This window comes from Hypomesus transpacificus, chromosome 8, assembly GCF_021917145.1.
Source record: "Hypomesus transpacificus isolate Combined female chromosome 8, fHypTra1, whole genome shotgun sequence".
NCBI lineage: Eukaryota > Metazoa > Chordata > Actinopteri > Osmeriformes > Osmeridae > Hypomesus > Hypomesus transpacificus.
This window is the reverse complement of record NC_061067.1, coordinates 1272607-1329331: the sequence shown is the minus strand read 5'-3', so window position 1 is coordinate 1329331 and position 56725 is coordinate 1272607. Positions and strand designations below refer to the sequence as shown.

The window sequence follows — 56725 nt, the reverse complement described above, 5'->3', positions numbered from 1 at the left end:
TATCCATCCATCTATCTATCTCTCAAACTGTGTGGCTTCTGAGCTTTGTGTGCTCTTATCTGAAGCTCTGTCTTTTTGGTTTCTGCACTTACCATATCAACACTTGCATGATCCATATATTAAATATTTTAAAACAATGTGCGCAAGCAAGCGTAAAGTTAGTCACTTTTTGCTGCTCTTACTTCTTGCAGACTTGCCGTATTTGGTTAGAAAGAGTAGTGATTGGGAAATAACGACGGACTGACCAACAAATAGTTGATAAATAGAAACATTTATCCACAATTGTAAAAATATAAATATGAACAACAACAACTAATTTAAACTATATATATATATATATACAGGCAAATGATATGCTAAATTACAATATTTACACAATGAAAACTATATACACAATGGAAATCTAAGCATAAACTATATCTAAACAATGAAAACGATATACACACGGGAAATCTAAGCATTAACTATATCTAAACAATGAAAACTATATACAAAGGCCCAAAGAATTATTTATTTTTTTGCTCCTCTAGCCACTGCTCTCTGGACAGAGTCTCTGCAGAGGGGCAGTAAACAGTCCCCTTATACTGGCTGTGGCCAGTCTCTGCCGTTCTGTTCTGGCCACACCTCCAGCATTTGTTGGCCTCCACTCTCCTCTGGTGGGCACGGGGAGCTGGACCAGGAGCAGGACGAAGCTGGGGAAGGTGGGTGGTGCAGGAAGAGGGTGGGACAAAACGCAGGGCTTGGGGGACCATCAATGGAGAGGGGGCAGAGGGTGCCCTCATACCAGGGGCTCGGGAGACAAACACCACAGTGGGGACGGCAGCAGGGCGAGGGGCAATGATGGTAGGGCGGGGCATGATAGGGATGGGAGTGGGGGCTCCAAGGGCGGCTGAAGGGCCAGGGAAGAGCTGCCTCTGGGCTGCCAGCCTGGGTCGGACCGCTGGAGGTGGTGCTGTGGCTGCATATGTTGCCCGCCTCTTGGTCTTTGCCTGCCCTGCTGTGCTCTGCGGCAGGTGGTAGGTGTGGGATGCTCCCTGGGGTTGAGGTGGAGCAACAGCAGGGCGGACGTTGGCAGGCGGGAGAGGCTCGGTAGCCACAGACAGAGGACCTGGCAAGTTTATGCCCTGCTGCAGCACAGCCAGATCCTGCCTCTTCACCCTCCGGTTGTACCACTGGGAGAGGGTCGACTGGTTCACCTCCACCAGCTGCAGGGTGGTGCCCTGCATGATGGCCCCATTGCCCAGGATGAGCTGCCGGACCTTGCGGTAGTCCTGCAGGATCAGAGTCCACCTGGACATGCTGCTCTTCCCCTGCTTCCTGGGACTCTTATGGATGTCCGAGAGCCGGACAAAGATGGCCTCCACAAGGCGGCAGCAGTCTGGCCACTGAGCAGGCGAACCAGTGGACCCCAGGACACACCTCTCCACACTCTCCACACCTGGCGTGAACTCCACCTTTTTTTTGTGGCGGAACCTTCCCTTTATCAGCCTGTCCAGATGCCGCGCAGCAAACACGACCCTCTGCTTGTCGTAATCCAGCAGGTCTTGCCACAGCCCCACAATGTTGCTGACCTAAGAAGGAAAGAAAACATATATTTTATATGTTTATATATTATAAATATATAAACAAATATCTGTTGTACAATGAATGTCTTGCTGACCTGCTGGTTATCGAGGGTCATGTTGGTCTGATGCCTCAGCTCCACTAAGCACTCTGCCAGTCTATCCACCCGATCCATGCCTGGCATGCCATGCTCGTCCACAGCCTGAAACATTGAACAATTTCACATTAGCGCTGAACACCTCATGGCAAAGGTATGTTATATTGACTGCTGCTGCTGTGTGTTTTATTTGTTTGCTGTCAATTACTGTGTGTTGTTCCTAATAATGAATTGCGCTTGTATTCAGACACTTTCCTAACTACTGAACTTGTTAGTTTCTATGAATGACAGTTAATTACTAGTAGAAAGTTAACATACCAGCTGTTCTTCAGGCACCTGTGAGGAGGCACCTGGGACACAAGGCTGGGTTATGGGGGGAGGCAGGGTGGTAGCTACAGGCATGGGGGTGACAGGCAGAGTGGTGGTGGTGACAGGTAGGATGGAGGTGGTTAGAGACAAGGTGGTGGAAGGCAGGGTGGAGGAGGTGAGTGGCAGGGTGTTAGAAGGCAGGGTGGAGGAGGTGAGGGGCACGGTGGGGACCACAGGCAGGGTGGTGGAAGGCAGGGTGGAGGAGGTGAGGGGCAGGGTGGGGACCACAGGCAGGGTGGTGGAAGGCAGGGTGGAGGAGGTGAGGGGCAGGGTGGGGACCACAGGCAGGGTGGTGGAAGGCAGGGCGGAAGACGGGAGGTCTTCCGAAACACTACCAATAGTGAGGTCCTGTTCGTCATCCTCAAACCCTTCATCCGCCTGTTCCTCCTCTGTGGCGTGGTCCTCCAGCAGTTGGTCTGTTTCCTCAGAGTCGGGGTCCATGTCCTGCAAGGGCTGCCCTGTCTGCCTAAGCAGGTAGTTCACCCCAAGCAACTCTCCTGAACATGAACAACAATGCAATGCTAATGAGTATTAAAAAACAGATATGGAACTTACCATGATGCATAAATACTGAGCTCTCAACAACATCATTATTTCTATTCATATTTGCCCTGAGACTTACCGGTGTACTTTCTCGGCGGGATGAAGGAGGGGACATACTTCCTTCCAAACACCTTCAGGCTGTTGCTGTTGACGGACTCCAGCACGTCCCCCGCGTACGTCAACAGCGCCATGCGCTTGGTGGTGATGGAGGCCGCTGCCCGGTTCTGGTTCCACCTGTTCAGGCCTTCCAGGAGGTACAGCTGGAAGTTGAGCAGGTTTGCACTCGTTCCTAAAAAAAAAGAGAGAACGTGAACAATGATTAATAAGGCTATTTGAATATAATTTCATTATTAAGAATAATGTTTAGATGAAGATCTACACCAACCTGGAATAAACCTGTTCAGGTGGCAGTGGAAGGACTCCAAGGAGGTGGAGCCTCTTGCACACCTGTATGTGGTCAGCTGGATCCCCTCCCTGGTGGAACTGCCTGTCTCAGTGTACAGGAGTACACCTGGCACATCCTGGATGCACTTCACGTGCCTCTTCTGGGTGCGCCAGATGTGCTCCATCTTAGGCTGGTCCAGCAGCGGAACCCCGAGCAGGTCTCTCCCCTTCTCCCCCATCAGCTCCTGCAGCAGCTGCTCAATGCGGAGGACCGTGGCGTCCACTCCACGTGTCCTCCGCCTGCAGAACTGGGACAGCTCAGCCTTGGTGATGGCCTTGTCCACCATGTCACTGGTGATGAGGGGCACACCCTCCCTTTTGAGCTGCTCCCTCTTCACCCTTCGCAGTAGGGCTACGTCTGCTGCGTCCCACTCGAACAGGCACACAGACAGGCGGCTCATGAAGAGGGGGTACAGGGCATGGGCATCGGTGGTGCATCCCACGGCCAGCCGTCGCATAAAATGCCAGATGTCCAGCCTTATTTTCAGGTCAGGCCACCCACCAAACCTGGCCTGAAGCTTGGTCTCCCCCTCCTCTGAGCAGCAGCCACAGTCCACATAGAGCAGGACCGGGGGAGCTGCACCTGCCTGGGTGTACCTCTCAATGAGGCCAGAGACCATCGGGTCCAGCCCCGGTCCCTCCTGGGCAGTCAGGACACTGATGAGGACCTGGCCGATCTCATTCCCCACCGAGGTCACCCAGAATGCAGTGCCCTTTGCTGCACCAGCCAGCTTCTTTGTCATCTGAAATGACAAAATTCACACAAAAAACTTCATGAGAGGTTTCAAAAGAAAGTCTGTTAAATAAACACAGAAGTGTATTTATTTATTCATGTATTACTGCAGTCTAATCAAAGGCATGGATGTGTGTGTGTATGTGTGCTTGTAAGAATACAAATCATTGAGGTTTCATGTTTTCATTGTGTTGTACATAATTTACACTATGGATTTTCTTCATCCTATTACCTTTTTGGTGGAGTCCATCTTCAAAATGTTACCAAAGGTTGACGTGATGGACGCCTTTATATGGTCCATCCGGCTGATGATGTCCCTGCCGTACACCGACAGCACCCACCGGCTGGTTGGGACATCGAGGGGCTGTGGAGGTTCCTGGCAGGTCACTGGGAAGAGGCTGGGCTGGTCAACGAAGGCCGCACACTCCCCCAAGTAGTCGGCCAGGCGGTCCAACCACTCCTCCCCATGGTTCTCCCGCAGCTGCTTCACCAGGCACGCCGGGCTATTGCCGAGGGTCCGTTCCCGCAACATGCGGATGACCCGTATGTCACAAGCATACCTTGAAGAAAAGACAGATAAGTTTCAAGAACTTGTTCAATTATGTAAGGACCTGCAGCAGGCATTATCAGAAAATGATTGTAGATTTTTAACTCACAAGCGTGTCAGGATCATCCTGAACTTCCTCCTGTGAGGCAGGTCCAGCTGGTCCAGGACAGCCTGACTGGTTGCCAGATGGGTCAGGCGACACACAGTGCACCTGAGTGTCTCCGTCACCATCAGGTAGTAGCGGTCCACGTCCAGGACCTTACGCACCCTCTTGTGCACACCATACCCCGTCAGCTGCTTCCCACAGGTTTGGCAGACTACCCTCACTTTCCACAAGTGATAGGGCATCCATACCAAGAGCCTGTGGGCAAAAAAGCGGTCCGGTGTTGGAGCCTGGTGGTATATCAGGGCAGAGGCTGGTGGCTCATACCAGAGCTTCAAGTTCAAACGCAGCTTGCCAGACTGAAAAAGGGTGGACGCAATCCACCGTTGGTCCTGAACTGGGATCGTCTCCTTCATTCTGACAGGAAGCCAGAAGTCAGGAGTTGGACCAGGAGCAGGGCCAGGAGCAGCAAGCTCATCCTCATCATGCACATCCTGTTACAAAACAAGAGAAATAAATATATTTATAAAAACAGAATAGCCCAATCATATGAGAACAACCTCATCTTATAAAACTAAAACAGTTCCAAGAACACAACACTTACAGCAGCCATTGCAGGGCTGGTGCTGGTCTCTGAGACAACAGTGCTGAGGCTGGAAGCTGTGCTGGGCCTCACAGAGGTCATCGCAGGGCTGGAGCGAGAAGTTGTCCTCATGGAGGCTTTGTAGGGGGTGGATGGGGGCTTTGAGAGCGGTGATTCCGTCCTCACAAAAGCCACGGCAGGGCTTGATGGTGTTCTGGGCCTCACAGAGGCCATAGGGGAACCGAAGCCAGGTGGGGGGGTCCTCACAGAGGCCGTAGGGGAACCAAAGCCAGGTGGGGTGGTCCTCACAGAGGCTGTAGGGGAACCAAAGCCAGGTGGGGTGGTCCTCACAGAGGCCATGGGTGAGCTGGCAGTGGCCTGGGTGTCTCCTGTCATGGTGGGTGGACTGGACAGAGGCTGGGAGAAGGATGGGGGGAAGCATTTGTAAAAAGTAGAAATCAATGGACTCAAATCAAGCTCTTAAGATGTAGGTTTGCTCATATTAACCTATAAATATGTATTATATTATATTTACATATAATCATATTTACCTTTGCTTTCCTAACCACATTCACATTTGGCTTTGCAGCAGCGCCATGTGAGCCTCCAAATCGTGGTTTAGAAAACTGTGGTGACAATTAGAGCATTTATCAAAGGAATACATTGTAAACCTGAAATGCTCTTCCATTTTGCCATCATCATATGTAATCAGTGGTTGTCCATATTTGAAAGCTTGTATGACAATAATATTGAAATACTCACCATGGACAAATTCAGTGTGGGCCGTGCTGGGACATGGGCTGAGGCAGAGGCTGAGGCCATTCCCAGTGGAGGAGGGGCAGAGGCAGAGGCTGAGGTAGAGGCTGTTCCCAGTGGGGGAGGGGCAGCACAGGTAGAGGTCTCTGCCACAGTTTGCCCAGTGGTTGGCTGTATTAAGGACAGAGAGATCCATGTCAGACATCACATTACTGAGCACATCACATAGTGATTCTTTTAGTGTTTTGGTGTCAAGAAGTCTCATTCACATTACCTTTGGGTTGTGAAAGCCACAAGCACACTGCTGTGTCCCACCAAACAGCATTCTTTGACCCCCTGACTGTAACGGGCACTTCTCAATCTGTTCCAAATAAAACAAACACTTTTTTAACGAAAACAACCCAATAGAAATGGAGCGTTTTGACATATCTTCTATTGGTGACTAAACATGACATTGACACTGAAGTTGCTGTTCATTATGTTTATCAAGGACCCATACTGTGACTGGTATTTCTGGCAATTCAGTCATCTTTTATAGGCCATCAGAATTTTTTTTCTGTGATCTTTTGCTCATTTTATATACCTTTTGAAAGAGGTCATACCACCTCTTCTGTCTTGGGGCTGGCCTGTTGCCTGCATCAGCAGGCCAAACCCCAGAGCTGGCAAACCTCCTCAAACGGGACATCCATTCCCCATCCCCCATTCCTTTGTGGCTCTTTGAACTCGACATCTAATAGGTAAAAGGAGCGATTTTTACACTAGTACAATAACATGTATTTATTGTTATAATTAGCTTTTTAACATTTCAAATATTTAGCTGGCTACTATTTCCAGAAGAATATGTTTGTACTTGTTCTGGGTCACTTTATTACCACAAGTGAAAAAGTTATATTTATTTCGTTTTGTCCCCAGTGACATATATTATATATAACAGGTTAAATATTGCTTTTGCTAGTCGGAATAACATCTGTCGCTACAGTAACCTATTAGTAATCCCTTATAAAAGTAGCTAGCTAAATGACAGCAATACTACCTGAGGAAATCTACTAACTAGCCTACATGACAAACTCTGAAATGACAAACTCTAATATTCGTGATATTACTTGTCATTGACCCGATGAATGCTAACATGTATTGAAATGTCAAACGGAAAATTATTTTGATTAGCTATGTATGTATTTACCTTTGCGGTGCGCGGTACTACAGACAACTTGAAAGAGCGTATCCTTCAATGAATGAACTGACGCGACTACTGTCACTCATCTCACAACTTCGGCGGGGGTCAACCTCGGCGGGGGTCTCTGGGGTCGTGGACGCCGTTGCTACGGCTCAGCTCGGCGTGACGTAATTGGAGATGTACGTGTTCCGATTGGCGCAATCGGACTGACGCAATTGGACAGTGAGAATCCGATTGGCCCTCGAACCTTGAACCGAGGTAGCTAATTGGTCGCGATAGCCAGTCGAATGTGCTCCGGGTGCCGCTAATTCCCCTTGTGAAACTGTAATCATGGCAACACAAAACAAACTAGAAAGAATTTTAATAGCTCACGATTAATCGAAATATGTCGCTGTTAAGATCTTAAAACAAGATATATATATAAAAGTCACTATTTAATACTTTAAATTGCCAAGTTTTTGCCTCTGGAATGTGGCCCCTTCGATAGCTCAGTTGGTAGAGCGGAGGACTGTAGAGTCTCTGAACTGTAATCCTTAGGTCGCTGGTTCAAATCCGGCTCGAAGGAGGGTAATTTTTTTTTTTTTTACTCCCTTTAAAACGTCTTGTTTTCATTGCTCAGGAATATGTGGAAGCAAAGTCCGGAGACAATTTGGTAACTTACAAGTGAAAATACAAAAAATAGATATGTAAATGACTGAATGTCTTTATTGCAGAAAAAATATATGAATTTCTAGACATAATAACCTCCAGTTAAGCGACATTAAGAATATTGTATTTGAGTATTTCCAGAAAACACAATAACTGTCCAGTAACGATTGACACACTTAAATATCGTATTTACAAATATCCTGGAGTTGTAAATGTTATCAGGTTTTATAAGCTGGAGCACTTCCATATTCCTCTGTTCGTCATGATGTTCCTCAGGTGTAGGCGCGTCGTCCATCACCAATCAGCTGGGTCTTCTCACTTGCATTGACTGGCTGAGTTATAATGGGGGTGTCAACATCTGAAGAGAGGAGACAAGCTTTTTTTGAAGTGTTGTTTGGGGGGTTTGTCAGTCCACCTCATACATGTACCTTTGGAGTTAAACTGAACTCCGAATCTGTAACTGTATTTCTTTGTCAGGAGATGACCAGCATATATCCTGGTTGGTGTTAGATCTCAGTACCCTTCGGATGTCCATAAAATGTCTAGTAATGTCTTAATCTCTTGTCGAAATATATGGATCTATTAGCTTCTTACACAGGTGTTACAGCCTTTTTCAGCCTATAGTGTGCTCTTACAAAGAAGACACAGGTGCGAAGATGTGCCTAATTATTATGTACTCAAACATTGTACCATTTGAGTAGAACCCTTTTTTGCTTTGGAACGTTTTGATTCTTCTTGGTTTAGATTAAATAAGTAATCACAAACAACAAATTTGTCACAAGCTAAGTGTTTGGAAAGGAAGTTGAATGCTTATTTAGTGTCAAATTAGTTTGCAGTGATTGCCGGAAACAAAAGCCATTGTTTCCCCTTTTATCAAGATATGGCTCAAAATAACTGCCATGGAAACGCATTTAGCGAGGTGACGCAGAGACTGTAATTATTAGTTATGTTGACGACTGCAGAAAACATGAAAAGACCCTCCCACTGTTAACTGGCACCAGAACAATGGATCACACGCAAAACATCTGTCTCAAGTATCTACTCCACATATTCAAAATAAAATTGTGTTATCAGTGGTGTTAGCAAGCTGAGTTATTGAGATTAAGAGTTTATTAAAGAGTTACTGAGACTATGAAGCTGCGAATCTGGAATGTTTTAAACAGGTTTGCTCACCACACAAGCATGATGTGGTTCCAGATTCAAGCTTCAGCGTGTGTGCGTGAGACTCACCTGTTTCCATGTCTGTGCGTATCTGCTCTTCCAGGTCTTCTGGAGACGCGTAGCTGTCAGGGTTGTCGTCTCCCGGCGTGTGGGGTTTACACTTCCCACAGCAACAGTTGAAGCAACAACACAGACAGCAGCAGAAGTAGCAGCCTGTCAGCACGCCGCACACTGCAAACAACCCCTGAGGACGCCAGATCAAAAACACAGTTCCAACATTCACGCCTAAAACAACCCTCTATAACCTGGATGCACAGGGAGGGAGAGAAGTGTACGAGCAAACGTGTACGTTATGGGAGTCCGATACATGCTGTATGAATGTGAAATCTTCAAATTGAAGCCAAGAAATTGGGAAACACGTACATGATCTGGAAAGAGAGAGATCTACAGACCTTTGCCCACCAACTGGACAGCAGGAAGTATGTATTGACGTTTTCCTCTCCAAACTGCTGGGCCACGTACAGCCCCAGTGAACCATATTTGTCGTAGATGTTTCTCTTGGTGGTGTCAGACAGGACACAGTGGGCATTATTCAGCTCCTTGAACTTATCTGTGGCATCAGGATTCTCAGGGTTCTTATCCGGGTGATATCTTAACGCAAGTTTTCTGAAAAAATGGATTGTAGCAGGAATTAACGCAAATTAGTTAATGAAGAAGTTTAACTTAACTGTAGAGGTGTCTCAAAGTGGCAAAAAGGGGGATAGGGGTTTAAGTGAGGCCTGGAAGAGTGAATAGATATGGGTAACTTGATCACGGCTGATTCATGTGTTTCCTACGGCCTAAATTCTTGTCAACTACCAACCGCTGAGAGTGTGTATTATAGTGATGCTCATATGTCAGTGGGAAGGGGATCTCCAGTTTGACAAGACAGATCTGCTTGTCATGGATTAAACCAACAGTTCACGGACACTGTAGTATTTAATAAACATATATTTGTAGGTTGTTTTCAAAATTTATTTGTTTTAAAATTTGTTTTCAAAAGTTTTCAAATTCTAGCGATATCTTTTTACATCCTAAGTTCCACCCCAAGTTCTAATGTTTGCATCAACATTTTATGATGCCACGAGCATCATGCTCGTTCATTTTTAATCAAGGCAACCGGCTCGGGAACTGCTGCTATGATTACATATTCATTAACAACAAACAAGTGCTGCTCCAACGCTAACCATGTGAATTGTCCCAAAAGTGAATTTAAATTACATCATTTAAAGAGTACTTATGTAGAGGCGTGTGTATGAGTTCGAAAAGGAATTCATTTTATTAAGCCATAAGGATGTGACTTGTTTTAAGAACATGCGATGAGAATTGATAGCTGAAAAACTCAAGATTAGTGAAAATATGAATGTCAAGGATTCAAAAAATCCATACAGCAGGGAATTAGGTTCATGCCCGAAACAACTCTTCAGACATAGATTATGAGAAAAGATAATTACACTAACAGCATTTACGGCTTAAGAACTCAGTGTGACAACAATGTATTCCTAAATTTGGCGGTCAGATCACCCTGTCTGGTGATCAAGTAACAACACACCGCATGGCAGCCAGATAAAAGCAGCACTATTCTACTCCTACCATCAGGGCCTGTGGGCCTCCATTATAGCTGATCTCCCAGGTAAAGATGCATCTTCCTGCGGCTGCATTGTGTAGCAGAGGAAGAGGCAGTGTGTGCATAGAAAGTAGAACTACAGCCATGCTGACAGGGCCATGCCATTCCCAATGGGGGGTGTGATTTGTTTTCAAGCACTCGTGGATGGGAAAACAGACACACGCACACACACACAGTTAGGTACTTTAGGGTCTGTTGAAAGGAAATAAACGTAAAAAGCGCAGCAACAGGCACACACAGCAAACGAGGGAGTCTTTTATAAGGCCTGACCTAAGCAGAACAAGGCCTGCCATCTGCTCTGCAGTATTAATATTTCAGTTTTGTGGAAGTCATATTGTATTCATGCAGCTGTCAGACAATCATTGGCTGTGATTATAAAAGGACTTGTATCAGTTAGTCATTCTCCAAAAGTATTTTTTCTTCTTCGGTTTTATCCTTCATGTTGTTACTTTTCAGTGTCTGCTCTGTTCTCTTATCAACCTCTTTCAACTGACAACAGACCTCAGCAACCTCATTCAACAGTCAACAGAAACAAGGTAACCTCTTTCAATCAACAGACACAGACAGTCACTTCATTTCCCCATTAAACAGTCTGTGCGGCGCCTAGTCTCAGTGGTGACATTGCACCTGCAACACATGAGCTCAAGAGCATCGCAAATGTCATAGAAAAGGTCACTCCAGCCCTAATTGTTGTAATGTTCGCAATCCGTCAACCGATAGAGATGCTCGTGCCGCTGTCAATTCCTTGTGTCGACATTGGCGGTTACACCTCTCTCATGACACAGTCAATGTTATTCTGCTGCGTCGTATTGTCCATTTGTAGATGTGTTTACTACCTGTAAGACTTTTTGATGTCGTCCTGTGAGCAGGTCTTGTCCAGACCCAGAACCAGATAGAGAGCCTCTCCTGAGGTGGACAGAGTGCGTTGCCTCTGCTCTGACATCTCACTTCACCAGCACCTGTTCAGCACACATGGAGAGAAATCACCACAAGGACTTCCTTTCGGACCGCAGGCATCCTTTTTGAAAGCTCAACCACTCATAACAGCATGATGCCTAAACGTCAGTTGGTCTCATGTTCCACAGCAACATCAGATTGGTACACATCTGTCACACTTATATCAGGGACCCCATTAGTAACCAAATGCCACTATTGCAACTGCATGAGCACCACTCATGCAGTGTGTTCAGAGTTTGCTCTGAACACATGACGCCATACAGTTCCATGATATGTGGTTGTTAAGCTCCACTGATCTGCTGGTCTACTGTTAGAGCATCAAGCCTATTCATTATTTACAGAGATGTTATAAATAACCATGTCGTTTTCTCAACATAAAGAAGCTACCACTTGGACACACATTTCACCCACTTACTCTATTTCCACTACAAGTCCTGTGCTTTGTCAATATCTGGACTCTGGATCCAAATCTGTTAAAACAATGTCTCATATTGAGACCAGAAGTATGAATCTGTCATTCGGTGATTAATTAGACGTTGTCATTGAACAAACAACACAAAAACAAACAAACAAACACACCTAACTGACGGTTCAAAGCAGGTGCTGTGAAGATCTCCTCGTCTTCTTCTGATCCTACCTGTTCCTTTCCCTCAGGTCCAGAGCTCCAGTCTTTCACCCTGTGAGGCAGTCAGGTCAATGGAGTCAGGTATCTACTCTCAGGGCCTCTGGATCAGTGGAAGGCTGAGGGATGAATAAAACATCATGCTTGTCATGGCCTCAAGTTTCCCTGGCCCATGGTAATGGTAGATGGTGAACTGGGAGAACTTGGCGATGACAGGGCTGGCTAATGAGTGTTAATTTGCCACTGATATTCTTACTGGGTCTCCAACATGATTGGGTTCTCCAATATGATTCAGTTCTACGATGCCAGACTATTCAGGGCTGTTTATGTCCTGTTGAATCTAAGGGAAGCCTCTGTGGCCTCAATCATTAAATGAATCATTCTGCTTCCGAATCATTCACTGAGCATGAAAAGGTTTCATTCTGCACAGTGATGTGCTTCAGTGAAAGTATGATTTTTAAGTTGTCCTCGGTCTCTGATAAGGTTCTATATGTTTTTGTTCAGCTATCAAAACACATAAAAAAGAATAGAAACAGACAGCACAAGAGTATCCTCTGGTGGCAGACCAGGGTAAGCTTTCCTGTAAGATGAATGCAAATACGGTGCAGGATCAAGTGGGGATATTGATAATGTGTTAATTCAAATCTATATGTTAGTGATGATGTTTGACTTGGTTACTGTAGTTATTATAATTGTTGTTTTTACTATTTATTCAGTCACAGCTAAACAGTTATAGCTTAAATCGTCCCGCTGAGCTAAGTGGTATTATACTGTTTAACCCATAAAACGCCAAACAACCAATTTGATGCCTCTGCTGCCCTCTATGGGGGGCACCTTAAAAAACCTGTAAAAGCGGTTTTTCACCACTAGATGGCTCTGCACACTTGGTAACGTTTACACTACAAATCAAGTTATGAACTGTGAGAGTTGCACCTTTTCATTTAATTACAGATTTTTTGGCACCTCAGCTCTGGCTGAGTAATGCAAAAATCTACTAAATTGTAATTCAGTAATGTTGTTCTTATTATTGTGCATACAAACAGTACAAATTCAACTATTGGGTGATTGTTTTATAGTAAATAAACAGTCGCCTTACAATGTATGCATTGATAGCAGTGTGCTGGTTTGCAAACAGTTAGGCTGACAGCACTATTATCTTTAATCTCAAATAACTTTGGTTTTATAACGGGTAAATCAATTAAGACCCAGGGAGATCCTCAGACCTTCTGGAAAGTCCCGGGGGCAGGGGAGGGGGACCGAACTGCAAGCAGATACCTGGAGCCCCTGAGGCTTTCAGCAGGTATGCGACTCACCTGTTCATCCCCTTCCCCCAAAAGCCCTGGGGCCCCAGCTGTGACTGTGGCAGCTAACTATGTCTGTCAAGGGACGTGTGTGTGTGTGTGTGTGTGCTGTGTACTGACTATGGGAAATATGTAGTTACAAAATGGCTTCCTTAATAAGTTTTATACACAAACATGCACATATGCAAACAATACACAAACACACACACATCAGTAGAAGTGCATGTGTACACTAATCTACACTTTGGGATACAGTACATACCAGAGAGTCTTGTTTCATGGTGGCTTAGAGGAAAGGACTTGGAACAAATAGACTAAATAACAACAGCAAGAGCACTGTATTATATTTCACATTGATTTTGAGAGACATTTCCCTTTATTCATTCCTGCAATGTAAATGTACAGTACACAACTAACCAAATATAACGCTTCAGCGTTGTTTTCAAGACTGTCAGGATGATTTTGTTCTCCCCTGTCATCGGTGGTCTTTGCTGAGGGCGACTGACTGTAGTTTTCGGCTGCAATTTTCCACAATGTTGCCTTGGTTGCCTGGAAAAGACACAGGACCTTGTGGCAGGGGGTGTGATTGTGTGGAATTGCATTGTGAGCCATGGAGGGAAGGGGTGGGGGGAGGGGGGGTAGAAAGGAAGGGGGTGTTACTCTCATTATGACCTCAACTGGCAGTGAACCTGACTGTTGCCATGGCGCAGCTCACCATTGTCCACCAGATCCCCGGCACGAGACAAAAAAAACTTAAAATAAAAATACATTAAAAACGTTGAAGATGGTTTGGGGAAAATTGCAAGAATTACATTCGTGGTTTCTTGGATGAGCATTTAAGATGGAAAATGACTAGTCTCTGACTCCCAGGTAGTATAGGATTGATCAATTAAGCCTTAAGAAAGTAGGCATATTAAAGTGTATTTTTGACTGAGCTGTTTCGTGTCCTGTTTGCTGAAGTGATAATATTCCCTCTCCCCTTTGTCCCCACATCTTCCAAATAGTCAACGATAGGCAATTCCAGAATAAATAGCATAACAATAGCAAAACAATAGCATAGGCTATAGTTGACTCATTGTGGGTAGCTGCCAAATAGCCACAAGCAGCCATTTCCAGACAATATTAGGTCCAGCCTGTGGTTCTTAATAAATAAAAAAAACGACATCTAGAAACTGTTGCTTTCCAACTTTGTCTCGCGTTATAGAACTGTTTGTAGAGAGTCCCACTCAAGTAGTCTACAACTGGATGACTCATGCAAGGAAGGTAATCACAGGCAATGATGTGGACCGCTGTAGGGCAAACCCCGTTGTGGTGGAATACCCTTGTGGAGGTCCGTGCCGTCGGCAAATGACTGCTCAAATCGGTCTCGGGATCACCCTGAACGTGTAGCCAATAGCGTATCCTTTTACAAACGAATGACATACAACAGTCAAATCTCTATTGGCGTTGTATACGTTGCCTTGCTGCGATTGGATAAGCTTCACAAGGGCGTTTTTTGTGAAAGCTTCAACAGCTCCATCTTTGGCAGGTGGTGTGTATGCCAAGGAGATTATGGTGTATGCTGAAACTAGACTGTTTAGAAAGATTAGGTAGTGGTAGAGCAATTTACGTGTTTTTTGTTTCGCGTTCAGTTTATTTTTCAGTTATTTCCACCATGTGACAATTTACGTCGGACTAGTGCTTCTGATTGATGAACGTCGGGTTTCCCTCAAAGCCAGACACTTTGTTTTAATGACAGCGCTGCATTGAGTGAGTCCGATGCGTGGTGAAGTACTCGTGCTAATAATCCTTGAATTTACAAAAAAAAATGAAAGAATACATGCTACCAGTGACTCTACTGGTTTAAAACACTGAATGAAAACCACCGAACCACTGTAAAGGGAAGTCGAATATATTTTTTCTAGGATTTCTTTCACCTCATTCACCGGTGTCGTGCATCAGCAGATATCCCATTTGAAGTGGTCGCTGGTCGTGCCTTTTGTTTTGATTTGGAGACATACTGGGGAGCCATGCCACGATGAAGACCGTCTGATGAGAGGATTTTTTTCCTGGAAAAGAAAAATGAGGAAGCGATTTTATAAACATACAGAGAATAAACAGGCCTTGTCCTTTGAAGGCCCAGATTTGTGTGAAAAAAGGAAGAAAAAAAGCAGCATGGTTGCAATTCGAATAGAATGAGACCAAAGGAGACACGCGAGAAGAGAAATACAGAGACTATATTAATGACGAGGATTTTGTCAAGTTTAAAGTCAATGAGAACAAAATAACTTTACAGGGCAAGCATTGAGGATTTCCTTACACGCAAAAGGATAAATACTCTGCAACAATTTCCCATTACCTGGCTTTCCATTTAATTCTGCACATTTTTAGCTCTCTTAACTCACTGGGTTTTTTTCCTTTCCATTTTGAGTTTTGATCTGGATTGAGCTCTGTTTTAGTTCAATGGAAGTATGTTATCAGCTGCCGGTCTTGCCTCTAGACAGGCCGGTTCCCAAACATGTTCTCAGCCGGAGGGGAGCCATCAGTTTCAGCTCCAGCTCGTCTCTCTTCGGCGCCCCTGATCCCAGACAGCTGTCACAGGTAGGGTATAATTAACCTCACTATTGCACCTGTATCGTTTTATATTCAATGATTTCGCATCGCCTATTAGGTAAATGCCGGCGTTGACACAAGTGCTGGTTCTTTAGGCCTAGGCTGTGGAGTGTTTTACAAATTCTCATCAGAATATATTGCAAGTGGTTCTTTTCCGTTTCCCCACCATGCACACGTCACTTTGTGTGAATCTGAAATATCAACGTCAGTTTGAACTCCCAGCCTCTGTTCAATGCAGACAGGGGACTCGCATGGCGATTAGCAACAGACGAAAGTGTCACCTTCCTTTTTAAGCCACCTCAACGGCTGTTGCAGGCACACTTGCGTTGAACTGCTTAGCTTACAGTTTTCTTGTTGGACTGCAACATGTGGCCATGAGGAACTGGAAGCACGATTACTGTGTGTCCTTTTGGTGCTCTACCTCCACAGGTAGCACGACGTTTAATGATTTAACCAAATTAGAACCCTACTTTGCACTTCGTTTGAAAGTTAGTTTGAAAGCTTTCCTTTTGTTAATAGTGTTTCTATTGGTTGGTCACTAAATAGGAAGTTCCAATAATCCAACTCTGCCACAGTTGTCTCAAATGTAGATCTCAAAACCGCTCCCCAATGTTGTCCATATCTTTGTCCATTTAAAATCTGCACACACTGGATGGTTTCAAACATTGACTTACACATTCGATCTGGACTGTAGGCTTTCCGCTCCAGCTGTAATCATTGAACCCTATCTCAAATGTCTTACCAGACATTGAGACGGTAGTGTTGAGTGTATGACCATCCATTAGGCCTTTGTCAAGCACACTGCTCCACATAACCACCCATGTGTGTCTGACACAACATAGTTGTGGGCTGGAAGCCTGTGAGAGAGACCTGCATCTTGGTGTCCCCGGGCCTGGGGGGCTAATGTTGGCTCTCAGGAGAGAGAAACAGCCACCCGCGAGGGAACTGTGGAGTGGATGGATTGACCGACAGAAGGGCTTCACATGTCTTTCCACCCGTCTGCCATCTCCCACTCCATCCTTTTCAACTCGTCGTTCCACTTCATTTCAAGCAATATGCGCCAGAAGGGGATTGTGGGATAGCGATGAGGCTCTGGTATTTGGCTACACATTAGGAGGACTGTTCTGGGCCAGCACAGTGTGACGAAGCTGCCCCCACCTGCCACCACAACCTCCACATTGCCCCCCCCCCCCACACACACACACACACACACACACAGTCAAACCCCAGCCCCCAGGATGAGACCCATACCAGCTGAAGGCTGGATCACTCACACTGTGTGTTTACAAACACAGACTGGGGTCCATTGTGTTTCTGGGTCATGTTTGTCCGTTGTCTCCCCTGAGTGGGCCAGAGTTCATCTCTAATCGGTGGGGTGTGCTCTCATTGCGCTCCTTTTGTTGTGAGGGAAAAAAGCGCTCGCAATGAGCAACAGGCTTTGTAGTGTTAAGTGGAGTTTCCCGGGAAACAAGGATCACTCGCGTATCATTTTTGTAAAGGTGATACAGAATTTTGAAGTTGAGATGAAGGCCTACTGCAGGGTCAGGGGAAACGAAGACAAGGTTATGGAGAGGAAACTTTTCCTTCGTTGTTTTCCTCCCAGACAAGCTGGAAGTCATATTGCCAGACCCCTCTCCTCCTTTTTCCCCCTGGAACCATTTTTTCTATTGGTTAGTATGGGGATGAGCAATGACACACTTGACACATGAAGTAAACACCATTGCAGTGACTGAGTGTTCTGTACTGTACAGGCTGGGCCCAGCTCTTGACTGTCACAAGTAGTCCTTTGCCAAGGAGCAATTACTTTACTCTTTAAACATTGTGTTTGTGTGCCGTGTGGGCCCTGAGGAGTCCTCAGTGTCCGCTGTGTGTTTTTCCCTGTGGTTCCACAGCACTGTTTTTGTGGTAGCGAGGACGAGCTACCGTTACAGAGAGAGGCCGTTAGACATGTGCCCGGGCTCTGGGGGCAGTGGTTTGACCCTGTGCCAAACTCCCAGATGGTCGGGAGTTTCAATCCCCCTTTCTCTTTGGCTCAGAGCGTTCCGCTCGCACACAAACCCAGTTCTCTTTTGGCGCTTTCTCTCTCTTTCACTGACTCTCTCACACATGCTGGCGTTCTCTCACCCCCTCGTTTAGATGAAGACATTTCCTCTGGTAAACAGAGGGTGAAAAGAGTAGGGTTCGAGAAAAAGATGAAGTCACCGAAGAATGTGTTTTTTTGTGCTCGGTATGGATGTGAATGGGTGTCAAATATGCTGTTGGAGAGGGGTTGTGTCCGTGGCGTTAAATGAAAGGCCTCATTTACACATTGGTTGCGTTGCTGGTTTCTAGAAGTGTATTATACTGCTGTTAGTGTTCTAGTATCAGAAGCTGCCTGATAAGTGAATGGCTTGTACATTGTGACACAGGTTTATAACATGCAAGCTGCTGTTTGCTCTCGGATTGCCAAAGTGAACTTTAAACAGGGTGCTTTTTACACCCTGGGAGAGAAATTCGGCAGATTAGATTGGCACACGCACATTGAAAAGGTCTCGGTGTATAGAGCTTGGGGTAGGACACAGCCTCTGAATCATGTGGGTTACATTACGTACACACACTAAACCCTTACATCCAGAATCCTACCCACCAGCTCACTTCACATGGCCATGGTCCTGCCTGTCTGTCTGTCACCACTCCTCTGATCAAAGCCATGTTATTGACATGTGTCATGTTGTGTGTAACTGAGATATCATAATCAGTTTGTAAACAGATGCCCAGTATTGATGGGAGCAGTTGGTCACATGTTTTACGACCCAGAGGGAGATTTGCAGATCATGTAAAACTCTTAAATACACAAGAAGAGGACATGGGGCGGCTAGGCTTCCTGTCCGCACGGATTCGTTTTTCTGGGTACCGGAACAGCAAGTGTTAAAACGGCACGCTTTTATTGGAAGGGAGTCAGTTTGTTGATCTTAACTGTGACGATAAGGTTTTGAGCCGATGGCGTTGGATTGACGTAGTCTCAGGATGTGGTAAGAATGCTGAAGGAGCTTGCCGTTTCGCAATCTGCCCTGCTTTAACCTCGCCGCTGCCAAAATCCAGAGCCGGCGCCAAAGCAGACTGGGTCCGTGTGACTTGCAGGGGAGGAGGAGGGTGGTGGCTGGCTGCAGCTCTGAAGCTCATTCAGAATTTGGGTCTTCGCGAAAAGGACACAAAGCTTTGTTTCCTCAGATACAGGCATGCTGCCCTCTCTCTTTCGCTCGCCCCTCCCCCTCTCTCAGGGGGGCCCCTTGGTCACATGACCACCGTTGTTTCTAAGCTGCCGTGTTGAGTGCATCAGGCTGTGAGAATGTGTTTCAACATATCAACATACACACACACACACGTACAAACTCAAACATTCCTTGTTTTGGTTAGAGAGAGCGGCCATTAAAAACACATTTATACAAGCCCCTTTTAAAGTACCTTGTTTAAAGAAGCCTTAAATTAGTTTATGACACTTCTCCTGACGGTTAAAAAGAATTTATGTGTGTGATTACTGAGGGGCGGTGTGCAAAGGGAACGTGTTCTGACAGACTGGTACCCTCCACACACCCCCTACATCTTCTCTCTAGAGTTTGTTGGTGTTCAGACTTTCTATGAGCAGCAGCTACTGTACACACACGCACACACACATGCACACGCACTCTTCCTAGTGAAGTCCAGGGTTATAGCCTAGCACTCACTCCGTTTCTGGAATGTGCTATTCCGCTACACAGCATTGCACAGCCAGTAGCCATTACTCAGGAGCAGACATTCCGTTTATGATGTCCAGCTTCTTTTATCTCTGTGAGTTTACAGACCCTGTGTGTGCGTGTGTGTGTGTGTGTGTGTGACATGATGTACGAGTTTATGGGAATACTGTTGGCTTCCTACTTGGCATGACCCCTGTCTGTAAACTGGTTGTCCTCCAGTCTTTCTTTATGACTAGCTACATGGGGAAGTTAGATTTTTATCACTGTGGCTAAAATAGGGAAGTGTGGGATTGACTGCCCACTGTTGAACACCCGCGTACTGTCCTCCAACACAACAGTATAAATAACACATAGGCTGCCTTGGCTATTTCCATCAGTTTTGGGAGGGTTTAACCGATGCTGCTCGTCATGCGAATGGCCCAGATCTCGATCTGTGATGATTACTCACGTGTGCGAGTTAAGATGACGTGCACCAAGGAGCTTATTCAACCTGTCTGCTTTAAACACACACACAGTGACACACACACAGTGACGCACACACACAGTGACACATACACACACAAAGTGACACACACACACGAGAAAACAACAGAAGAAAAATAAACATGTTATTGCAGACAAAAGCCTGAAGACACACCTCAGTTGTACAGCAGTCTCTTCATGGACAGACATGTTTACCTGAGGAGGCAGTCATTTACTGTCATACGTAAACAGTTTAACAACCAAAACCATCATGTTCAAAGTCAAAGTTGATTCAACCATACCTGTGCAAACCCATGGCAGTAACACTAAACCTTCAGCATGTTCTAAGCTTTGTGATTTAATCAAACATTTACAGACTGACGGCAGGCTGGAACAAGCCTTGCCTGTGACATCATTAAGGAGCTAACTCGGTAGCTTCTGCTCTTTGACCCCGGCACATGGCCCTAAACTTGAGTGCGGTGATCTGATGGATAAGGCCCGTCTCAGATTGGCTCCCCCTGACGTCATGGCATGTGCCAGGGTCATGACCCCTGTAATAAATAGGGTTATCCTGCTAGTAGGTTGCTTATGGACACTGGTTGGGAGGAGTAAAGGCTAGCTGGGGTCAGCTTCTGACAACCACAAACTAAACTGCCCGCTCTTCTGACCTCCCTCCCTCTGAGGAACAGATGAAGGGTTAGGGTTAGTGAATCCTGCAGTATTTCTTCCACATTCTACAAGGATGAGGATGAAGAAATGCTCACAGACTGACTGCTCAGAGATGAGATTGAGAAGGAGTGTGCCAGTCCCCAAAATGTCCAAGGTGCGTGTGTGTGTGTGTATGAGATCGTTGGCACGAGGCAGCTAGGTGTGGCAGGAATGGCTCAATGCGCACGTTTAGCCATACCTGCTCGACACAACACCCAGTGTGACGTTGGTGACAAAGTGCCTGAATGCATCATCACATCTTTGTTTACCTCAGGGTTGTTGACCTCATCATGAATGTCAGATATGGATTGTAGGTTTACCTGTGCCAGCCTGTGTCCCTTCTCCAGCCTTCCACCTGGCCTGTGCTGTTCTCTCTTGGGACTGAACTGGGCATCGCTGCACACTGAGCCCCCACACACACACACCCTCACACGCGCTGTATTACTCACATGTTAACCACCGGTGGTGTGTGTAAACACACTGGCCTGTTGACAGTCAAATACAGCTTGGCAGATTACCCACTATGAGTCAAGCTGTTTGCTAGCCAGTAAAATATTAGCTGTGGATTGGCCACTGTCATGTGGGCTTAAAGGACATACAGGGTCAGAGACACAGGCCCTCTCCAGACCCTCTCTCTCTGTGTGTGTGTGTGTGTGTGTGAAGACACGTACCCTTGTGCGTCTGTAGGACACTCCCTGATCCTTATCATGGCTGACGAGTGGTTAAGGAGTGTGTATCGGTAACAAGGGGTCATTAAGTTACCACACACATACTGTAACACTGCCCTTCCACACTGGAAGCAGTTTCTTTATGGTTATCACAGCAGGGTTATCGCCCTCCCATCAAAACAGTCTTTAACGCAGGCGGCTTTTCGCCCCACCGAACCCTCTCAAACCCTCTCTGTGCATGTCCATGTTTTTACAGCCTTTCACTATGGTTAGTGGGAGAACATGGCCTCAAAGCATTTAGTTTTTCAGTCGAGAGGAGAGAAAAGCCTGAGGGGATGAGAGACAGAAGGGGCGAGAGGGAGAGAGAGGGCGAGAGACATAGGGAGAGAGAGGGTGAGAGACAGAGGGGGAGAGGGAGGGCGAGAGGGAGAGAGAGGGCGAGAGACATAGGGAGAGAGAGGGTGAGAGACAGAAGGGGAGAGGGAGGGCGAGACACAGAGGGGGAGAGAGAGGGCGAGAGACAGGGGGGGAGAGAGAGGGCGAGAGCGAGCGAGGGAATGATAATGGATAAAAATCATGTATGCAAATCGTCTGAGCCCATTGACGTCATTAGGCAGAGTGCTCTGCCATCTGGGGACACCCTAGCCAGCCTGAAAAACCAGCCAGTCAGCCAGCCTGAAAACCAAACAGCCCAGAGCCTCTCCTACCAGGACCCACTGTACAAAAGAGCATGATGGGCAGAGGAAAAAAGCACCCAGACCCGGTCTGACCCTCCATAGCTGTGGTCCAGACAGCCCAGAGCACGGTGCCCAGAGCTGGGGACAGTGACACACACACCCAGCCTGACCCAGAGAGGGAGGGAGGGAGGATTGTGGTGCATTGGAGACTAGACCTTCTCTGGGTGGGGGGGGCCAGTGTGTGTGGTGAGTTTGCTGAGCCAAAACCCTGATAGGAGTGTCAGTCCATCTGTCTGTAGGTCATGCTCCGGCTCCTCTATCACCTGTCTCGGCTATCCCCAGGGAAATCCTTAAAGGTCATGCCCTCTATTAACCCTACTACTACTACAGCTACTACTAACCCCCACCCCCCGCCCTACATGTATGCTCAATGGAGATAATCTGATACTCTCCTGCTGAAGCAAGACCACAACGTGGGGTGTTTATAGTCTTGCATTAAACCCATCAACTCTGCTCGGAACAGATGAACCTGCGTTCTCTCTGAGTCTTCACGCCCTCCTTTTTCCTGCTCTCTTTACGTCTCCTTCTCTCCCTCTCACTCTCTCGCTTTCTCTTCTGTCTGTCTCTCTTCTCCTTCCCCCCCCTTCCTCCCCCTCTCTGGTTTCCTTCGGTCTGTCTCTCCCCTCCCTCCCTCCCTCCCCCTCTCTGGTTTGGCGTGCTCAGTAAGCTCAGGGAGAGCCGGTGTGAGTGTCCGTTTCCTTAGTGATCGTCAAGCTGCTTTGCTTCAATTTAATCGTTACATGGGGAGCCTATTACTGCAGGAAGTGAGGTGTGATTAACTCTATAAGGCTCCCTTCTCCTCCAGCTTCAGACCTCCGGCCGCACTTCCTGTTAAGTGACAGGCTTCATGGGCCTCCCAACAGGGAGCCGGCCAAGCTTACAGTGAGTAGGTGGGACTGCAAGTTGTTCTGTAGCTATAAACAATATATTTACTAGTGACTAACACAGAACCTGCAGTATGTAACTTATTTGGGCCAGTTCTGTTTGTTTTCTTTATTTCCAAAATGTTTCGCTTCAGCCTTTTTTTTTTTTTACCCAGCGGAAGTACAGGGTCGTTTACTGATAATCCCCATGAAACTCTACACCACATGGTGTGTGTGTGTGTGTGTGTGTGTGTGAGCAGTACATAGAGAGGGGGATGCAGCATGTGCCTTGTTCTCACACTCCCAGATAGCTGGATGGGAAACACAGAAACACACTCAACAGGCACCTTGAGATACGGCATGGGAACACTGTTTATCAGTAACGCTTCACCCAAGTCCACCCACATACGCTAAGCGTCTCGTTTGTGATGCCGCTAACTCTGCAGTTCTTTACGTTTGCTTTGCCTTCTGAACCACAAATAGACTCTTGGTCTTTTAGCTTCTTCCTCTTCCTCCCTGTTCTTCCCAGAGACGAGGAGCCATCTCCTACGACAGCTCAGATCAGACAGCTCTGTACATCCGTATGCTAGGTAAGTACTGCCCACCTCCTCAAACACTAACACTCCAGCACAGTGGACAAACTAGCTATGTTTTTCCACGGTGTGTCCGTTCCCACTGGCACACGCACGCAACACATTCCACGTCAACGCCACTTGCAATCTCAAGCAGAGTTGAGGGAAATGGCCTCTGTATCTTTTATCGATGTTATTGTGCTCACCCGATAACACAATGACTTTAACAACATGATACAGAACTAGGGGACAGATGAATAGATTGAGGCAAAGGGTTAGGGAGTAAAAAGGATCAAACCGAGACCCAGAGTGGATGGTCAATCCCTGGCCCGTTGATAATCTCTCAATCACAAAGGGCTTAAGTCTTGTCCTCCGTCCTCAGGGCTTTTAGAATTGATCAGATTTACCCCGGTGGAGATTTGATGTGAAGTGCTACTGGGTACTGAAGCTAGTGGAGTGCCCTGGCCTGTGTGTGTGTGTGTGTGTGTGTGTGTGTGTGTGTGTGTGTGTGTGTGTGTGTGTGTGTCTGTCTGTGTGTGTGTGTGTGTGTGTGTGTCTGTGTGTGTCTGTGTGTGTCTGTGTGTGTGTGTGTGTCTGTGTGTGTGTCTGTGTCTGTGTGTGTGTCTGTGTGTGTGTCTGTGTGTGTGTGTGTGTGTGTGTCTGTGTGTGTGTGTCTGTGTGTGTGTGTGTCTGTGTGTGTGTGTGTGTCTGTGTGTGTGTGTGTCTGTGTGTGTGTGTGTGTGTGTCTGTGTGTGTGTGTGTGTCTGTGTGTGTGTGTGTGTGTGTGTGTGTGTGTGTCTGTGTGTCTGTGTGTGTGTGTGTGTGTGGGCTCATAGATCTAACCATAGAATAAAACCTGCTGTGGGAACCCACAGCCAGTTATCAAGGCAGCGACCCTGACAGGCTCAAACCAGGATCGTTCCCTGGGCCAAAACACTGAGCCTCCTGTCAACGACCTTCAACAGCTACATGACCTTCAGCTGCCTAAAGTGCTTCTGGCAATGCAGTCAGCTACTTTTCTGTGAATGTGTAATATCTGTGAATGTCATATCTGTGTTGGTATGAAATGGGCAGCAGTCCAGCCTGGTCGAGGTTACAGGAGGGGGATTGCTGAGGTCATGGTTGTTTTGTAGAAGTTGATTTGGGTGTTTTCATGTAGCGAGGCCTGAAAGCTTAGCAGAGGCAGAGCTCAGGGTTTCTGGGTAAAGAATTTAACCATATTCCCCTAGCATAGCCATGGTTACGCACACACAGGAAAAACTGGCCTGTCTGTTTTTCATCACAACACAATGTCATCCAGAACACACGCGCACACACACGCACACACACGCACACACACGCGTGTCTGCTTCCGTGCTCAGCGTACAGCGTGTCTCTTGAGGACGTGTGTGTTGGTTCCCTCTAGGAGATGTGAGAGTAAGAAGCCAAGTCGGGTTCGAACCGGAACGAAGAGGATCCCACCCATACCTCTGCATCGACTACCGAACGCTTCACTGTGAGTATGAAGAGCACCACACTGCTGCTGGCCCAGTCCAGCCCACACCTGCCAAGCCTGGCCCATCTCAGGTCTGCCTAGCCCAGCCTAGCCCATCTCAGGTCTGCTTGGCCCAGCCTAGCCCATCTCAGGTCTGCCTAGCCCAGCCCAGCCCAGCCCAGCCCATCTCAGGCCTGCCCAGCCCAGCCCAGACCTGCCCAGCCCAGCCCATCCTAGCCCAGACCTGCCTAGCCCCTCTCAGGCCTAGCCCATCCTAGCCCAGACCTGCCTAGCCCATCTCAGACCTGCCTAGCCCAGAAAAAAACTTGCCTAGCCCATTCCTACCTAGCCCATAAAAGATTGGCTAAATGCACCCATCCAAAACCTGCCCAACCCTGCCTAGCTGAGCCTGTCTGCCTGCCTGCCTGCCAGGCATGCTCACTGATAACCTGACTGAGATGAAGAGATATCTCTCACCTGCACACTGTCTACAGGTCATACCTGCCTTCTCAACCCTCCTGTGATGTCACCAGACTCACTGACAGATGTTGTCACATAGCCCAGTCCTTTCACACACTGATAAGACACAGCGTGTGCGTGTTGGGCAGAAATATGGGACTAACGGACAGATTAAAATACCTCACCAAACGACCTGGTGTGAGCGTCTTACTGCGTGCCCAGGCTGAAAGTGAGCCTGGCTTCATGTTGTCTGTGTCCCCGCCAGCCCGGCTGTTTTCACCTCAGACATTTGAAGTGTGTGTGTGTGTGTGTGTGCTCACTTCCTGGTTCAAACATAATGGCCTTCCTTAGAATGCTGACGTGCTTCCGGAATGGCACCAGGGCTTTCCCACAGTCTGTGTGTTAGCGTGGCCATAGACAGCACGACGTGTGTGTGTGTGTCCAGCATGTCGCCTTTTAGAGTGGGTGGCTGTATCAGCAAAGCGTGTCTGTGTATGTCGTTTTTCTACATTCACTCATACCACGTCATTGAGGTTCATATCTAGCTGCAACATTTTGAATTGCTAAGACCTGTGTGTGTGTGTGTGTGTGTGTGTGCAGCTCGGCTCGGGTCCAGCTCGGCAGGGTCTGTGTCTGACGGGAGGATCCACAGATTTCTAAGCTTCCAGAGGAACCTCCGCTCGTCCCGTCTGCTCCGGGGAACAACCCAGCACAACCACCTCCTCCTCCTGGATGAGGACTACCTAGGACAGGCCAGGGTACACCCCCCCTCCAGCGCTCACACACACACCCCGGACAGCACCGTTTCTTCTCCTGTTTTTGAGAAGGAGAGTGTGGAGGGCGCTCTCCCGTAGCTGTCCCAGACGTGGACTGTAACCATGGTTTTCCTGTGTCCCTGCAGTGCATGCTGCAGAAAGTCGGGAGCTGGAATTTTGACATTTTCCTCTTCAACAGATTAACCAATGGTGAGACTTCTCTGGAATAAAACTGCGTCATCGTCACAAGCACTCTTTTTGTTCCCCAACACCTTCACTTGTGATAGTGTTTGTGACCCTGTCAATCATATCACTATCAAACCAGACATACAGACAACACTGCCCTCTGCTGGCAGCTTTCAACAGATAATATTGGCAAGCGGTTTTGCTTTGTAACAATTGCAATATATCCGAAAACTTAGATCCGCAGACTACACTGTGATATTAATATTACACGTCTGCCTGTGAATTGGGTGTGAAGATGGTGCGGTGTATTTGTGTTGACCGTGTATGTCTCTCGTCCTCGCTCCTCTCTCTCCCCAGGAAACAGTCTGGTCACACTGACCGTCCACCTGCTCAACCAGTACGGCCTGGTGGAGCTCTTTCAGCTGGACATGGTGAAGCTGTGGAGGTTCCTGGTCATGGTCCAGGAGGACTACCACCACCAGAACCCCTACCACAACGCTGTCCACGCGGCCGACGTGACACAGGCCATGTACTGCTACCTCCGGGAGCCCAAGGTGAGCCGGGGATCCCAGCCCCAAGGGGAACAGGAGGGTCGGATGGCTGAGCGGTTAGGGAGTTGGGCTATGAATCAGAAGGTTGTTGGTTCGATGGGTTCGACACTCGTTGTGCCAAATGACGTTGTGTCCTTGGGCAAGGCACTTCACCCTACTTGCCTCGGGGGGAATGTCCCTGTACTTACTGTAAGTCGCTCTGGATAAGAGCGTCTGCTAAATGACATGATGTAATGTCAATGTAACAGCACCTTGTTAGCGCTGTGCACACGCTCAGTGTGGTGCGACGCGATGAGCGTCTGATAGGGTTGCCAGGGCGACCTGCAAGGTGGTTTTGTTCCATGGTGTTGCTGTGACTTGAACCTGTACTCACGTGGGAGTCCTGTGTTTCCTGTGATGCAGCTGGCCAAGTCGCTCACTTCCTGTGACATCCTGCTGGGTCTGCTGGCAGCTGCCACTCACGACCTGGACCACCCCGGGGTCAACCAGCCTTTCCTCATCAAGACCAACCATTACCTGGCTACTCTCTACAGGGTAGGAACACACTGTAGAACACACACACACACTGACACATGCAGGCACAAAAACCTAGCTTCCTGGATCACCGGTTAACTAGGGGACTGTGTGTGTGTGTGTGTGCTTTCTTCTCTGAGGAGCAGAATACCTCCGTTCTGGAGAACCACCACTGGAGGTCTGCAGTGGGCCTGATTCGAGAGACTGGGCTTTTCTCCCACCTACCTGCTGAAGACAGGTCTGCTACTCAGCTGTCCTGCCGCACTGGCCAATCAGCATTCAGAGCATTCTTCTTTTCTTTTTTTAAGCATTTACGTTAACTTTGAACTGGCGTTAATGTGGTTATAATCCATCCGCTCTGTGTTTGACTCGTCAGCCTTAACATGGAGAGGCAGCTGGGCTCCCTGATCTTGGCCACAGACATCAGCAGACAGAACGAGTACCTGTCCAAATTCCGCACGCACCTGGACCAGGGAGACCTGTGTCTGAGCCAAGCCAGCCACCGTCACTTCCTCCTACAGGTCAGTTTCCAGCTGGCCACCAGCCGTACAGCTGACTCTGGGGAAACTGCAGGCTCTAAACGTCCATTGTGGTTCTAACCCCATGCAGATGGCTCTGAAGTGTGCGGATATCTGCAACCCCTGCCGACCCTGGGAGCTCAGTAAACAGTGGAGTGAGAAGGTCACAGCAGAGTTCTTCCGTCAAGGTACACCCTCCTTCTCCTCCATCCCTGCTCTTCTCATCTTGCTCTCCTCTACTTCCTCTTCCATCACTTCTTACGGTCTCTCTCGTCCTCTCGCCCATCTTTCAGGGGACGTTGAGAAGAAGCACAAACTTGAAGTCAGCCCACTGTGTGACAACGAAGTCAACTCCACTGGCAACATCCAGATTGGTAAGAATTGGGACTTTGAACTGTCCGGTTAGGATGAACACATGTACATCCACATCAAGGCCCTCCCTAAATCAATGAATACGTGTGTGTGTGTCTGTTTCAGGGTTCATGTCATACGTAGTGGAGCCTCTGTTTGCAGAGTGGGCCCGTTTCTCAGACACACGCCTCTCCCAGACCATGCTGGGCCACCTGGGGCTGAACAAAGCCAGCTGGGGGGGGCTGATGCAGGAGCCGTCCACCAGCAGCGAGGAGGCGGAGCCAAGCCCTGCTGCCACGGCGACCCCATCCCAACCCACAGCCGCCTCCACGGAGTTGAATGTCACGACAGTAGCGGACAAAAGCAACTCCAAAGAAATACCTCAGGGAAGCAGAGAGTCCTGACACTCCATGTTTGCCCTTTGACCCCCTGATCCATGGCCTGGGGTCTTTGTCACCCTTGGGAAGAGGGTGGGGAAGGAATGAGTGTACCAGTCACCCCCCCCCCACCAAATCCTGACACTTTTTGTTGCTCCCCCCCCCCCCCCCCCCCCCATCTCATTTTGATAAACCACTGATTTTTATTTATTTAATTTTAATTCCTTTCTTTCTTTGACATAGAGCAATACATAGATACCTCATTTGGCTACTGCTGTATTTCCTTTAATTTGCTTATTTTATTTATTTTTCCTCTGTAGTTTGTAGGCATTACTGATTTGACACACCACTATTTGGATGGCAAATTTAAGGGAATAACAAGAACTGGATAAACACCTGGATGGGAAGTTCCATTTGCATTCAAATGTCCTTGAATGACTTTGAAGAAATCGATTTGAAAACACCTTGAGTATTCAGAGACAAGCCTCGCTTTAAGACTTGACAAAAATGCCGTGTGTGTTGATGCATTCGTACCGAAATATTCTTCCTCGTGTGAGAAATATAATGTGATAAGCCCTGTCGTTTTGCTGCCTCTATGAAGACTGTTTACAGATGTCCTGTTTGTTCGTCCTATCTGTCCCTCTAACAAATAATGTCCAGATTTGCCTTGTAAGCACAGATGTGAAAAAACCACTTGGGTTTAAACTGTCACCTTCGAAGCCATGAGTAACGCCCAAGTCAGTCAGACGGACAAACACACCAGATGCCATAAATCGCTCCACCTGTGCTCCCTCGTATTCCCAGCCTCTCTTTCAGTCCCTCCCAGCGACAGTATCAGACACGCAGCCTCTCTCCAACAGAGGCGTGATGAACAGTCAACAAAAGTATTTCACAACTCCACTTCCTCTTTGCTCTTCTGAAAGGAGTCCAGCTGTTTTGAAGATGAAGCAACAAGTCAGTCAGTGGTGTTAGAGCTGGCAGGAGGACCTGGGCCTCCCGAACCTGACGTTGAACCCTGGATCACTCCCTCAGTCATCACACGCACATCTCACCACAGCTCCACTGGCTCAGGGTACGCCTATCGCCACCCGGAGGGGGAGGGAAGGACTGCAAGACGCGGGGGAGGGGCCACCTCTCCAGAGGATCAGCCTGGTTTCCTTTACAACTACTGAAGGCGACTCCCTCCCTCCTCTACAGAATGTCTCTTTTAACCACATGCAACCAAGAAGACCTGCTCGACTGATGCCTTATAACTATGCACAGACTACGCTAAGTGACCAAACCAGCTCCTGCTCCTCCCACGAAGTGCATGGTGTGCTTGTCCCTTTTAATGCACTGTCCAGTCCTTTTGCCTTTTGTTGTAAGGAGAAAATACTGAACCCCCCCCCCCCCCCCAGTCTGTTCCTTCTTTATATGGAAAAAAAGGTGACTTTTGAACATTCCATTTCCTGATGTTTTTAGTTTGTCTGCTTTGATCTTGTACAGTGGCACAAAAACAGGTGTTTGTATTTAGACATTCTGAACGATAACAGGTGCTTTTCTGATTTTAGCTGACTTGTATTTTTGTTGTAAGTGCTGTAAGACTGTTGATAAAAACTGTTTACAATTTGTCGCAACAGCCATTTTGGGATGAAGACTTCAGCTTCAAGCCAGACTTTGTGAAGGCTTAGCCATATTCCCCTTTTGATACATGCCTGTTGCAGTTGCCTTTTGATTAATAAAACCAGTTGACATAATGGGCCCAAATCCTTAATTATGCCTGACATGGTCTTTGACCTTGGTGAGTCACAACCTGATATTATATCTGAATCGAAGCAAAAATGATCTTATCTGTGATTTGTAATAACCCCACAAATGTAATCATTTGCTAGTTTCTATGCCCTGTGTCAATCTAGTAGTTTATATCTCCCCCTAATCTTGGAGTGACTAAGAACACTGCACAGTTTCTTTTGTTTTTATTTTATTAATGAATTTGATTCCAGTCTAGGTACAGAACTTTTAACAGATAAGAAACAATGTAGTGTCACAGTGTAGTTTGAAGGCACACTTGAATCATCATTGACAGAACAATGGAAACTAACCATGATATACAAAACACTGACCTCTTCTATCAAACTGGAATCCTTATGATTAGTGTCATACTGATACAAAACACTGAGGTTGTTCTCAACGGTTGCTATTTGTTTTTAGTCAAGGATATCGGTTTTGTTTTCAAAACATCAAGTATTACTGCCATAACTATAACTATGATATCGGAACTATGGTTAGAGTTGTTTGAAGCAGCTTTCCCTTTGCACCAAGGTACCGTGTCATTACAACAGAATGATACAAATGCACCTAAGTCGTCACTAAGTGACCTCCCTCATGGAATGTTTTTGTCTCTGAACTGTGGGACAGAGTTAAGGCCCCAAACGACAGGTGAAAGCTTCTACTGTTGAACGAAAACACAACTTCTACCACTGGCAAGGTTAGACAAGAAGCAGCGTATACCTGCTACAGATTAACGTCAAGGTCAATGTTGTTTCCTGCGATCAGGCGGTGATAAGGTGGCGATCAGGCAGCGATCAGGCAGCGATCAGGCTTGAGGTATTGAGACTGGCAGGTTTCTGCTTGGAAACTGGTCTTGTTATGTTCTCTCAATACAAATCTCACAGCTAAAATAGAAACAGGCTAAATTCCGCTATAAATACATTTAGTCATCTATTCTCTTAATGCACTCAGCAATGGGTTAGAGCAATCACATTATTTTCTGCGTTCAGTTAAAAAAATAAATGATTTCCTAAAACCAAAACATAAATAAGTATCCCAAATTATAAATTACACTACAAAGACAAAAATACACATTACTCCACAAGAGACCAGACGTCAGAAAAGGATTCCTTTCCTCTGTGTTAGATCAAAGTTTAGAGCCTACACTAGCTCTGAGGAAAAGCAACCTTCCCAACAAAAGAGACAATAAAGAAGATAATGTGCACTAATCCCACATATACAATATGATAACAAATAGACCAGGAAGGCTATTAGGATTCTGTAGTGAACTACTAAGTTAATCGTGTGAGTCCACAACATACTCATAATGCACACAGTATGGCTTATGCACGTCACACAGAAAATGTTAATTGAAGACTTTGAACAGAGGGCCTATCGGAACAGGAATTTTCCTCAATTTCAGGAAATTTCACACCAAGCAACTGAGTACAAATAAAAACATTTTGGTCCAACTGAGCAGTGATACTGTAAGTTATCAAAGTGCAAAAACGATGAGGCTGTCTTGAGATGCAGCACTGAGGGTGAACAGGGAAGGAGAGCAGGCTGACTGCTGTGGCAGAGATGAACGTGTTCCTCTGAAGTGACAGCTGAGGAACAGACTGAGATGAAGCCCTCGAATGTCCAGACTCGAATGTCCTTGCTCGTCTTCAACAGCTCCTTACAGGACCCGTCTCTTCCCTGTGGACTTCAGCATGTGCTGACCAAACTACACAGACAAGACAAGGACAGAACTGTGTCACTATACCACACAAACACACACCATCTGTCTTTCAGCGATGGGAGAGAACAGGCAGTCAGGGAGCCACAGCGGCCGTCTCACCAGCGGTGCCTCTGGGCGAGGTTTGACCTCTGGGGCAGGGAGGTTGAACTCCTGGTCGTCCTCCTGGCTGTCGTGGCGATGGCGGTGGGCAAACTTGCGTTTCAGGGCCTCGGCGATGAGTGAGGCGGCATCTGTGGGGTCACAGACCTTGGCCTTGCCCTCGTCAGAGCGACTGCAACAACAGACGTAGACGACAATTTGGTTATGGAGTCTCCTCAACCATGAAAATACCACAACTGTCAAGCCCTTCCTAAGGCTGACCATCACATGCATATGGACAGACGTCGGTGGTGATGGCGGTCCTCACCTCTTGACTGAACGCAGTTTGACTTTGCCGATGTCTTTCAGAACATCCAGCATGCTTGGGACCTCAGCCTGCCGAGGCCCCTCATCCACAATCGTGAGCAGACTATCAGACTTCTTCCCCCGGCGCTCTTTGATGAGGTCAATAGCTGAGAAGCTCCTCTGGAGACCGACGGGGGGAGGGGGAGGGGGCGGGGGGGGGAGGAGGAGGAGGAGCACAGGGAGGGGGAGGCGGAGGTACACCTGCGGAAGGAGCTGAGCAAGAGGGGAGAAAGTGAAACATCTATGAGATGAATGTAAAAATGCTGCCACCTCCAGGCGGGTACAGGTCATTACAGTGGAAAAAGTAAGAGTCATCCTCTTGAAATGATGTTTTCCTACTCCCTCTGTGTGTTTTTGTGACTGTTCTGTCTCATACCGGCTGGCTGTGCATTCTGTTCCTGGGCCAGAACGATCTGTGCTATCTGGGCCCGCAGTTTAGCCAGCTCAGTCTCCAGAGCACTGATCTTCTGGATGGCCTCATTGTTGACGGTCGTCTGGCCCTGGGGGTTCAGGTCAGCCCGGTTCAGGCTGGGTAATGACCTCTGCCTAGTCAGAGGACGTCTGCTGGGCTGAGACTGCTGGGAGCGGAACATAAGTCCTGAAGGAGCCCCTGACCTGTTGGAACAGGACCAAAAACAAACAAGCCTAATGTTACTTAAGGAATATGACATTGAATGCCACGAGCTGCTAGTAAACAACCGCTTTCTCAATCAATTTGAGATTAAATGGTTACATGTAGATTCCAAAAATTCAAACCCAGAAAATTTGACCCGACAACATTTGTGCCAAAAACATTCCAGCCAAATTATTCAAGCCCAAAAAAATCGAGGCCCAAAAACTGTAGCCAGAAAACATTTGAGCAAGAAAAAATTGCTGTTCTGATCACAAAACTTCAAAACCCAAAAAATTGGAGCCGACACTTGCCCATTCTAAATTTGTTAATGGTCACTAAAGACTGTCAGTAATCGTTAAAAAAACAAAACAGTTTTTCAAAACAGGCACCCCTAATTGGGAACTAACTAGTTGGCCCATTTATGGGGTTGTTATCAGGTGGCTAAACATTTCACAGTATAAACCCTAGGCTCCCCTGCTCACCTGGGCATTCCGTTGAGGCCCCCATCCTGTTCGTCCTCCCGGTCGATCCAGCCCACATCAGCCAGAGAGGCCAACAGCCCACTCTGCCTCTGGGAGCTGTTTAACAAGCCAGCTTCCTCAGTGTAAGGGTGCAGCTAGGGAGAGGCAGGGCAGAGTTCATCAGACACATCAGATGGCAGCACATAATATATATAACACACAGGTCAGCGTTGGATATGACATTGACATTTGAGCTTTCGTTTTCTGAATTAACTTTCCTTTTGAGTCTTAACTTTTCTTTATTGTGTAGTTAGGACAGGAAACAAAGGAGAAAAGAGAGCGGGAGATAAACATGCCGACTGCATTGTCCAATAGAAAAGGTGTGAGACGAGGCTGATTACACTGTCAGCCTGGCAGCATGAGGTTATTATTGCAGGTTTCAGGTAAACTGACCTAAAGCAGACCTACTGCATTCCTCTAAGCTAGGATGGGCAGCTGGAGACAAGAAAAGAGAAAAAGAGAAAACATAGGTGACAGAGACAGTATATGAGAGGCAGAATTCTGACAGCAGGGCAAAGTTACAATACATAACCAAACTACCTCCATGAACTTTAAACCATCCAGAATTATGGTGTTTACTTATCAATAACTTAACAAAACAATTAGCTTCATTGGTATAACAACTAGTTTTGATAAATATATAAGAGCATGTTACTCATGTGTCTTCAATTGAAGCAGGCTATTTATTTTGACTGTCGGTAATTTGAAGAACTCAAGCACACATCACTAGTCATGTGATATTCCAAGATTTGTTTAGGCCACAGCTCAAACAGGTAAACCATGTTGATGAAGGTGGCTTCACCATTGACATCACAAAAGAACAAACAGAATATCAAGTCTGCTCATCTGTGACCACAAATGCACATTTTTATACGTTTTCTGTGTGTGCTTTCTAAAAGTGATCAAAACCATGCTGGCTTTCAAACAGGTGTTGGTCTGTGCGCATGTGGTTGGGCCCATCTTAAAACTATTTTGCAATGTTTGGTTCATGACTATTACTTTTCCAGGACAAGCCCACCATAAATAAATAAAAAGGTTTTATCCCTGACTTTTCCCATGAACTTGGTAACACTGACCATACATACACCACACTTAGTTAAGAGTCAGGATATACAGTCATTAACAATCTAACACTTGAAATCCTTTGAGGCTCTTTAAAACATTGCCCTACCTGAAAATGGACCCTGGGGCATGGTTTAAAAGGAAGACTGGAGGCAATTCTTCTGACAATACTTCTTGTGGATCCATACGGCTTGGCAGAACCAAAAGCCTGTAGAAACAAAGATTCATTTGGTGACATTACATTTTATAACTATACATACTCCAACAACATAGCTCTAATTGTCAATGATCCAACTAGATATATGATATATAAATGAATATTGCACATACCAGGTCCATTTCTATGTTTGCATACTCTTTAGTCATGTTAACGAACTGTACTACCGAGGTAGTGGAACCACACTCCAGATAACAGCATCGTTTCTTAGGTAGCAGAGGTCTGAAGAAACAAATCAAAAGCAAGTTGGTGATGGGTTAATGGTGTGAACATTTGGGGTAAAACTTATTCTGATGGCCCATACTGTCATAGACAATTTATAACGTGAGCTACCCAGCCTACAGACTGTACTACCAGCATACTACAAATATGAATTATCATAACATTATCATTAGATATGTGTACAGTAAGCTCCAATCTTTCATCTGTGTTTATAGAGCTAATACATTCAAGTCAAGCAGGTGAATATTGGTAAAGTGTAAGTTTGATTGGATAAACATGACTGGTGGTAGCTAGCTAACAAGCTAGCTAAGCCAACGTCAATGACATCCGCTAGCGCAACAAGTCCTGTAGCTAACATAACAACGTTGGTGGGTCAGGAATTCCCAGGCATACAGTATCCCGTTGACAACTAGCTAGTGCTTGTAGTACTGAGCTAGCAAACTAGTTAGCTAGATAACTTTGGTAAACTAAGGAAAGTTATAGTAACGTTTAGAGTCAAGCCACCTCAGTGTTCTTTTACTAAGAAAAACAGCTGAATCTCAATCGGTTATGAAAAAAACACTTACCAAAATAAATTGTTGTCGACAACCTAGGATACTTTATGTCTTCCAATTCACCCGGTGCTGCTGGTTGAGAACTGCGTTGAAACAGCTATACAATTCAAATCTTTACAGTGAACCGAATATACGGAGTTATTTGATGGGATCCTATGGATTGATGAATCAAAAGTGTTCAGAAAAAACCTAAACGACTCTTCTCTTTTTAGTGAAAGAACCGAAAGAACCTCCACTGAAGTGGAACATTTCATAACCAATGAGAAATTGAGATATTCAACACAGTAACCAATCAAACTACGTTTGATTTATTAAACGAGGAGGAGGACAAACCAGAGTTTTTGACATTGAAGTAGACTACTATTTTAGGTGATGATTGTATCAATGAAATTATATTGAGTTTATTGTTGTTTATTTTAACTAAGACTCGAGTTAATGTAAAGTCCTCCCCCACAGTATCATTCATTCTAAATGGATATACCTTTTGTCAATCAACATGTAACGTCCAATCATATATCACCATCGGAAGAGGTGCTAAACGCCGACCCAAACACTGACCGGTTAGCTAGGTAGCTAGTTAGCTAGCAGGGGACGATTAATCTGCCAACGTTTGATGAAGTCTTTCCTCACATTGTATCTAGGGGTTGTCATAGTGTCACCGAAACTTATTTGTGGCTCTTATAACATAGTCTTCATTATTTTAGTGTGAGCAGGGTTCAAAGAAATTTTATGATAGAGTAGAAAGAAGACTACTTGCTGAAAAGGTATGCTATTGCTAACTAGCCGGGTTGCTGCTAGAACTTAAGCGTGTTTTCGGAGGTTGGCTAGGCTAGCTTGCTGTCGAGCTAGCTTTAGCTTCCGAGCATTGACAACAATGCCCCCAACCTTCATCATTTTGTCGGCACAGATGGCTTTCCACGCCAGCTGACTATCGTGTTCTCAGCTAGCTAGGTAGTAGTGAGACAATGTTAGCTACAGTAGCGAACAAATTCGTTGTGGCTGATCATGATCTGCTGTCAATGACAAAGCATTGCTAATCTTTAATCATTTAAAGTGACCTACTAACCACTATAGCTGCCCTTTCTAGCTAGCTAGCACTTTCGAGAAAAACGTAGTCTTTTGTGCTCTGGAAATGGATCAGAACACAGCCAGCCAACATTATACTTGCTGTGTATCAATGTGTCTACTTGATTGACATTGTTGACTATGGACTTTATGGAAACCTGTACACTTTCAGAAAATGTAGGTCACAGTAAAGAATATATCAGCCGTGAGCTTTGTCATGTCACTATTAATTAATTATTGAATTTCTTTATTACAAACAGTCAGTTGGATAAAGATTGACTAGATTACACAAATCTATTGTAAAAATTAATCATTAACCGTGGGGTCAGGTGGCTGAGCGGTTAGGGAGTTAGGCTAGGAATCAGAATGTTGTTGGTTCGATTCCCGGCCGTGCCAAATGACGGTGTGTCCTTGGGCAAGGCACTTCACCTCGGGGGAGAATGTCCCTGTACTTTCTGTAAGTCGCTCTGGATAAGAGCGTCTGCTAAATGACTACATGTTATGTAGACATGTTAACGGATATGCATTGTATCTTTCTGTCCTTAGTAGGGTAACGAGGGCTGTTGGATGTGCATGGCACAAGGAGTGGAGACACCATGAGTGGGGAGCTGGATGCGCTGACTGTGGTTAACCAGCTGCGAGATCTCGCAGCTGACCCCCTCAACAGAAGAGCCATAGTACAGGACAATGGCTGTCTACCGGGTCTTATCCTCTTCCTGGACCACCCAAACCCTCAGGTTGTCTACTCTGCACTGTTGGTAAGCACACATTCCCTTTACATTTGTATTGACAGAAGAGGGGTTTGTTGTACAGATGTTTTATTGTTATACATTGTTATCAAACCCTTTGAAAGTCTGTCAAGGACGATTGTCACGTTAATCTGCACTGTCATTATTTCGTACAATACATACAATGTCTAGCCTATAGTCTCGGAGGACTCAGCTAATGTAGTTGACCTCTCGAGAGTCGCTGGGTTTATGTTCCTGTCATGTGCCCCTCCTGCTATTCAGGGATGTCAGAACAGGTTACAGTGACTGTGCGAAGGGCAGACCCTCCCACTGTGTTCCAGGCCCAGGCAGAAACACAGCCGTATTTACCCAGCAACGTTGTGGCCAGTGTCAGCAGTGAAGGACTGGGGACATCTGCTGTCTGGTCTGGGTGGTGACACTGGCCTTTATTACAGCTGCTTACAGCTTCCCTAGCCTTGCATGCAGTCACTTATCAGGGCTCTTGGAAGAGCAGGGCTCCCCTATAGAACTCAACCAAGAATTAAAACATCTGAGTGTGTTATATAATAGTTCTTTAGTGGCGACCTGTGAGGAGCGCACGCTGGGCCTTGTGTATTTGTATTGGTTATGTAACGTAAGAGCACTTGCACACACCATGCTGGCTCTTGCTGTGTCTGAGGCAATTTGCCTGGCTGTTTGCTGTAATGGCTGCCCTTATCTGTCCAGGCGGTGCGCTACCTGGCGGAATGTCGAGCGAACAGGGAGAAGATGAAGGGGGAGCTGGGAATGATGCTGAGTCTGCAGAATGTCATGCAGAAGTAAGTTCCGGTCACCGCCGCTGGAGTATACACACGCACACACACGCACACACACGCTCGCTGTGCACTTTTCACAGAAAACCTGATCCTAGGATTTCTTTTGTTTTGAGGAGCCAATGTTTATCTGTCTGCAAATTTTCTCGACAGTATGTTGTCTGTGGTTGCCATGTCTGGCTGAAGGTGATTCATTTTGAATTAAAAGCAGAAGCCGAACAATGAAATTGCTGCTTCTGCGTATTGAAGATTTTAATGAAATGGCAGGTTCTATTAGCATCTGAAACATGCGCAAACAGCAAATTAATTGTTTACTGAGTTTTAATTCTTATTTTGCATATTTGAATATATCTACCTAAGTGTTATTGTATTATGCTTGGGTTGGCAGTTTGTTTTTAATGGACTGCTCAACAGAGCTCAGCAATCTTTTTGATAGTTATTTATGCCATGTTTTTTTAACTTGTACTTTTAGAATGGTCATGAATGCTTTGCTTACCCATTAATCCCAACACAATGTGGGCACCCAGGCCATGGTTAATGTGTGTTTTCTGGTCTGCTCTAGGTGTTCAGCTAGTGCTACTGGAGGGTGTGTGGCATGCCAGCAAAGTGACTGCTATTTATCACTGGCACCAAGATATAAAGGTGCCAACAGTTGTCAGGAATCTCTGCCACTCCCCCCACCCCTTTCTTCTGGCACAGCTACGAGTTAGGAGCTAACCAGTCACCTCGTTTAGTGTGGTCTGGTCAAGAAGGGGCCTACAGGCAAAGTAGCTGTCCCGACCCTCAGTCCTGTGCCGGTGACTTTGGACAGAGGTCGTTCTTGGTTCTAAACATGTGGCCGAAAGGAAAGGTCTGGATCAGTCTCTGCATAGCAATCATACTGCCCCACCAGCCGTAGTTCTGGTCCAAGTATTCAAGTTTCTAAAGATTTGATTGAGGTTGATGAGAATGCATTCAGTAACTGTTTTATAAGTAGAAGCTTTGTCCATTCGCTCTCTTTCTTTCTTTCTCTCTCTCTCTCTCTCTCTCTCTCTCTCTCTCTCTCTCTCTCTCTCTCTCTCTCTCTCTCTCTCTCTCTCTCTCTCTCTCTCTCTCTCTCTCTCTCTCGCTCGCTCGCTCGCTCGCTCGCACGCGCACAGAGAATGTCTACAGCATAACACTATAGTATTTCATTCCACAGGCCTAGGGCAGGAAAGGCTGTTCCGGATTGTGCCCGTAGATATGCGAGTCACTCAGCTCAACCATGCCAGACAGCACATGTCCTGCCCTGTTACAGTCTTCTGACTGACGGCTTGTTGACATGTGCAGCATTATGGCCCAGGGGCGGGGCCAGCCCAGGATCCCTGTAGTATGAGGCTCCTGCTGCCCGCATGTGGCTGGCTGGGGGACGGCTAACTACTGTCCTCCAACACCACTGTGTGACCTGGACAACTTCTCCTGTGGAATCCTGCAACCTCAATCATCAGCCGGTTGAGAGGCAATGGAATGCTGCGAATGCGTCCGTAGATAGTGCAGCCTTTTAGACCTTGTTCAGAGACCGAAGGGTGGCCGGGCACCTTGGTGAATGTATGGCTGTCGTCATAGAGGGTGTCTATTTTTTGCAGTGAAAAGGTTAGTGGGCAACATGGCTGTCACCCTGGCTCTGTGCGGCCCCCTTCAGCAGGGGGATGTGTGAGGCGTGCCCTCCTAAGCAGTTGGACAGTTCTCCTACCACTGGTGGACAGACGACGACCTTTAGAAATCTCATGTAGTCTGTTCTCACACAGCCGTGGACGACAGGCAGGACGACAGTGTCTTTCTATTCAGTCACCCTTCTCTTGTTATGTATTTATTCATGCTTTTTATCTTTGGTTTAGGGATAGCAGCCCCATCCACCCGTTAAAACATGCATGTGACAGTTCTCAGTAGTCTTCAGCCTTGTGTATAATGCATGTCTTTGTCATCAACACCTCTCCTGTCCACTCCTTCTCTCTTCACCCCTCCCCCCCCCTCTCTTCACCTCTCCCCCCCTCTCTTCACCTCTGCCCTCCCCTCTCTTCACCTCCCCTCCTCCCCCCCCCTCCAGGAGCACGTCTCCCGGGGAGACCAAGCTGCTGGCGTCTGAGATCTATGAGATCCTCCAGGCAGCGGGGAACGAGGAGGCGGAGCAGGCCGAGGCGGCTGCCACCTCCTGCAGACGCAAGGCCCATTTCTTCCTGGGCGCCACCAACAAGCGGGCCAAGACCGTGGTCCTGCACATCGACGGCCTGGACGACTCTGTAAGCACAACGGACACACCACAGACAGATCGGCTCACCACCTCCATGGTGACCAGACGATGTAACGCAGGCTGTCAGGTGTAGGGAGGAGGAAGGGGGAGGGGGGGGGGGGGGGGGGGGGTGTCAGTGTTGTAAATGTCAGCCGTAGAACAGCGTGATGTTGAGATGAGACCTGAACCTTCACTGTGGGGGGGCAGCACCTGGACAGATCACATTACAGCACACAAACGGCTTTTATGACATTGCTGCAGACACACATACCAATATTACAGCAGTCAGACGCAGGAGAAGACTCTAGATAGCTCTGGAGCTGTGAAATCTCTGTCTTGATAAATGCTTCTATCTTATGTTTGAGAGGGACCCAGGTTGCAGTGATAAAGACTGGGATGTGATTATAGATCCAGATTAAAGATTTGGTACTGCTGTCACATTAATTTCATGTCTTTCTTTGTCCCTCCCTCCCTCCCTCTCAGACTCGGAGGAGTCTGTGTGAAGAGGCCCTGCTGAAGATCAGAGGGGTCATCAGCTTCACCTTCCAAATGGCAGTGAAGAGATGTGTAGTCAGGATCCGCTCAGACCTCAAGGCCGAAGTCAGTTACATCCCTCACAGCCTCCGTATTACATCCCTCAGCCTCCATCTTAAACCCCTCACAGCCTCCGTATTACATCCCTCAGCCTCCATCTTAAACCCCTCACAGCCTCCATCTTACAGCCTCCATGTTACATCCCTCACAGCCTCCATCTTATAGCTAGTTACACGTCAATGCTTCATCCTCATTGCCAACAGATCTGAGATGTTCTCCCTGCCCTTGGAACAAACCATCAACAGTTGCTCAGGACAGTTACTATGTTCATAAACAGCATGCTAAACATCTGCCTCTCCCCCCCCCTGCCCCTCCAGGCCCTGGGCACAGCCATCAACTCCACCAAGGTGATGAAGGCTCAGCAGGTGGTGAAGGGGGAGGACGGAGGAGAGGTCAGTGGAGTGGAGAAAAGACAAAAAGATAAACAGGAGTAGAGATTGTGCTATGTACATGTGCTGTTGCGCAGCTTAACTTTTTAACGATTAATTGTTTCTTGTGAGGTCCATTTTGTCAAGTTGCAAGAACCATGTTATGTCAACTGCTTAAATTTGCACCACACATTTTGTACTTTGTAACAATAGCTGTTGTATGTAAATAGTTGTTGTTGTTGTTTTCTAATGGAGTAAAAGAAAATCATGTTTTTTTATTATTTAAATGCAAATACAAACGTATTGAGATATATGTAGTATATTTGGGGACAATATCGAGATATAGATATATTTTTCTTTATATATTGCCCAGCCCTAGTTGGCGGCTATAGGTAATAACACAAAAGTTTACAGTTATTTTGCTGCTGCTCAACGAAAAGGAGATTGCCAAAGTAGCAGAAAGTCGCTAGATTTGTTGCTAGTCGCTAACTACTTTTGGTGTCATTAGGGAAGGTGAAAAGTAGAAATTTATCGACATTGTCGCTAAATTGACAACAGTGTTTAACACATATAGTAGTAACCAGTTACGTCAGTTGTCAGTTAACGATTAATTACAAGCATCCCTACTCTGGGGGCATTTTCAGTATTTAAGAAGATGCATTTCTGTTTGGTGTGTGCGTGTGCAGACCAGGGAGATTGCAGCCCTGACCCTGTGGTGTGTGTTGAGTTATCTCTAGTGACGTGATTAGCTGGTCATATCTCTGCCCTCAGGCAAGGGGGGCAGTTACACTCCTCTGCTTCCCCTCTCACATAACCAATCCCAGCATGCCTTTTACAGCAGTGGGCCACAAGCTACAGCCCCACCATCCCCAATCAAAACAGACAAAAATCGAGTAAAACCTGATATCCTTTTAGATTCTATATTGCTATTCTGTAGCAGTTCCATCCAAATTAATTCCTGAGTTCCTTAATAAGGTCTGAGCATGCACACTGTGTGTCCAGCAGAGGGCAGAGTAGTCTTAATCGTGTTTCAGTGGGTGCTAGAAAATTCTAAAAGGGTCCATTCTGTAGTTGTTCTCAAATCCTCCCGCTGTTTGTACTTTATTCACCCCACTCCCTCTGTCTCTCTCTCTCTCTCTCTGTCTCTCTCTCTGTCTCTGTCTCTCTCTGTCTTCTATCCATCCAGCTGATCCTGCCGTTCCAGGAGGGCTCTGAGGTGGTGGTGGAGGAGAACACCAACATCCCAGACTACCTGCCCGAGGAGGAGAGCCCGTCCCAGGAACCGGACAAGGCGGTGACGCGTGTAGGCTCCATCACCGACGGCGCCGGCTGGCTCAGCACCGCCGCTAACTTCCTGACACGCTCCTTCTACTGGTGACCACTTCCTGTGCCAGCGCTCTCGCCTTCAACCTCCCGTTCCTGTCAGATGCCATAGCCCGGCCAACCGCCAACACCGCCCGAGTCCCAAACCCCTGGTCAACCGGTCCCTGCTCTACAGTAGACTCCCCTCTGCTACCAACCACACAGGGCCTGCTGCTGTGTGCTCTGCTAGTGCTGGACTGCCAAGCGCAACCTGCAATAACCATAACTTGTATATATGATATATCCGTAAGATGAAACAAGCTAGAAACCGTCTCACAGGCTGCACTACTTATACACTCTATCGCTGCACATTATGCACCTCACAAGCCATAGACAAGAGGACTACAGATTCATGTAAACAATAAGTAGCTTGTTTTATTTGTTTTGTCCACGCAGTGGGTCCATTTGTTCTCTTGTAAACCAAATGACGGCGTGAGGGTGCATGGTGCTGGAGTCTGACCGGGGTTCCTATGTCATTCCTGGATCACACTTTCAGGAAGAATTTGATTTTTTTTTTTGCATGTGTGGGTGCTGTTTTCTGTCTTTTACTTCTAATTTTCATTTTTCTTTTGATAATCTTTTCTCTTCTTGCCAATTATTTGATCATCCCTATTTTCCTGTCCCTCACTTTTGAAAGCACACTGAACCTCTCCTGTGTGCCGATCTAGCTGGCTGCCTTGCTCTCTCCATCTTGTTTAGGTCCTTGTCGTTATGGTGTGTGTGTGTGTGCCTTTTTTGATGCTTCACCCCATTTGTTATTTATTTAATAATTTACTTGAACTTCATTTAAAGTTCTCTGATTCGGAGCCTTCTGTTCGTGCTTCATGGAGGTGGGGGCTCGGCTCTCCAGACAGCAGAGGGTCACTCCAGCTCTGAGACCAGATACAGGTCTGTTCTCCAGCTTTGCTCTCTCTGAGACCAGATACAGGTCTGTCAAATAACGGTAATTCAGACACCAGCATAGACACAGGCCAGGCCCTCACTGACTGTTAATACATCAAGAAAAGGGAAATGATTGATTCATGTATTTTCTTTTGGACTTGGGGAAACCCTATGATGATTTTTTTTCTTGTTTTCTTTATGTAAATTTAGTGATTCATTTTCCTTAAATCCTTTGTCGCTGCATGGTAGTTTGACGCGCTAAACACTGTTGTCTCTTTTATTGGAGTCCTCCCCATCATCCGGTAGTGTCCTTCAATCCATTTAGACACACGCACACACGTGTACACCAACATATTCCCGCAGCTGTCAACGGAGTTAGTCACAGTGTGTTCAGGGCTGTGCATATGGACATGTTTGTATGGGGTGTCTGATGCCCCAGTATCCTAGTTCTTATTTGAAGAGAATACTTTTTTGTTCAGATACATTGTAAGTGGTCACGCCATTTTACTTTGTTTTGTAATGATACCCAGACAATGGAGGTTCCTGATCCACAATCCAGCTGATTAAAAAGTCTGTTTAAGGATGACGGAAGGTTGTCTTCAGTTAGATTTTAATTTCATGCTTATGGTCCTCTCGACTCATACTGAACCATAGCTTATTATTATTTGCATTGAGTAAAATGCTAACTTGACAGTTCGTTGTTGTCATGGTCCTGTGATGTCACAATCACTGGAGGTAAAATCTTAACCAGTTTTGGGGGCAGGAAAAATAGCATCCCTCCAGCCCTCACTTTATAACGATCCTAAACAAGTCATAGGATGAAATTGAGATCATCAGTATTAATTTCTAACCCTTCGTTATCAGTCTTCCATTATTTTTGTCTAAAGTGCACCGAATCAAAGTCTTTATTGGAGTTTTCTGCCATATGAAACATATTTGGGTATTTGATATACGTTATACTGTATATCATAAACACTTGAACATGTTTGTTTTTTTGGGGAACCTGTAAATCCTCTTTCTTGTGTGCAAGTTAGAACTTTAAATTTTACTAAATTAGTTTTGGTAGTCACTACATCAGGATGATTGACAGAGACCCATGTAGCGTCCTCAGAACCGAAGCTTCTCGTGTAGATTGTGTATCTGCTCTAATGTATTATACAATACAGGTCAAGAAACGGTTCATTCCAATTTACTCTAATGGCAATTAAAGAACTTCAAATTCAAAATATTTGTGTGGGTCATTGTTATTGGATGAGGACTAGGAAAGCTGACTTGTTGATTTAGTTTCAAGTGTCTTTAATTTGTATCCCACTTTGTTTCTTGCCTAAGTTGCCACATCCACTACCTAAGACCTAGGCAGCTGTCATGTCTGCCCTGGTACAGAACAGCTGTGAACCTGCTTTACCCGGTTACAGAGTTCAAAACGCTGAGGGCAGCATCCACACTTGGAATGGAGAGGGGGGGGGGGGAGAGAGAGAGAGACAGATGAAGAAATCTGTTTTCCTTGCAAGTGGATGTGCCAGAGGGCAACAGTATCCTGCTCAACACCACCTCCCTCAGCCCTTGTGGGGTAGCAGGCAGGCAGTCAGCCAGACAGCCAGCCAGACATCCAGACAACCAGGCTGAGGCAGCTAGACCCAGCTGTTGCACCCCAGGGGGTGCATGTTGGTCCACATCACTCGGCTTCTCTGAGGAGGTCTAGCAGGGCGCTGGGGCCCCGACAGGCATGGATGGAGCCTGCAGCTCTGCTTTCAGGAGCCACCTGGATGCAGTGTGTGCGTATGTGTGTGTGTGAGAGCACAATCAGACAGAATGAATCTGTGGGTTTTATGCAGATTAGAGTGAACGATGTGTGTAATTGTTTTGGTCGTGCGAAACTCAAGACTCATGAGACTCTTGAGGCTAGTCCAAGTCCTTCAAGAGCTCGACACTAGAGGGAGCCAGTTAGCTTAGTAAAAATCTTTGCAATGCTGTTTCTGTGTTCCATTTGTTCAGTAGAGGATGTGTTAGCTTTATAATCAGTGACCAGGTTTATAACCTGATCCGATAAAAACTCATACTCTGACAGTATGAGTGTGCCTTATTGTGGTCTGTTGTAATGATTTCTTACAGGAAATAATTGTTGGTAGCCGAGGAAGAACTGAAATACTTATTTAAAGAATTGATTTCAGAGGTTTTATCAGGACAGGCCTGGGTCATTAGTCCATCAAAGCCTAATTGTAGGTGGTCGAATGATTAACATGGATAGGTTTACAGAGTCCCTTATATACAATGGAGTTGTACAAATATAGTTTCCACAGAATTCTTTCCTTCTAGGGTACATGCATGGGGGGGGGGATCTAGTTTCTCATCGTAAGTCCTTAAGTTACCTAGTCTCTACTGTCTCCTTACTGTCGGATAGCTTGTGGAACACATATAGAACGTCTGCAGGATGACCTATGACCTTGGCTAACCAGGTACTAGGTTAAACCAACAAATGATCCCTCAATGTCCCTCAAATGAAGGTAAGTGAAGCAGCATCACATGCACCAACTGACTCAAGGCTGAGCTAATACTAAATCAGGAGAAACCTTTTTACAGATCTAGATTATGTCGAGTTCCCCAATAATATCTGCCGTCCTCCATTCTTATTTTCAGCAAAGTCGATTCCACAAAAACCAAAACTTCAGATAAGCTCTCCTCACACAGTGTAAAATAAGACACAGTCAGAGTCATTCTTGCACACACGCACACTCCTTGTTCCTGGATGATAGCAGCCCAGTTGCTTATTTGTGTGTCACTGCGTAGTCCATATCACCAGCCCACCTGCATATTTGCATGTTTAATCTGAAAGCAGGGACGAGGGCCTGATGGAGAGCTGATATGAGAATATCCCAGGGTGCACTGGGCTCTTTGAGGATTTTATTGGTGGTTCAGCTTCTAGTCAATGGGATCAGCCGTAAATCCCACTCAGAGGCTGGCAGGAAATGATGTGACTGCCGCAATTTATGTCAAATAACTTCTGAGGATGGGAGAGTGGAGCGATCAGCGTTACCGGGGTGCGATAACTCTTTGGCAGAGGGGGCCTCGGTGGAAATTTAATTGAGACATTTTTCTTTATCTGGAGCGAAGAGCGAACCGCGTGTTGTTGTGTAACGAGATGTAATGTCTCTCTTCAGACGGGGGTCAAGATGCAGGATGAGAGAAGGTCGCAGGCTGAATCTGAAGGGATCCAATCTGCTCACGGAGCTTTCAGTCTCCATGGGTGGCAGAGACACAGAAGGAAGAGATGGTTTAGGTTCATGTCATTGCCATGCTAAGTGGTTGCTAAATGTGTGGATTTTCGTACTACGTACAGAATAATATCTGTGGGTGTGTGTGTGTTTATGACTTGCCTGCTGTGTGTGGGCTTGTAATTGTGCATCTACTACCTGTGTAAGTGTGTGTGTATGTGTGTGTGTATTTGAAGCAATCCCCCCCCCCCCCCCCCCCCCCCCCCTCCTGTGACTGAAACCCTGATGAGATGCGTGCACACAGAGACTGCTCATAATTGTGTCTGTAGCTCATTATAGCCCCTGGATGATTTGGTGCCGCAGGGGGAGCCTAGTCCTCTGACACCGCCAGGTCCGCCCGGCGACAAGGACTCCAGGCACTGATTGGTGGGATGAAATATTGCCGGCGAAAATTAAAAGGTCCCAGTGTCAAAATAATTCATGATATGCATATCTTGCTGCCCTGATGAAATGGCTGATATCTGGATTAGGAGGATAATAAAAAGCGATCAGGCTACAGTTAAACTATTTCAGCTGCCGGGAGGGAGGTATTCGTTTTTATCAGTGTCAAGAACAGTGGATTATGAGGTCAAGAGATGTCAAGTGTGTATGTGTGCGAATTTTATGGATGTGCCTTTGTGTGTGTGTGTGCGCATTTAGGAAAGGTTAAGAGAGTTAGCGCGTATGACAGCATTTCGTGGTACTGTAAATAAGGCATGTGCAGGCCAATGTGTGTCTGTGTATCTCTGTCTGCATGTGTGTTGATGTGGGGCCACACATACGTGTAGATGTCTTTGCATGTGTGGGGGGGTCACCCTATGCCCCACCTGTGATTTGAATATTTTTCTGTAATTGTCCCAAAACGGCTCATCAGTGGATCTGCCGGCCACCATTAGGGCTCAACAATATGGTGTGACATTCAAATTCCCCTCAATGACAGGTTATTAGGAGCCCCAAGCAGCCGGCACATAATTAAGCACCATAACGTTGACCTGTAATGTGAAGTGATGGCAGAGTCGTAATGGGGGGGGGGGGGGGGGGGGTTAGGGGGATTCAGGTGGGGGGTGGGGGGGGTTAGGGGGATTCAGGTGGGGGGTTGGGGTGGTGAGGTGGGGGATTGGGGGGGTGAGGTGCGACCGGTAGTTTGTTAGAATACAGGAAACCTGAGGAAAAAGGGGTCAGATGGCTGAGCGGTTAGGGAATCGGGCTGATAATCAGTAGGTTGCCGGTTCTACTCCCAACCGTGCCAAATGAAGGTTGTGTCCTTGGGCAAGGCACTTCACCCTACTTGCCTCGGGGGGAATGTCCCTGTACTTACCGTAAGTCCCTCTGGATAAGAGCGCCTGGTAAATGACTAAATGTAAGATACCTGCTTCAAAGATCCCAAGTGGACTTCCTCATTGTGCTACCTTCTGCAAAACAAAATCACCCCACAGTCATATCCATGTGATTTATGTTTTTGCAAGCCCAAATCTTTTCATGTACTTTGAGCGAACACATAATCTGTACGACAGGAGCAGTGTCAATACTCGAATGAAAACGACAGGAAAACAGAATGTATTTCCTCCGCCCCGGATCGTTGCCTTTTTTAGTCTTCCATTTTTAAACACGCAAAACGAGGAGAAAGAAAGCTAGTTATTTTAACATGTGACATGGAGGGCCTGTTACACAACTCCTGGCTGTTGGCTGAGGCCTCCGCCTTCCACAGCAGAACAGCTAGTGGACGTGGTGGTGAGCATAGGACCCATCTGGTGTGGTCGCTTCTCCAACTGGTGTGTGAAAGTGCTGTTTACATTTCCCATCCACCACAGAGGGTAGCAGTGCTACCTGGAGAAGAGTTTTCAAACATGGCCATTGTGAATCTTGTCAGAGACTTATGGACAACCTGGCTTTTGATCTCATATCTGGTAAATGCCCAGAGACGTACACATCACACCTTGAATTCCAGTGTGAAAATCTTGTATTTACTTATCTGTTGAGATCGTCAAAGTTTCACATACTTCCCATATAAACATGTATATGTGTGTGTGTATAAACTCTACAGTATAGACATATGCATGTATGTGTATATACATTCAGAGTGAGACAGAAATGTAGATACAGACAGATACAATTCAATAGCAAAATACTATAGCCTCTGTCTTTACTTACTTTTTCACAGGTTTCTAAATGAATTCCAGTTGGTAAGTGCTCAACTGGTCATGTTCCAAGTGATCACCACGCTAACCTCCAGACTCCACACTGAAGGAGGCTCGAATGGCGAAGCGTGAGCCAGGGGCCTGTGTGATGGCAGGGCTGCTGAACAGAAGGTCTGTACTCTGCTCTCTCTTTCTCTCTGTCTCTCTCTCTCTCTCTGTCTCTCTCTCTGTCTCTGTCTCTGCTACCTCCCCCCACCCCCCACCCATTTCATAACGGTGGCAGATGGCGGCAGATGAATCCCTCATAATCACGTCAGGACGGCTCCTCCGATCCCAATTCATCTCTTTAAACACATTTCATCAGACGGAGAATTACACAAAGATAAAGGCGGCCGCCAGACAACAAAGGCACACAAAGATCGTCCTGGCAAACAAGTGTTCCTGGTCCCTAACACCATTTAATCATGTGTGCTCCTGTTGTGGCTCCTCAGTCCTCCCATGTCCACGGAGTAAACGCTCACCACCCCTCCCTCCTCCCCCCTCCCATGATGTCTGCCCCCCCACCAACCTGCCCACCTCCCCCTCCACCCTCTCTGTCTCTCCTCTTTTTCTCCACACAAATTTCTGTGCCTGTCTTTGCTATCCAACTTGTCTTATTCTTTCTTCTTACTGGAATTGTCTTTTCTCTTCCTGGCTCTCACTCTTCAGTTCTCTTCATCTCTGCCCCTCTCCATTCCCTTCCCTGTCTTTCCATCACTGTAATAAAATGTGGATGTGTAAATGTGGATGTGTAAATGTGGATGTGTAAATGTGGATGTGTAAATGTGGATGTGTAAATGTGGATGTGTAAATGTGGATGTGTAAATGTGGATGTGTAAATGTGGATGTGTAAATGTGGATGTGTAAATGTGGATGTGTAAATGTGGATGTGTAAATTCTCGTTCTCCTCCTTTGACCGAGTCTCAGTTTTCTGATGGTTGCCCCTGTTTGGAGGGTGATGATTTGCCACACTCTGAATTGTGATTTTTTCCCCCACCCTATTGCCTGCTGTGACCCCCCCCCCCCTCCCCCCTCCCCCCTTCACACATCCAGCTCAGCCCCTCCACCCCCCCGGGGCTGCGTGACGCCGTTAATTGTGGATCAGGTGAAGTTTGTCTCACCTCATTTCAGGGCCATGCTCTGCTAGGGCCATTCTCCCCACTCAAAGGCCACGTAATTTCACAGCCTCCTACTCCTCATTAATCCCCCCTGAGTGTCTGCTTGGGAAGTTCCAGATCACAGATTTGTTTTGCTCTTGTTTTCTGACTCACTGACCCCCCCTCCTCCCCTCTCCACCTCCCATCCACTCCACCCTCACAATCACCCCTCACCCAAACTGCCTGCCGGTCTTCCCTCCCCAATCTACAACCGTCCCCTTTCTCCCCACCTCGCCCTCCCATCATCCCTGTGTGACTGAAGCTCTCCTCCCGTGCTCCCCTACACCCCACTGGTTCTCTTGTCAGACCTCCCCTTCCCCCAAAGCTGCCCCCCTTCACAGCCTCCCTCCTGCATCCCTCCACACATTCTCTCTGCTCAAGGACTGAACCTGACTCAATAACCACAACTCTCAGCCACTTGCAGGCCCGGGCCTTTGCAAGATGTTTACGCGTCTCTTTTGTTTTGTGTAATTTAGTTGGAAAGGACAAGAGAGGTATGTTCAAGGACTGGAAGTTCAGTGTGTACGAATGAGTTGGTTTGTTGCCACTGAAACCTGCAACATTTCATCGTATGTGTTTGTGAATGTGTGTCTGGACATACCATTCAAGACTTAATTTTTCCCCCAGTTAAACTTCTTGTTGATTCATAAATTATTCATAGGAAAATTTGAAGATTTCACATTAACATAAAATAACAATTGCTAATTTTTCTGGAAACTCCTAATTACTCCCCTTATTTGCCATGACCATGTTAAATATTCATAAATGTGTGATCATTTCTTGATTTGATGGTGGTTCAGAATAATCTAAATTTGGGGGGTAAACCATAACAGTGTTGTGTACGCCAAACAAAACAAAATTATTTCATGATATGCAAGAACACCCCATGCTAAAAAACATCAAAACGCAGCATGACGACCGTCAGAGTTCCACACTTAAATGTTTCACTTAAATGTCTCATATATCAGTTTCACATGACCTGTCAGTGAACTGCTGAAACAATAGTTTGCCTTAAAGTTTTTAAAATCATTTTTGCTTTACACATGAATCCAATGCAGTACGTTATCTGTGCCCTGTAAAAAAGGACAAAATTGAACTTGATTTGAATGAAGCCAGTAAAAACATAGATATACAAGACATGTTTAATGTAAGATATCTGTCTCTGAAACTAGTAAACCACAGTTTTCTAAAGTCTTTGCCAAGAGACAGCAGTTTTGGGTCCCATCTGGGATCGTCAGATGAGGTCTCTCTCTGTCACTGCGTCTGTTGGCAAGGCAGCATTTAACCTCAAATTTATGACTTTGTTATATCAGAATTAATTACAGATATTTCCCCCCAAACTGAGTGACGTTGACGAAAAACGCTAAGCGGAGGCAATTTAGCTCTATTTGCAGATTAATTTGGGCCCACCTGTGATGCTTGGTGTGCTAAGTAGGTACATCAGTTCTAATTACAGAGCTGGGAAAGTGGGTTTAGTTAAATTACAGTATTAATTATCACATTTACCAGGTATCATAGTGACAAACTGTTCTCGAGGAACTCTCCTCTCGAAAACCTCCTGCTTCTTCAGACGACAGCTTCCTGCGTCCTTCTGGCGACCTTCAAACAGTTGGACATGATGGACAGTGGTGGTTGGGGAAGTTGCTTGAAATGCAATCCATCCAAATGAACATCAATCCTGATTTGCCCACCAATTTCCGTTTTTTATATATATTTTATAATAAGAAAAAAAAAATCCCCTCCCCCCCCCCCCCCCCCCCCCCCGTAACATTAAAACCAAATTTTTAGGTCTCATCAAAGTCTCTATGCAGGGGTCATCAAATAGCCTGTGAATGTTATTGTCACTTACAGTAGCTATTGAAAGATTCACATCATTACCCTCACAAAAAGAGAATGTGAAATCATGCTTGAGTGCTTCAAAGAGGACGAAAGCACCTTTGACCTGCTGGCTGTCACCCACCAGGGGAAGACAAGGGACGAGTGTGTTCCTAGAGTTAAACATTCATTACATCCAGATCACAGGATGTGACGTTTGAGACATACATCCTATCTCATTTGTTGAAGTAATGCATCACAGGGCTTAATAACTTCATCGGAGCTTTAGGACACGTAAAGTTGTTTCGCAGAGAGCAGAAGTAGGGTTGAGAGCTCTAGCGTGGTGATATATTGAATTGACTTGTATTTATTTCAAGACAGGGACAGCGCACAATAATACATTAATATTGTAGAACTAACAAGATATACAGCAGAACATGTATTGTAGGAGTTCACGACTAGTTTGATATCTCCTGATGTTCTAGAGAAACAAAAGAGGAGAATATACCTTTATGCCTGTATTCTTTAGTCCACAACAGGGAGGGACTGAGTCACCGGACCTGTGAGTGGACCCAGGACTGCCCAGAAACATCCACACATCCCGGGCTGGAACACAGAGAGGAGAGGGCCTCGTTTAGCCCTTGGCCGAGGTTCTCTCCATGTTAAAGTACTATATTAATCATAATCACACAACACCATTAGACTATGTCATTCTATTAAAGAAATCACATTATCATACATTTCATTAATTAAATCCTAACCCAGTCAATCGACACCGAGGAGTGGCCCCATCCAGAGGGTAAGAGCTGGGGGAGGGAGGGGAGGTGGGTGAGGGTGGCGGGGGAGTTAGGTGCCAGAGGGCAGGGCCACTCCACTATTCCACTCACAATCTCTCATAGTGAAATAAAAGGTCCGGATTTGCATGTGAGGGGCTTCTATGGGTGGTGGGTTGGAGAATGGCTTCTGATGTGAGGGGGTGGAGGGGTGGGGGGGTGGGTGGGTGGGTGGTTGAGAGAGGACGGGGGAAGTGGAGGGCTGGAAGGGGGGGTTCTTGGAGGTAAAATCCTCCTGACGAGTGTCCTCTTTTGTAGAGAACCAACGAGAGAGAGAGGTGGGAGATAAAAAGAAGGGTAGGACTGATTCACTCCCCCATACAACCCCCCCCCCCCTCCCCCCCTTCCCATCCCCCAAACATGTAAGCCATTACGGTCTGGGTCAGGGGGTGAGGTGGCACCAGGGGGGCTGGCTTGGTGCTCGCCTCCCTCCTTGACACAAACAAACATGGAGAGGCAGGGTAGAGACGTGTTGTCACGGATACCTCTCTGGGATGATTGTTAAAACTGTGTTTCTGTTGTGATCCTCATTCAGTCTCCACCCCGGTGAACAGTTCTGTAATTTTGAGGGGCATGATTGCACTTCACTGAATTTAACATTCAGTGAAGACCATCGGTAGTTACAAACTGTAGTCTCTGTCTGTTTTCCAGAAAGTTGTCTCCCTATCTCTTCCTCTCCGCTCCATTTTCCTATCCTCCTGTCCCAAACTCGCTTTACACTACACCAATATTTTACTCTTTCCTTCCCTCATTCTCCTCATCCCTCCATCTTGCTCTTTCTTTCTTCTTTTCTTTCCCATTCTCCATATCTTTTTCCATCCTTTTCCATCTCTCTTTCTTGTCTCCCGGTGGTTATCTCAAATCCTTCCTCCACCATCTCTTGTCTTTCTGTCTCTCCTTCTTCTCTTCCTCCCCTTCCTCCTTTTTCTTCCTCTCTCCATCTCCCTGGGTCCTGATTAGCATGTGTAGTGTATGTTCCGTCACGCTGTAGTGTTGACCTGTGCTGTCATCTCCCTGATTACCTCCCTGATTCACTTTCCTTGTTTGGTAATGTGCAATCAATCATAATCAATTAGCCAAAATGTTGAATCATTAAAACCATTATCATTAATTAAAATAATTATCACTTTCTGCCAATGCTTCATTACCAGTGTTGTCTAATGTGTCTGCCTCTCACCAGCCTTTCCTTCTGGACTGGTTTTTTGTTCTTCTTCCAGTTCTTTTCTTCCTTTCAGAAGTGAAAGATTTCTTGTTGTCTGAAAGTGCCCGAAATGATGTTTTGATTGAGATATTTTGGTTTATGTAGACTCAAGTTAATTTAGACTCACAACAATAATCCAATCGCACAAAATCTTCTTTGATTTTAGAGCAGTTTTTATATTCAGATAATAAAACCTAATCAAGAATAAGACTTTGCACTCGAATGATCCATGTTCTAACAACAGTGAATCTTCTTTTCAAAAGTCTATGAAACCACCAAATGCTTACATTCTTGCGTAACTCAAATAACGAGGTGAATTCAACTCTAGCTGAAAATGGCCGTCTCTCTTTCATTTTCCCGGCATGAACTGTCCCGTTGTCTCAGCATCCATCCTCCAGACTCCATCCTCTCCTTCGTGATCCGAGGCTACAGCGACTCCCCTCGGCGTCACGCTTGACCAGAACCTGTCTATTCTTCCGCTTTACACTCACATTCCCTGTTTTCTGAAGCAAAGACGTGAGGATAGACGGAGGGCCATTAAAGATGTGTAAACATCCATGTGAAGGCTATGCGCTCCTCTACAAAGCCCTGAGGGGGAGAGAGAGGGAGGAAGGGAGATAGAGATGTAGAGAGAGAGAGGCCCAGTCAGGCCAGCGTGCTTAGCCTGGGTGGTGATTCCATCTTTCCAGACGACTGTCAGCACGCCTCTCCTCCACGCTCCTGTTGCAACCTGGAACAGACCTGTCATTCCCGACCCCTCAAATAATTGCTCATGTCAAATTTTCCTTGAAAGTGGGCTGGAGCCCTGAGGGTATAAGGGGACATGACTGGCTAAGAGTCTGTGAGATGTGAGTGTGTGTGTGTGTGTGTATGTGTGACTGTGTGTGTGTGTGTGTGACTGTGTGTGTGTGACTATGTGTGTGTGTGACTGTGTGTGTGTGTGACTGTGTGTGTGTGTGTGTGAGTGTGTGTGTGTGACTGTGTGTGTGACTGTGTGTGTGACTGTGTGTGTGTGTGTGTGACTGACTGTGTGTCTCATGTCAGTGGAGTGTTTTTCCAGCCTGACCCGTTTGCTAAGAAGGGGTCTCCTTGCACCCCTGCCTTGGGACTGGTAGGGGAGCATCACTCACTGCCACGCGGGGAAAGCAGGCGTCTCATTGGGGTCACAGCGCCCCGGCACAATGTGAGTGAAAAGGAAATGGGCCTGAACGTTGCACAGTATCCCCAGACTGAGCTCCATTAAACCAGCCATCCCCACCAGTGGATGGATGTAGATTATTACACCAGGGGCCAGGACTATCCATCGTCCCAGCACCCAGACTCTGTGTCCTTTACCCCCACCCTAGACTTCCTTTCCCTTGACACCCCCCACCCCCGCCGGCACCCCACCTGCCCAACACACACATACTCCTCTCCTCCATCAAGAGCAGAACTCTATGCTGTGAGAAAGGCTGTCCCCATAGACAACAAAATAACAGAATTTTAACAAATGTTGTCTTGTCCTTTGTTTTATTTGTCCGTGACACATCGAGAAGCAAATTCAGTAAAACATTTTCCATTGTTACCAATGGAACATTTACTTTAAATAGTTAATAGTTTCATTGTCTTTCGCTCAAAGAAACAAACAAACAGATAATACAAGACACCAGGAATAACAGTGCGTCTCCCTGGCCCCGTTAGTCCGTCTCTCTGTGGACGTGTCTGCTGTGCAGGTCTGTCATGTGCTCTCTGGCTGGCCGTGCCACAGTCTGGCACGACGGAGCGTCCTGCGGAGAGGAACCAGGGAAAACAGGCTGGGAGACAGGAGGGGTCTCTGAACATGTGGCAGCCCTCCTGCTCCCCGCCGAGGAGAGCGCCCCCCCCCCCTTCCCCCCAACACACACACACACACACACACGCTATGGAGGACCCTGTCATGTGCACCTGATTACATTACTGGCAAATGGTCTTCAGGAATGAGTGTAATTGTGTCTCATTACATCCTCTGAAGTGTGACAGGCGAGCCCCTAAAACAGAGCTTGGATTTTGTCAAAACAGACCATTGACTATCACATCTTGGCAAGACAATAGAAAATGTCTTGCCCAACTGGGACTGTTCGTCAATTCGATGCATTACACCAAAGAGCAGCAAAATCCCAATTTCCCATCCTCTTCTACCATAAACAAAAGTGAAAAATAAATGTCAGTGATGAAAACACATTACGTCTGTTGTTTCTACATGACGCGATTAAAGACGTTCGGCAAAAAGGGGCATTCAACCGTGTCGCCGCAAAAAAACACATCCGTTTAATGCAGCTTGAACACCCTAAAAAGGTCCATCTCCTCAAAGAGCAGTCAGCC

General features: G+C 46.5%; 4 protein-coding genes and 1 non-coding gene across 12 annotated transcripts; 3 read left to right on the top strand and 2 right to left on the bottom strand.

Moving 5' to 3' along the window:
* Positions 1-7392: 7392 nt before the first annotated feature.
* Positions 7393-7480, top strand: trnay-gua. Its single transcript is given in 2 exon segments — positions 7393-7429; positions 7445-7480. It is a non-coding gene; the product is annotated as a tRNA-Tyr (tRNA).
* A 116-nt stretch (positions 7481-7596) lies between these two features.
* Positions 7597-15275, bottom strand: dnajc5b (DnaJ (Hsp40) homolog, subfamily C, member 5 beta). Of its 5 annotated transcripts, none has more exons than XM_047023592.1 (7): positions 15187-15275; positions 11927-12088; positions 11763-11817; positions 11227-11349; positions 9177-9390; positions 8794-8968; positions 7603-7921 (listed from the first exon to the last, which is right to left on the bottom strand). In XM_047023592.1, the coding sequence occupies exons 4-7, from the start codon at positions 11331-11333 to the stop codon at positions 7836-7838; spliced, it is 582 nt and encodes a 193-aa protein (XP_046879548.1). In that variant the 5' UTR covers positions 11334-11349; positions 11763-11817; positions 11927-12088; positions 15187-15275; the 3' UTR covers positions 7603-7835. The 5 variants fall into 5 exon arrangements, with proteins under 5 accessions (XP_046879546.1, XP_046879548.1, XP_046879551.1 ...); XM_047023595.1 differs by having other exon boundaries at positions 11985-12024; positions 15187-15271; XM_047023590.1 differs by having other exon boundaries at positions 7597-7921; positions 11763-12088.
* Positions 15276-15311: 36 nt separating this feature from the next.
* pde7a (phosphodiesterase 7A) lies at positions 15312-28917 on the top strand. 2 transcript variants are annotated; one of them, XM_047023555.1, is made up of 12 exons: positions 15312-15850; positions 23543-23603; positions 24994-25080; positions 26119-26276; positions 26420-26483; positions 26817-27013; positions 27413-27544; positions 27670-27761; positions 27900-28044; positions 28133-28229; positions 28335-28415; positions 28519-28917. In XM_047023555.1, exons 1-12 carry the CDS (start codon positions 15713-15715, stop codon positions 28794-28796), a joined length of 1530 nt encoding a protein of 509 aa, XP_046879511.1. In that variant the 5' UTR covers positions 15312-15712; the 3' UTR covers positions 28797-28917. The 2 variants fall into 2 exon arrangements, with proteins under 2 accessions (XP_046879511.1, XP_046879509.1); XM_047023553.1 differs by having other exon boundaries at positions 24991-25080; positions 28519-28916.
* Positions 28918-28930: 13 nt separating this feature from the next.
* Positions 28931-36091, bottom strand: mtfr1 (mitochondrial fission regulator 1). Its single transcript, XM_047023577.1, is given in 9 exon segments — positions 28931-32244; positions 32359-32530; positions 32666-32863; positions 32865-32916; positions 33080-33318; positions 33799-33932; positions 35009-35107; positions 35230-35338; positions 35905-36091. Coding segments are annotated over 8 exon segments (978 nt in total). The 5' UTR covers positions 35266-35338; positions 35905-36091; the 3' UTR covers positions 28931-32196.
* Positions 36092-36437: 346 nt separating this feature from the next.
* On the top strand, positions 36438-45171 carry armc1 (armadillo repeat containing 1). Of its 3 annotated transcripts, XM_047023583.1 has the most exons (8): positions 36438-36656; positions 37130-37134; positions 37504-37715; positions 38412-38503; positions 40563-40755; positions 41229-41345; positions 41657-41731; positions 42894-45171. In XM_047023583.1, the coding sequence occupies exons 3-8, from the start codon at positions 37554-37556 to the stop codon at positions 43083-43085; spliced, it is 831 nt and encodes a 276-aa protein (XP_046879539.1). In that variant the 5' UTR covers positions 36438-36656; positions 37130-37134; positions 37504-37553; the 3' UTR covers positions 43086-45171. The 3 variants fall into 3 exon arrangements, with proteins under 3 accessions (XP_046879539.1, XP_046879540.1, XP_046879538.1); XM_047023584.1 differs by lacking the exon at positions 37130-37134 and having other exon boundaries at positions 37507-37715; XM_047023582.1 differs by lacking the exon at positions 37130-37134.
* The last annotated feature ends 11554 nt before the right edge of the window (positions 45172-56725 follow it).

Coding starts and splice junctions, on each gene's coding strand:
- pde7a (XM_047023553.1), top strand. CDS start 15,713: ATGGAAGTATGTTATCAGCTGCCGGTCTTGCCTCTAGACAGGCCGGTT. Junction 25,081..26,118: donor CGACTACCGAACGCTTCACT/GTGAGTATGAAG, acceptor GTGTGTGTGCAG/CTCGGCTCGGGTCCAGCTCG. Junction 28,416..28,518: donor CACTGGCAACATCCAGATTG/GTAAGAATTGGG, acceptor TGTCTGTTTCAG/GGTTCATGTCATACGTAGTG.
- dnajc5b (XM_047023590.1), bottom strand. CDS start 11,333: ATGTCAGAGCAGAGGCAACGCACTCTGTCCACCTCAGGAGAGGCTCTC. Junction 9,391..11,226: donor GACATCAAAAAGTCTTACAG/GTAGTAAACACA, acceptor CCATTTTTTCAG/AAAACTTGCGTTAAGATATC. Junction 7,922..8,793: donor ACGCACAGACATGGAAACAG/GTGAGTCTCACG, acceptor TCCTCTCTTCAG/ATGTTGACACCCCCATTATA.
- armc1 (XM_047023584.1), top strand. CDS start 37,554: ATGAGTGGGGAGCTGGATGCGCTGACTGTGGTTAACCAGCTGCGAGAT. Junction 37,716..38,411: donor TTGTCTACTCTGCACTGTTG/GTAAGCACACAT, acceptor TTATCTGTCCAG/GCGGTGCGCTACCTGGCGGA. Junction 40,756..41,228: donor TCGACGGCCTGGACGACTCT/GTAAGCACAACG, acceptor CCTCCCTCTCAG/ACTCGGAGGAGTCTGTGTGA.